Source organism: Silene latifolia, chromosome Y (assembly GCF_048544455.1).
Source record: "Silene latifolia isolate original U9 population chromosome Y, ASM4854445v1, whole genome shotgun sequence".
Taxonomy (NCBI): Eukaryota; Viridiplantae; Streptophyta; class Magnoliopsida; order Caryophyllales; family Caryophyllaceae; genus Silene; species Silene latifolia.
In genome coordinates this window covers 144,127,725-144,199,813 of record NC_133538.1, presented here as the reverse complement: position 1 = coordinate 144,199,813, position 72,089 = coordinate 144,127,725, and the positions used below count along the sequence as shown (strand labels likewise).

General features: G+C 38.9%; 2 protein-coding genes and 1 long non-coding RNA gene across 6 annotated transcripts; 1 reads left to right on the top strand and 2 right to left on the bottom strand.

The window, feature by feature from the left end:
• Nucleotides 1-14,749: 14,749 nt before the first annotated feature.
• LOC141629112 (uncharacterized) lies at nt 14,750-18,422 on the top strand. The gene is made up of 4 exons (XM_074442169.1): nt 14,750-15,852; nt 16,453-16,637; nt 16,732-16,929; nt 17,608-18,422. The coding sequence occupies exons 1-4, from the start codon at nt 14,750-14,752 to the stop codon at nt 18,420-18,422; spliced, it is 2,301 nt and encodes a 766-aa protein (XP_074298270.1).
• Nucleotides 18,423-54,196: 35,774 nt separating this feature from the next.
• Nucleotides 54,197-60,797, bottom strand: LOC141627193 (uncharacterized). Of its 4 annotated transcripts, none has more exons than XR_012536745.1 (6): nt 60,612-60,797; nt 60,177-60,238; nt 58,653-58,801; nt 57,997-58,111; nt 56,290-56,412; nt 54,197-54,605 (listed from the first exon to the last, which is right to left on the bottom strand). It is a non-coding gene; the product is annotated as an uncharacterized LOC141627193 (long non-coding RNA). The 4 variants fall into 4 exon arrangements; XR_012536747.1 differs by having other exon boundaries at nt 54,197-54,458; XR_012536746.1 differs by having other exon boundaries at nt 54,197-56,420.
• Nucleotides 60,798-65,841: 5,044 nt separating this feature from the next.
• On the bottom strand, nt 65,842-67,995 carry LOC141629111 (uncharacterized). The gene is made up of 2 exons (XM_074442168.1): nt 66,836-67,995; nt 65,842-66,535 (listed from the first exon to the last, which is right to left on the bottom strand). The coding sequence occupies exons 1-2, from the start codon at nt 67,993-67,995 to the stop codon at nt 65,842-65,844; spliced, it is 1,854 nt and encodes a 617-aa protein (XP_074298269.1).
• Nucleotides 67,996-72,089: the final 4,094 nt, after the last annotated feature.

The window sequence follows — 72,089 nt, the reverse complement described above, 5'->3', positions numbered from 1 at the left end:
TGCGGCAAAGTATACATAACCACACCATGGCATAGAAAGCAATAATTGGTAAAGACCACCCTATAGCTCGGATACATTATTAAAGTTCACAAATGCATTAACCTCACATGAACACAAAAATAGAGCTCACGTACATCAATTATCTTCATAAGCTCACCTCATAAATACATCAACACATAGCTCATATCCACAGGTTCACCTTGAATATAAAGCAAATTATACCTTAGATATAATATTACACCTCACAGATGCATTAAATTATAACCCACATACACTATTTTACAAAAATATAGCTCAGGTACATTACTTCTCTTCACGAGTTCACCTCATAGATACACCAAAACATAGCTCAGAGTTATAATTTGGTGCTTGTAAGAGGTTAAATATGTATCTAGGTTATCCAAGCTAGATATTGATGTCATATAAAATTGCATAAACTGGATCATTGTATAAGAAGAGATTTAGCATGTAGCAAATTTATCACTGAACACTTTAAACAATAACAAAAATCGAATAGAAGTCACAATTATAATAATATTCCAATCATCCAATTCCTTTATATTGCTCCAAATCAAAACGTCGAAGTTACATTATTCAACATAGAAATTGAATTGAATTCGATTATTGTTATAAAGAGAGGCACTTATTTATTACCCAAACCCTATTTTTAGATTCTAATATACCTAAACCCAGATTTTTAATAGATTCATGTATTAATATTGGACATAAAATTAATTTATGATATAAATCAGTTTTTTTTTTTTCAAAAACTTGCACATAAAAAAGTAATCTAAGCATTTATTGAGTTTATCGGAAAAAATGCAAATGGAAATATGACTTGAATTGAATACAAACCTCATTGAATGGAGAATGATGTGATCCAAGACATTGTTCCAGACTTGCAGGAAATCATTGTTGTCGAAGTCAATGTGTTCTTTTAGAATGATTCTTTTTCAGAGATTAGTAGAGAGAATTTGGGGAAAAATAAAAATAGGAGAGTGAGGAAAGAGAAACGTAATATGATCTAATAAGCCAAATTATTTTGTGCCCCTACCATATAGCATCAGAATAAATCTCGACCCGTGAATAAGTTTGATATATGAGACTTATTTGGAATTAAGGTTCTCATGGTTCTCATTATGTGGGTGGTTATTACCGGATCTCGACCATATATATATATATATCCCTACACTTTAAAAAGAGAGGACTTGGTGGTACTGTAGCTATGAATAGTACCACCCAAGTTCTCCTCTCTACCGTTGATCTCCCCATTTACATCTCATCCCTCCATTTATCTAACCCTCTCAGCCAATCCTTTATGCCTTTCTCTATTGCTCTCATCCACTCAAAAAGACAAAAACATCGACCTCCTCTACTCACAGGCACTCCTCACTCCTCAAAAAATCATCGACCTCTCCAGCTCAAGGCGTTGTTTGGTAAACGGCATATTGACCAATTATTAGCATATTCAAGGGTTTTAGCATGTTTGACCAATCAATATGCTAATTTTAGTGTTTTGTAAACAGCATATTGAAACAGCATATTTGAGGTCAATATGTTGTTTTACAATATGCTGCTTATCCCAGCATATTGGTTAGAATATTGTAAAATAGGAAATTTTTCTCCATTTTACAAAGAAAACTAACAATCTACTAATCTTAATCTGCCAATTACCAAACACTCAAATTAATTCTGCTAATTATAATATGCTAGTCAAACCTTCTGATAAAATCTGCCATTTATAATCTGTTTTTCCAATCTGCTTATGCTGAAATTAATCCGCTGTTTACCAAACAGGGCCCAACTCTAACGGAAAATCTCTTTCAAAGGTATGTTCTCTTTTTGCGATTCGAATTCCATTTTTGTTGTTTATCAGTTTGATTTCGTTATTCATATGGTATTATACTGATTTTTCAATTTTTGTTGTTAATCAAAATATCCAATCAATTTAAAGTTTTGTTTTTTAATTAACTGATTGGATATTTATGATATTTTGATTATCAAACAAAGTCTTAATCAATCTAATATTTTGGTAAAGTTAATTAACAAACAAGTATTATACTAATTTTTTCAAGTTTTGTTGTTAATCAAAATATCCAATCAATTTTTTTTGTTGTTTACTTTCATGATTTTAGTGTTAATTCACACTATTGACAGTTTGTAATGGTTGTGGGTTTTGCCTTAGTTTGTCCTTTTATTGGTTGTCAATTTGAGCAATGTGTTTACCTCACAACCTCGGATTTGATCCTCGTATGTTGGGCTTTGATTTCCTCTTTTACACTCCACTAATTTCGATTGTTTAATTAGGGTTTTGATAGGTTTAAGTTTGCTTAATTAGCGGTCTGATAAATCACATGTACTGGTTTCATTGGCCTAATTTCTACTGGTTTATTGGGCGAGTGTTGACTGGGTTTGTTATTTCCGTTGTCATATTTCTTCTTTTCCTGCTGTAGTATCGTCCGGGTGCCATAGGTTACGGTCCTGAGGGCGGAATTTATATGATGCGTTCTTCAGCATAGTTGTTTTCCCCTTTTCCCCTGGGTTACCTCCCAATGGATATCCGACATTTTGTTTTTTTAACGCCTTTTTGTTTCTTTCCAGAATAATGAACGGTGTTCGGGCTGGCTTCTTGCATGTGCATGCACCTTCTAGGTTTGAATTTTATGGTGCTAACATTGCAGCTTTCAGTGTAGGGATAAAGGTTTTACCTTCTTCTCGTTGGTTGTCTTAATTTGTTTACGTATGTTTTCTTACTTGTGTTGTCTGCAGGTTGAACATTTACTTACTTGTGGTATCTTTAGGTTGCTGGTTGATTCTCTTAATTTGTTTATGTTTGTTTTGGCTTCTTCTGGTTGATTATTATTTTGACCTCAACTCTCTCGGTTGAATTTGAAGGTGCTAAGCAGTTTGCAGTGTGAGTGCTCTTCTTAGCGACTTCTTTTCCGAGATTTTGTTTACTCAAGTATTTATGGTCAGACTTAAGGTACGATGTTGTGGATATGTGGTCAACTATATATCCTTAATCTTTAGTCTACTATTTTGTACTACTAAATAATACTAATACTGAATTTGCTCCTGATGTATTTGTTAATATCTTTCGCCATTTAGTCTCCTTAAATGGGAAGAATATCAGCTCCTGAGTGTAGTTGAACCTGAGGTTAGCACAAATAGATCACATAGAGAGAGTAAAATTGATCATCGAAGTACCAGCTCATAAATTTGCTTCTGGTCCAACCATAACCGAGGTAGAACCAGATATCGCTAAGCACGATATAAATTCCCTTTTTCCTCTCTATACTTCAGTTGCGTTACCCGCCCCCGATCATTTTATCCATTCCCCCTTTTTTCTATTTGTCTTTAATTTGCTTATAGTCACCTCCACCCGTTTTATATTCATACACACTTTTTGTCATTGTCTATCCAGTTGTTCAGAAGAAAAATGGAGCTTCTCATGCATAAACAACCAACATTAGAAACCTTTTTCTTTTCTTTTTTTTCTATTTTCTTTTATTTCTTATTGTGTAATTTAATATTAAGACAAAAAAAGGTATAGTCTCTCCGTAATCCAATATTATGCCATTTAAGCTACCTTAATTCACCCTCGGTAAAGTATGTTGTATACTTAGAAGGTCCATTCGACCGACTAGGCCTTACTACACGTATTTTCCACCTTATAACGTCGTGTTTTGGCAACTCGCCTGGTCCATATGACTGGGTGAGCACAAAAGCGAGAGATACCCTCGGGTATTTTAATGTTGTGAGTACCCAATTTCTAACCCGCAAATCTAACCATAGATCCCGTAGAACCTTTCATTAGAATAATGTGTACATTGTTTACAAGGGCGATTCTAGGATTCGATAGATGGGGGTGCGAAAAAATTTCTTACAACGAAAAATCGAGTTATACATTAAAAAATCTTATTTAATTGAGTAAAATGTATGATGAAAGAACGTTAAAAAAAAATTCTCAAATGGAGGATTGAACCCATGACCATTAAGGTGTGAAAACATATCACAAACCTCTAAACCAACATAATTTATATGCTCCTTTACCAGTCAAATTTGTATTTATTTTTGACAAAGGAGGTGCGGGTGAATCCCCTACACCCGTCATAACCGCCACTGATTGTTTATATGTTTGTAATCTTGTATATGTCATCCCGTCCCATAAGTCATTTGATCATGTCATAGAATTCACTTACCTCACATTAACACTTGCGTCTAACGGATTTTTTTTTTACATATGAGTCATGTTGTCTAATAGTGTGTGTAAGCTCTTAGTTAGAATAACAAGCATTTGCATTTAGACACCGGTTAATGCATTAGTTCATCTTATATCGGTAGAAATTAGATCCACTTACTAACCTACAAATTACCAAGTAATCATTAGATTAATAGTGCATCATCTGAAGTACATAGTTATTAGGGTATCTGATTAATTAAGTCTAATCCGTACATTCACCTACTGCATACTCCTAGTTGATTTATATTTTCTATCATGTGGTCTTACATGCTGAATAAGGTGTCATTAACCACTAGATACGTATTTGCATTCATCTTTATTAGCCATCTCGTGAATAACACTTAGGTCGTCAGTTAGCTAAAAAGGAATTTTTGCATCATCATTAGCCATTGTTGGTTCTCATAGGTCTTAGTAAAGTAGGATCATTCATCATTTGCATTAACATTAGCATTGCACATATCGTCTTCGAATTTTCTTTCCTTTTCAAAAAAGAAAATCATAAAAAAAGGGTCTTATTTTTCAATTTATGTTTAAAAAAAAAATCAATTTTTTTTTCTAACTCTTTTGTGATCCATGTAGGAGTCTGTATATATCGTCATCACATATCATGTCTTTCCACCAAGTCTGAAACAACTCTCCCAGATTTTGACTTTTAAAGGCATGTCAACCGGTCTAAAAAAAAAAGAGAATACACGAGATACACGAAATTATTCCCATGCATACAAGAGACACACCCAAAAATAATACCATATGATTCGTGATTCAATACAAAACGAGAATAATACAGAGAAAATATACGGACAACACAATAATACACCGAGCGATTCAAGCCAATACCAGACATACTCTACACATTATCGTCTCAAATATTGTATCCCGGTTTCAAATCAAACCATAAAAATAAATCGTCCCAGTTTCCATATAAGCGCATAAGAGCCAATAATTAACGACAAAGTCGAAATTCATTCATAGTCAAAATCCAAATAGGCCTGAGGGTACCGAAATCAAATAAGTTTTCTTTACTCTTTCTTTTTGTTTTATTCTTTTATTTTGTCTTTTATTTAATTTCTCTATTTTATTGTATTGACTAACCCAGTTAATTTGTTTTTGTAAATAATTTGTATTGTATTGAGTAAATTTGGTTTTAACAATATTTTTTAGTTTAAATTCCGTCAAATATATAATACTCCCTCTTATTCACTATATTCTTTCTCTTTACTTTTTACCCAAAAAATAAGGAAATCAATTTGCACCACACAAAACACACTACCCCACATGCCATTGAATTTGGACCACACAAATCAACCCAAAAAAAGAAATAGGGAAGAAAACCCGAATAACCGAATATGGAAATAGGGAAGAAAACCCTAAATAGGAGGGAGTATTATAAATAAATAGTAGAGGTCGTCAGTTTGATGTGCAGTTCGGGTGCCTAACACCTTCCCTGACCGTACCTTTACCTCCGAATCCGCAATCTTTGGTTTAGACCGGAGTGACGGATCAGTCCCCATTCCAGGGATTAAAAAGGGCCTTTTCCGTTAAACTTATTTTTGTATGTCGTTTTATAAACCTACTGACGACTCCATTATATTACTTATTTCAAAAAAGGGGATTTTTAATCGTCCAACCCATGCTTTTGTTGGTAGCTTTTCGGGAGAACCGAGCTTCCCCATGCTTGACAGTTTGATGCGTAGGTTATTTCGGACACATTAGTGATCTGAGGAACAGGTTTGCTACTTTCCATTTGCAAATGTACATCCCTTATGAATTGAAGTAGTTCATTTCAGATATTGTACATGACATTATTGTTATATGAGGCAATTGAATGCCTCGGAAACTACCTTTCGACAGTAATATGGAATCTTTTCACCCCTAATTTTCTCTCTTTTATTATTGTTGTACAATCATGTTTCAAATTGCTCGTGGTTGACATTAATTGTGAAGTCTTCTAATTCTTGTTTTAAAATTTTCAGGGGTGTACACGGGCCAGCAACTACATAGTAATATGCCACCTTCCAAGTAAAACAATATTTTTGACATTTAGGTAACTTGTATTACATCAAAGATCCATGGGCTAGTTAACTTGTACTACACAGTAATATGCCACCTTCCAGTTAAACGCTGGTTGATAACTTGTACTACTTTGGAATTTCTTTGATTCAATCGAGTCATTTGTCTTTTACTAAGCTCAATACAATACAACTCGAGTAATGACAATAAGTTTCATGTGGTATACAAGTTTTAGAGTTAGATTAGGGTTGTTACTTATCCAAATTATTCCAATATATCATTAAAAGATAAGCAAAGATATCTTACCTATTGTAGGTGTACAGACAATGGAAGTGCCTTACTCACTATGTTTGTTTGATTGTAATAGTTTTAATTTAGTTACATGGGTATATATGTGGATATAATGATTTGAACAATTTAATTTCGGGACTGAATTTGAAAAGATGGCATTGTGTAGGCGGTCAGAGGCCTGGAAAGGTGTTACGAGGCACGTTGTCTGGAGCAACGAAAACCAATTTCTTAGGTATTGCACTTGAGTTTTTATTATTAACAAATTGTTTTAGCTCGATTTCTAAGTGAAGCACGGTCGCGTTTTTTAATTAGTCTCAAATTCTGTCATTTGCAATAGTCAGTTGCGTTATACCGTGTTGCCTGCAGTTTCTATCCTTTTTAGTATTTTTACCGGTTTTGTTATACTTGCAGGGTTTAGATCGGTCTTTTTAGTGGGTTTAGATTGGTATTTTCAATGAGTTTAATTTTGTTGAGTGTGTTTTTTGTTCAAAATTTTGTTGAGTGTTTGCCAACTTGTACCTTACACTCGACTGCAAAAATGCAAAATTGTAAGATTGAGGAATGACTACTGATGCATAGAAGTAGGCGACAGGGTAAAGGGTTAGGGTGAATGAAATGCATACCTTTCATTCCAGAAAACAAGTTCTACAACAAATATTACAAAAAACAATCTAGCCTAATGCAACTATCTGTTAGTCGTGCTACAAGCATAATTTTAAGCCATAGCATTCCATAGAAGACTATCTACAATATTAAAGGATTACACTGACTATGATAAAAAAAGATAATGCCTTAGAACAGGAATGCGGCGGTGGTGGGGTTTTATGACGATGTGAGAGCTTTGAGTATGAGTGTCGTGTCTTTGAGGTTTAAGTTTGTTTTATGGTTTTGGCTTGGAGCTAGATAGTCATGGTAGATGAGGGGAAATTGTGGTTCATTAAGGTGGTTAAGGGTTGTTCTTGGCAGTTTATAATGGCGTATTATGGCGAGTAGTGATGTTTAATGTTCAGAGGTGTTTTGCTGGTGGTTGCTTTAAGGTGATGATTGGGGAGTTTATGGTAGGTATATGTTATTTCCGAAATGTATCATACTTGGATAACTATGGATCATAGTGATTCTGTGGTGGAGAAGTATGAGAGTAACGAATGGTAAAATAGTTGGAGCGATGTTTTGTATGAGAAAGATGAAGCGTTTTGTAATGTAAAAAGGTCTTTGGAGGTTTTGCGAAATTTTAATTGGAGATGGCTGATGGTGAGCCATCATAGGTTTGGATCGTGGAAAGGAATGCACCGCAAAGATGTGGCTTAATGATGATGCCTATAAATAAGTTGAAGGAGGGGAGATGAAGTTGTCCCATGTAGTGTCACCAATGGTTGAATGGTTTAAGTTATCCCATGTAGTGTCACCAATGGTTGTGGCCTCATTAAGATACCAGATCATGTTTTTGTTATGTTTTTTGCATTATGCGGTATATTATTTATTAGTTTGCGAAAGTAGTGTAGTTTGATTGGTTGTGGACATTTTGTGCGATTTCTAAAAAATCTTTCTGTGCTTCAAGAGTAGCTCTATCTAAACCCTCTGAAAATAATGAAACCCGAGTGCGGTAGCATAGGAATTATAACTTGGAAACACACTCCCCACCGTCAATTTTTCCCTTTAGACCCTCACCTTCCGTTTCATACTTTTCCCCCTTGCATTCTACGCCTCTCATGTTCTCCTCTCATTATTTGGCTCTCATTTTAGGGACCTTCCTTCTTTTCCTTCTCCGCCAATTCTCCGTTATTGCGGCAATAAAACTATAAGGAGCTCGGCGACGAGCCAAACAACGTACAACAGTGACTTGAAACACCCTAGGTTGATTTGACGCTTTTTACCTTTAAAATTGTACCTCTAATTTTAGAACATCTCACTACGCTGTTGACTGTAATTGTTTTAGGGTTTGATTGGATAGGATTTGTTTTTATTTTGTGTGGGTGGCTGTTATTATCCAGTTAGTGTTTGTTTGAGGTCTTTCTTTTTAGGGCTTGCCTGGAATCCATGGAATTATTAAGGGGGTAAGTTTTATTGGACGATCATTACTGGAGAACTTAATTAGTGGGGTAATGAGTTCCTTGATGATATATTTGGCATAAGAGTAATGATTACTGAGTAGATCTTTCACTCCCTTAATCATTACCCAGGGGGGAGGGTGGGTAATGTATTACCCTTTCACAAGGGTAATAATTCCAGGAGGTGAATAATTACCTACATACCAAACATGGGAAATACACCTCACATATTACTCCCCTATTCATTCCCCTCCTATTACCCTCAATCCAAGAAAGCCCTTAGAGTTAGATTGGGGTTTACTGGAATTTGTGTTTAGTTGGTGTTTCTTTTGCCTTCTATATACTGACCGTTTCTTTAGGCAGTAACATGGAAGATGCTAATTATTTAAGGTCGGGTTTCGCTGAGATTTATTTGTTGGGACTTTGTTTAGATTATATGGTTAGATTGGCAGCCTAAGGGCGGGATTGTTGCTAATCTTGGGGTGTTTTGTGGGCCCATATACCCCGGTACAGCTAGCTCTTTTCAGTTTGTGATATTCTTGCTTCTCACTGTACCAAAGTTTCTTACTTAATAGATGTTAGGGCAGCTGCTTGTTCCGCTGAATGTTATTTAGTTGGCTTGTTTCTATAGCTGTGTTTTTACTGTTGTTGGGTGCTATGTGTCGGTCGATGTTTGATCGGCAGTCGACGGTGGTTTTTACTACTTAGTTAAGATTTAACTTTAATGGGTTTCTAAGTCTTTGTTGAACGTCATAAGTGTATAGTGAGCACCTGACTATTCATCTGTGTACACTTCGGATCTCCTCACTGTGAACTGTACTGTGTTCTTATTTGGGCGTGCATCGTTTTTGGCTGTTGGGTGATTACTACTTGGGGCATAGGCTTATCTGATCATATTGGTTTGGGTGGGGTTATTGGATTATTCCTTCGATTATATTGAAGTCCATTACTGTTGTGTGGCATTCATTATATATGCTTTCAATAGAGTTTCGATATAGTTGTGTGGAATTGAGTTGTTAATGACATCGTAAAGATCTACGTGATGTTTGATGATGTCTGCATATATTGTACGTTATCATAGTAGGGTTACAATAGTTGTCGAATAAGCTTGCTATTTTCTCAATGTTGTTAAGTTTCACTTACATTGCCTTCCCTTTATTGCTTTTATATTTATTGATTGTTGTGTTTGCGGTTGTCGCGGGCTGCAGAAATCTGAAGTATAAGGTGACGACGGGGCCTGATTTGTTAGTGTTGTCGTTGTGTTATTGAGGGCAGAAAAGAGGAGTCAAAACGGAAGTATAAGGTGACAATACTAACAACACAGTTCCTGATGTATACTGGACACAGACGTGGGGTTGTCATTGGTGAAGGTGAGAATTGGGTTACCGTCTAACGCCTGCCTATTTACTTATCCCTCCTATCTTTTTTTACCTTTTAAAGTAATTATCTGGGCTGTGTTAATTTGGATTTTGTTGCATTTTAGGTACTTGCTCTTTCCAGGATCCAGTGTTCTTTGTTTGCGCCTTGCGGCAGTGCCGACATTCTATTGCTGACTGTCTGCTGTCTTTTTTTGCTTTTTAAATCATTTTCTGGGCTGTGTTAATTTGGGGTTTTTTATTTCCGAGTATTTGCTCTTTTAAGGATTTCGTGTTCTTTGTTTGCGGCGGAACCGGTATTCTATTCGGCTGGCTGTGGTTTAATTGTTTGAATTCTTTGAACAAGCTCGTAGTTATTCTGTCTTGTGTGTGTGTGGGGTGCCGGTGACTCGACAGTTGGTAGTAGGATATCCTGCTTGTTTAAGAAGTTGCATACATCGTCTTAGTTTCATGTCAGGTATGAGTCCGTCGGGGAGAGTAGGTCCGGCCATACGGTTGGAGGTACCACGATGAGGCTTGTGCATAAAGTTGTTCCATTTCTACTCCACCGCTATTATTAAATTACAGGGTTTTTTTTAAAAAAAAAAATAATCATCCGACTACTTTTCCATTTGATGTCACTATGTTATGTCTTACTATGTATACATGGTCGTGTGGCATAGGATTGCTGACTCTAAAAGGCCCTGGAGCTGAAATAAGAGTCTGCAATCCTCATAATTGGCTTTTTATTTCTATTCTGCTGCTGGCGTCAACGAATTGAAGCTTAGGGTACTAGACGTTGCAGATTTGACTCACTTCCAGAGAACCGCAATTCATATTCGGCAATGCTTTAAGATGGGAAATCCCATTGGCGCCACCAAAGCACAAGTATTAGTCTCTTTCGTCTACTCTGCACTGATTTATTTGGCGGCTGTTGCTTGGCCCTACTGTTTCAATACTGTCTTCTTTTATTACCGCGGCATAATTCTCTGTATATGTAGTAACTGGGCAGGGGGGTTGCCATTGTCGAGGGGTGCGAGGATATAATTATAAGCTACGATCACTCAATTTCTTCTGCGTAGGTATCATCTACATGTCCCTTTTTTATTTATGCTGCATACTAATTACTGGATGTGGTCGCAGCTGCTTATACATTTGGGTTTTATGGCTTCTTTAGCTTTGTTCTTGAGGCCTAAAGGGCGGCTTGTTGAGAAATTTGTAGTTTCAGAGAGATGTTGGTTGTGTATTTTTTGGGGATTGGTTTGTGCGAGATTTGGTGAGACGATGCGTTGTTTAAATTTCCGACTATGGAATCCTGAATAGGTAAATTTCAGCTAACTAACTGGTCATAGGCCATCATACATTTAAAGCTAACCCTAATTAATCATTTATTGTTTTACTTTAGCTTACAAGTAGTGTTGATACAGTGTAAGCTATTGGCCACCTGAATGATTTTATGTGATTATAAGTAAATTTGGGCATTGTTGGTGTAGGCACGGAAAATTTATTAATGTGCCGAATAAATAAAATAAATTAATTATTTTGAGTTAATACCAAATTTTAACTTAATTTAATTAATTTGTCCCGATTAAATGAAATGTGCATCGATTCGGATTAAAAAAAGGAGTTATTCGGATCATTAAACCCAGAAAGAATCAAATTTGGGCCAAGGTTGCTAATAAACCCACAAATGGGCCTGTGACCACCAAAGTCCAACAAGGAGATTTGAAACTCTATAAATAGAGCTCTCCTCATTCATTCAGAGGGTGGAAAATTCATAATTGCAAAGGAGCTAGAGATAACAAGGTACAAAATTCCTACAAATCCTCTCTGTCAAAATCATTGCAAGCAGTCAACAAGCACATCAAATCGTGCCACCTGCGTTGAAGATTCAATCACAAATTCAAACCTTCAAGAGAGATTCAAGGCATCGCGGCCCTCTCAACAAATCAAATCTATATCGCGTGTAGAGCAATTAAATTTGTCTACACGCGCACCCCTCACGTGTACCTCGTATACGTACCCCTTACGGCATATTAGAATCAGGGGATACATTAGAGATTGTACACGCACTTTTGATATTTATTAATAAAATTTAATTGTTTCCTTGTTTTGTATTTCAGTTATCACAATACAAAATTTGCTGTTACAAATTTTGGTGAACCCGACGTGAAAATCTCTACCTCTCATCTCTACTGTTGTTTTATTCAAGTCTACCAAAACAAGAAGATGTCTACCAAGCAAAGCACCTCCTCCTGTCCATCCAAGAAGACCTACGCAGATATCCCCCGGGTACCCCATTCTTTGCTACCTCCCCTGCTACACGGTCGGTTGGCATCTCCACAAGAGGAATGGCGAAGAAGGTCAATCTTCAATTTGCCGATCTACGCTCACGCACACGTCCCAACTAGGCCACGCAAGTTCTCTATCGCCTCCATAGCTGCTGCTGCTACAGCGCTCCTGGCCGCCTCTTCTCCTTCACGCGAGGAGACTAGAAGTGTTAAGGTTGACAAGAAGGCTTCTCCTTGCAAACCCAAACCATCGCCAAAGAAGAAAGAAACCTCAACTCTAACGTTGCTTCAGTCATGGTGATAAGTGGCGATACTCTTGAGGATCGAATGCAGAAAAAGAATGATCTCCTTGAAAAGATGATGAAGGAGAATGAAGAAAAGAACAAGAAAATTGATGAGCTCCAAAAAGAGGTGGTGGCACTCCGTGACAGGAAGGCCGAGAGCGAGCATGGTGACACCGATAGGGATGTTGATAGTGATAGAGAAGTTGGCGAGGATAGGGAAAAGCCAAATAATGAGATCACCAACTTCACTTAAGAGAAGCTGCATGAGTTAATAGCCAAGGCGATCAAGTGTCAGTTGGATGATAGCTCGACAAGTAGTGGACGCTACATCAAGACTTATACTAAGAGGATTGACAGTCTGCGCATGCCATCTGGCTATCAGCCTCCAAAATTTCAACAGTTCGACGGGAAGGGGAACCCAAAGCAACACATTGCCCACTTCGTCGAGACATGCAACAATCTTTGGAACAGAAGGTGATCGTTTGGTGAAGCGATTCGTTCGTTCGCTCAAAGGGATCGCGTTCGACGGTACACACGATCGGACTCGAGTCAATTGACACCGGGGGTCACATGGAAGATGAATTCCTCAACAGATTCTACAAAGACCCAGACGTGTCGTCAGCATGAGCGAATTGACAAAGACAACTCAATGGCAAGATGAGCCGTCGTCGATTACATCAACAGGTGGCGTCGGCCAGTCCGGAATGCAAGGATCGCGTAAGTGAAGCGTCAGCAGTTGAAATGTGCGTCGACGGGATGAAATGGGACATTCTTTACATCCTGAAAGGGATCATTCCAAAGAGCTTCCAAGACCTGGCTACCCGCGCCCATGACATGGAGATCACAATCAAAGAACATGGTAGTGCTTGACCAAGTTCTTCTAAGGTGCCAAGTGAAAAGAAGGAGTTCAAGAAAACTGATAAGAACTCCAAATCGTCGACAAAGGAAACAATGGTCGTCGAAACCAGCAGTACACCAGTGAAAATATCGTCAAAGCCTAAGTATGAAAAGAAGAAAGAGTCATTCTCTTACAACTACCAACGAGACAAGCCTACATTGAAAGAGTTGCAGGCTAAGAAATACCCATTTCCAGATTCTGACTTGTCTGGAATGCTCGATGATGACCTCTTAGAGAAGAAGGTTATACAATTGCCAGAGTCGAAGCGCCCTGAGCAAGCAAACAAGACAAACGATACCAATTACTGTCGTTATCACAGGCTGGTGAGTCGCCCTATTGAAAAGTGTATAACACTCAAGGAGAAGATCATGCAGCTCTCCAAGGAAGGGAAGATTATTCTTGACTTGGATGACACAGTAACTACAAATCAAACTACTGTAGTCTTGGAGAAACCTGACGAGCCAATTATACGACAAGGATAGTGTGTGTATATGTTGCAGTTCGGGAGTTTTGAGCCTGTGGCATTACGGATCCAAGGGTCATTGTCGTCACTACCTCCAATGTCATTGGAAGAAATACTACCTCCTCAGGATAAGAACGAGGAAAAGAAGCATGAAGATGACGATGAGGGTTGGACTTTGGTTACGCGCAAGAAGTCAAAGAAACAAACAAGGCAGACAGCGCAACCTGTTCACCGTCGAAGAAAACAATCAAAGAAGACGAAACCTCGCAAGACGAAGGGAAAGAAAAAGTCCAAAATAGTTGTCAAACCACATGTCTTGCCAATTGATTTGCTAGAGCAAGAACCACTAAGTCCCGTTAGCTTAAAAGAATTCTTCCCACAAGACTTCTTAAACAAGGTTACCTTGTGCACCGTCTCAGCTACGGAAGGTGGTGATGATAAAAAGAAGATAGAGGAAGGAGGCCCAGATGATGCGGTATTGCCACAACAGTTGCATTCTGAAAAGGAGAACGAAATAGTGGCTGCTCTTGACGCCCTTCCTACAAACATGGGATGGAAGCAAATCTTTCATCTACCTAAAGAGAAGCGTCAGCTGATAATTCAAGGACTTGAGAAGCCCGAGTTATATGCGGGTAAGATGAAAGAAAAAATTGAGCCTCTTGAGCAATCAACTGGATATATCTCCTGCAACGCAGCCTTGAGTTTTTCAGATGCGTGAGGATTTACTTCTTGGATCCAAACCTCACAACAGTCCACTTTATGTGTCCGGGTACATCCAGGGGCAAAAGGTCAAGCGCATCTTAATAGATGGAGGCTCAGGAGTCAATCTCATGCCAAAAGCCACTATGAACGAATTAGGGATCACGATGGATGAACTCTCTAGTAGTCGAACAATGATTCATGGTTTCAACTTGAATGGGGAGCGCGCGGTTGGCATGATCCGCGTGAACCTTACCATGGGTGATCTTTCTTCCGACACATTGTTCCATGTCATGGGTGGTAAGACATCGTTCAAACTATTGCTGGGACGACCTTGGAAGCACGAGAATGGAGTTTTCGCTTCAACCCTCCATCAATGTTTGAAATATTATCGTAGTGGCGAAAGGAAAATAGACGGAGACGCCAAACCTTTCTCTAAGGTCGACTCTTTCTTCGATGATGCAAAATTCTTTGAAGAGAACGATACTTCCAGTGAGTTCATGCCAACCACCTTCTCTTTAACAGGAAAAGGAGGTAAACGGGAAAATTACATCATCAAAGAAGATGCAGCTGCAAGTGCTGCTAAGGAAAATGTTGTCAAGAAAGATGTAGACAAGGCCAGCAAAACAGCTACTCCTGCCGCATCACCCAAGAAGCAAGAGACGACGCAGAAAACTACACCACCAGCACTACACTACATCCCGAAGTCTCGCCACAAAGATGGTGAGAGTTTTTTTGCAGAGTGTCTAACACCAAAGACAGAGCCTAAGGATAAAAAGTCAAGTCTGGTGTTCAAGCAGGAATGGGTGGCCAAAGTCGTTACACCTCTACCAAGTTCATCTCAAACGAAGATTGTGAGACCTCCTTCGAATGGTTTCGTCTGTTCATCCAGTCAATCATCAAGTGAAGAAAACAAGGGGATATTTGATTCCAATGCTTACAAGCTACTGGCGAAGGCTGGATATGACTTTACAAATCCGACTCCTATTGGCAAAGTTATAGAAGCTGAGCCGTACGGTCTTAACAAAGCGCAACATGAAGTATTCAAGCAAGATGGGAGCTTCATGGTGACCAGGGGCGGGCTCGGATATGAGTCTCCTGCGCCTGTGAAGATTGGTGCTCGTAGAAAAGGGGCTACTGCATCTTCTCAGCACATCACAGTAGAAGAGGTCGAAGAAAATGAAGAAGGAGAGGAAAAGATGCATCCATCTTCAGTCTTCGATCGAATAAGTCCACCTGCAGAGAAGTGTCGCCCTTCTATATTCACAAGGTTAGGGAGACCAAGTGCTTCAACCAAACACATTTCTGTATTTGCTAGGCTTAGCAATCAAGGAGAAAGTAAAGTCAAAGTATCAACACCTTCGTTGCGCATAAACAAGAAGGGCGCAATACATGAACGCTTGGGCCGTCAATCAAAAACAGTCTTCAGTCGACTAGGGGCTCCCAAGAAGAATAGTGGCAAGGGTCGTCCTCTCTCAACTTCTGCAACACAAAATGAAGAAGAAGTAAGAGTAAGCGATGACTTGAGAAGCGCAATACCGTCTCGCATGAAGTGTATGCAAGTAGTGGATATCATCCAACATGAGCCACTCAAAGCAAGGAGGCGCGTACTAGTTCTTACTGGTCAGCAAAAGAATGCCGAAGAGCTTGTGCCTTCATCTTCACGTCCCTGTGATACAAACAAGTCAAGTGACTTAGAAATTACAACGTCGTCATATCACATCACAGTTGAAGAGATACCTGACGAGAACGAAGAAGTTGAGGCGGACGAGGCCCCTGAAACACTTGAAGACGAGGGGAAATCGACTGTAGATGAACTCAAGGAACTCAACTTGGGAATTATTTAAGATCCTCGGCCCATTTATGTCAGTGCTCTGCTGACTAAAGAAGAAGAAGAGGAGTACTACAAGTTGTTGGTCAAGTACAAGGATGTCTACGCTTGGAGCTATAAAGAGATGTCTGGACTCAGCCCAAAAATTGCAGTTCATCGTCTAGCAATCAAGAAAGGCACCAGTCCCAAAAAAGCAACCTCAACGTCATTTCAGGCCGGAGCTTGTACCTGAAATTGAAAGGGAAGTCAATAAACTCATTGAAGCAGGTTTTATTCGAGAAGTCAAATATTCTACCTGGATAGCAAATATTGTCCCAGTCAGAAAGAAGAATGGACAACTGCGCATATGTGTCGACTTCAGAGACCTTAATGATGCATGCCCGAAGGAAAACTTCCCTTTGCCAGTTACAGAGTTGATGATTGACGCAACCACTGGTCATGAAACCCTCTCATTCATGGATTGTACTGCTGGTTACAATCAAATACATATGGCACCCGAAGATCAAGAAGCAACAGGTTTTCGAACCCCAAAAGGATCTTATGCTACTACATCATGCCATTTGGATTGAAGAATGCTTTGCGCTACGTACCAACGCCAAGAATGCAAAAGATCTTTGATGACATGCTGCATAAAACAATAGAGTGTTATGTTGATGACGTGGTTGTCAAATCAAAGAAAAGAGAAGAGCATATCAAAGACCTTCGAACCGTCTTTGAAAGACTTAGAAAATGTCAACTCAAGATGAATCAACTCAAGTGCGCATTTGGAGTCACATCTGGGAAGTTCATAGGTTTTGTGGTCAGGCATAGAGGCATTGAAATTGACCAAACAAAAATCAAAGCTATCAACGAAATGCCGGAACCAAAGACATTGAAAGAGTTGCGCGGATTGCAAGGACGTTTGGCACACATCCTAAGGTTCATCTCTAACTTAGCCGGGCGTTGCCAGCCGTTTAGCCATCTCATGAAAAAGGATGCTCCATTTCAATGGGATGAAAAATGCAAAAATGCTTTTAATAGCATCAAGAAGTACTTAGCCAGTAGCGCAAAGATCTTTGGGGGCACCAATTCCAGGAAGGCCACTTGTCCTCTACATTGCAGCACAAGAACGCTCACTGGGGGCAATGTGTGCTCAAGAAATTGAAGACCGCAAGGGTACCTTGGTTTGAGCTGAGTTGAATTACGCGCCCATAGAGAAGATATGTCTTGCTTTGGTGTTCGCCATCCAGAAGTTGAGGCACTACATGCAGGCGCATACCATACATGTGGTCTCAAAAGCTGATCCAATCAAATACATACTCTCAAGACCAGTCTTGTCTGGAAGACTTGTGAAATGGGCAATGTTGCTTAAGCAGTATGACTTGGTGTTCGTGCCTCAAAAGGTTGTGAAAGGTCAAGCTATCGCCGATTTCTTTGCTGATCATCCAGTGCCAGCAGAGTGGGAAATTTCAGATGACCTCCTAGGAGAAGAAATTGTCTATGTGGACGTCCTACCTCCATGGCAAATGTACTTTGACGGTGCTGCAAGGCAAGATGGAGCTGGAGCTGGAGTTGTATTCGTAACTCCACAAAATCATCTTATGCCATATGCCTTTACACTCACTCAGTTGTGTACAAATAATATGGCAGAATACCAAGCTCTCATACTCGGTCTTCAAATGGCGATCGAAATAGGTGTCAGAGATATGGACATATATGAAGACTCAAAGCTGGTGATCAACCAAATCCTTGGTGAATTTGAAGTGAAAAAGGAAGACTTGATTCCCTACCATCAACAGGCATTACAACTGCTGAATCAACTTTACGACATCCATGTTGGTCATGTGCCAAGGAGTGCCAATAAGTTGGCTGACGTGCTTGCTAATCTTGCAGCCACTTTGGCACTGGGGGCAGAAGAGTCTATGAAAGTCCCAGTCTGCAATCGTTGGGTAGTATCATCGCTTGAAGGAGAAGAAAATGTAGACACAACCAACATGATATACGTCTACACAGTTGATGAAGATGACTGACGTCAACCTATCATTGATTTTTTGGACCACCAAAAACTACCCGATGATCCCAGACACAAGGTAGAAATACGTCGACGTGCTCCAAAGTTCATTCACTATAAAGGGACACTCTACAGACGTTCTTTCTCAGGCCAATGGTTGAGGTGTCTAAGCAAGGACGAAGCTACTGAAGCAATACATGAAGCTCATTTTGGCATTTTGTGGTGCTCATCAATCTGGGCCTAAACTTCATGATCGTGTAAAGAGAATGGGGTATTACTGGCCAACCACGGTGCAAGATTGTATGGACTTTGCGAAAAAATGTGAACCCTGTCAGTTCTATGCAAACTTCATACACCAACCGCCGGAGCCGTTGCATCCTACTGTTTCTTCATGGCCCTTTGAAGCTTGGGGACTTGATGTTGTGGGACCTCTTACTCCAAAGGCCTCAAATGGACACGAGTATATCCTCGCTGCCACTGACTACTTCTCAAAATGGGTAGAAGCCATCACACTACGGGAAGTGAAGAAAGAAAATGTTGTGGACTTCATTAGAACCCAAATTATCTACAGATATGGTGTACCTCAACGTATCACAACTAATAATGGGAAACAATTTTTCAACCATCTGATGACAAGTCTGGGAGAAAAATTCAAGTTCAAACAATACAAGTTATCCATGTACAATGCCTCTGCAAATGGTTTGGCTGAAGCCTTTAATAAAACTCTTTGCAACTTGTTGAGAAAAGTAGTAGCAAAGTCAAAGCGAGATTGGCATGAAAGAATTGGTGAGACATTGTGGGCATATCGTACCACATACAAAACACCTACTCAGGCAACCCCGTACGCGTTGGTGTATGGAGTGGAGGCCGTGTTGCCTTTGGAGTTGCAGATCCCTTCCTTACGCATTGCTATTCAGGAGGGACTCACAGATGATGATAATGACAAATTGCGATTAGCAGAGTTGGAAGCTCTCGATGAAAAGAGATTAGAGGCTCAACAAAAGCTCCAGTGCTATCAAGCAAGGTTGTCACGCGCATTCAACAAAAAAGTGCGCCCTCGGTCTTTCCAAGTAGGAGACCTCGTCCTTGCAGTACGAAGACCAATCATCACCTCTCACAAGCGAGTTGGCAAGTTCACCTCTAAGTGGGATGGTCCATACGTGGTACAGGAGGTCTATACAAATGGTGCTTACAAATCGTGGATGAAGACGGCGTTCGGGTAGGCCCAATCAATGGGAAGTTTTTGAAGCGTTACTATTCTTAAATCCCAATAGTGAAGGCTCCTAAGCAAGAGCGTAAACTGCAAGTCCAAGCTCCTAAGCAAGAGGTGATACCCGTCGTTGTAGGTACCAAAAATAAGATTTATAATTTCCTAATAAAACTAGCCTAGGCTAGTGGTAACAGGGTCGAACCACAAGGAAGCGAATGTAATTTCTAATTGTCTAATTTAGTCTAAGGTAATGAAAGTGGGGGTTGAATTTATTTGGTCTATACTAATAGCAATAAAAGACTATAAACTAAATAAACGGATAAAACAGATAAAAGAAGGGGTACTAGGATGGTCGGTTCACTATAGTTTCGGTGGCGAAACTAAGTCGGTCTAAATCAAACACATGAGGCGGGAAACAAGAGGTCCTCTCGGTCCACTCTTAACAGATAGCATCTTTCGATCTCGCTATAAGTCCCTAATATCACTAATACCGACTCTCGTCCTGAAAAGCGACTAATAATCTAAACTTTACCTATCTTTCGATCTCAGCATAGTTTAGTCATTTTAATTGGTGATCTAACAACTGTCCCTATCTCTCGATCTAATGGGTCAGTCAAATCCTAAACATTCAACTAGTCGTGTGCACTCGATTTGTCGAATAAAGAATTAAAACAATTAAAACGAAAGAAAAACCCCACGAGGTCAGTCGATCGACCAAGTATGTCAGTCGATCGACTGACACGCGATTCAGGTCGCATTATTCTACGCCGCCTACACTATAATTCCCCTACATCCTAGCACGAATAATTTAGCTACTCATACTAAGAATGATAACAACAATAAGATTGATGAAATAAACGAAAGAATTCATAATTAAAACTACGAACAAAAGGCTAGCATAAAACGATAATTATGGTTTCGGGAACTGACTAACAATTCTATATCTATGAATGCAAATAAAGTAATAAACTGGAAATTAGAACAGGAGGAATACCGAAATTTGCAGAAGGATTGTAACGGAATGATTGAAAGCACAACGAAAATCCAATGCGAAATAATATCCCGAACCCTAATTATTCGATAAACTAAACTGAATGTAAAACTAGGTAAATTTACTGAATAAAAGCGATGATTATATCTCTCGACTAGGTTACGTTATATAGCAAACCAACGTAACACTTATTATTAAAACCTAAAACACAATGGGCTTCAAGTTCCTCGATCTTTTAATTCTCGTCTGAAGCAGCGATGTGGTCGATCGACTGCTCTGAGCTGAACAGTAGCTTCTGGATCCCGTGGGTTGGTCGATCGACTAAGGGTACTGGTCGATCGACTGCTTTAGCTGGTACTTGACTTCTATGATCTCGTGGATTTGTCTTTCGGGCCTTGAAATGCGCACCAAGCTCGTTCCTTAAGTGAATCCTTCACGTCAAATGCAATGCAAGGTACTCGGGGACGGATTTAGCTCGATTTCCGCTGAATTCTTCACATTTCTGCAATAATGTACAAAAAACACGAAAGTAGACGGAAATAAGGGAAATGGTAGTTTAAACTACACAAATGAGCTCTGAAATGCGTGTAAAATGAGGTATAAAACATCATATAAAAGACACACATCAAACTTCCCCAAACCAAACCCTTGCTTGTCCCCAAGCAAGAACTAGACTCGATCTAATGACCTAATGGAACGAGTTCAATCTCAGAGCGAATTACAACATGTAAAGCCTAAACTATTTTAATGCAACAACCAACAATCAATTAGTAATGTGAATCATGCAAACGAATTATGACGTCGTTAAAAACTGCTGAACCATCAACCATAGAGACTTATCAAATTGGACTCTCACGGGTCGCTCATATCACACATAAGCACAGGTGAATTTAAGAGGATAGAAAGAATTCATATTGTAATGACTCTCACCCAACTACGACCTATAAGAACATGCCTGCAATATAATATGAAAGTAATCTCTATAACCGTACATATGCATTCCAACCAACAAAAGACCATGATACATGCCGAGGTATATATGTGGATATGTGAGGTATGGGTAAGAAGAGGCAAAACATTTATGGAAAAGTGGAGGTACAGGTGATCAAGCTAGTACCAAAACGGAACCATATACCAACATCCTTCTTCTTGCTCAAAATCAAACGAAACGGTGTTGTAACAAGCACAAATCTCACAATCTCCAGTATTATAGTAATCAACTAACTCCCCATAAGATACTAATGCAACATGGGAGCAAAAATCGCCAAAAGATAAGGATTTTGAACTTATGCGAATTGATTTCTTCTTTTCTTTCGAACCTCAGTCGATCGACCAGAATTGGCAGTCGATCGACTGCTATGAACAGTACAGAACTCTCTTTTTTTTTCGTTTTTTCGAATCATATTTTTTTTGTTTCTTTTTCTTTCCTTCTTCATTTCATCTTCCCAACTAAATCTCAAATAAGAGCAAATGCTACCAAAAACTGAGTAACAATCCCAAGAACATAGACTACTAGCTTGACAAAGGACAGGCTAAATGTAGGATGTAGTAAATAGGACAAAAAGGATATTTTGGGCAGTGTGGAGTTTATGGGCATAATGAATAAAGGGAAACCTCTACCACATGTGTCGACAAACCACAAACCGAATGCATACAGGTATTAAGCAGATTAAGTTCATATTTATGCATATTGATGTAACATGCCTCATAAGGAGTAATACTCACATCCTAGATAAACTGGTCATAGATGACACCAGTTATAGGCTCTAATAACTCGGAATTATGATGTAGCTTGCCAAAATCTAAGTCAAGTCTCAAGTTCAGCAAATAAGTAACGAAAACTCGTAGATATGCACTTATACGATTCTACTAATAACATGTCAATTTAGCACGGCTTAGGCAAAAATAGATGCAAATGCAATGTCATCATGGAAATACTACCGTTCCGACTTGACCTAAATGCTAAGATAAACATGCATTTTTTCTGAAATTTGAAATTTTTCAATTTTTTGGATTTTTGTATATATATATATATATATAAAATGAAAAAGCAATGCAAAACAAAATGTAAACGTGAATGCAAGCAAATGATATGCGACGCAAAACCCTTCCCCAAACCAAATCGCACAATGTCCCCATTGTGCAAAATCATGTAATGAAGAAAAGAGAAACGGGAATTTGCGAGAAAATTAAATAAATAAAACATGAAGTAAAGACTTAGAAACTCACAAGACTTTAAGCGCGACAAAAGGAAACCTCCCAAACCGGCGTGAGCTAGGAGGTTTCATGAGCAGCGATGCTACCAATAAGTACACGAATGACAAACAAAGTACCACGCATAAAACCGAGAAAGCAATAAAGAAGCGGTAATATGTGCAAAGTTACGAAAATGGAAGAAATCGAAATGAGTCGGAAATAAAATAGAGTAGAAAACTCCCTTAATCCCGCAAAACGACCCAACACAACAGGGGAAGGTCGTGAATGACAGAAGACGGGGGGGTCGATCGACCATAAATGGCGATCGATCGACCTAAGTGAACAGAACAAAAACTCCCGAGATCGCAACTCGGTCGATCGACCATGGAAGGCGATCGATCGTGCAGGAAAGTCTTTGTAACTTTCTGATTTCTTCGTATTTGCTCAATTACTTGAGCTAATGAGGTCTAAAAACCTGCAAGTGCACAATAATACGTGCCCAAAATTGCACAAAACCCAAACCAAAGTCTAAAGCGTATAAAATCCTAAGCAAAAGAGATAAATGCGAAGTCTCGCGCACACAAAAGCAATAAAAAGAGTTTAAAAGCAATAAAATGTTTGTAAAGCATGTGTTCAACTAATAGTTGATCAAGAACGGCCACGGTATGGCCCACTTCGTCGGCTTCTGGCTACTAGAGGTAGCCTCAACGGTGCTTATCTTCTTAGCCGCACCCTTCTTAGCTTCAGCATCCACCGAACTCAACGGATTAACAGCTTTTATATCTCCCCAGTCAATGATCTATTCGGACTCATCAGAATCTAAATCGGACTCTCTCACTTTGACCGGCTCGTCATCAACTTCCTCATCAGTGCCATAGCTAAGGCAACCAAGACCTCCTCTTTGAATGATCGGCTTCTTCACAGCTGGAGTGACTTGCGGCTCTTCCTTCCCCAAACCAGCTCCTGCAATATCAGAAATAGACAAATCTTCCTCCAATTTGCTCCCAATCTGAGGCGGAGGGGTTATGACAGGAATAGGAGTAGAGACAGGCATATCAGGAAGCACAAAGTATGATTTCTTTTCAGAAACCGTGTTACAGGTGACAGGCCACATGAGGTCTTTCTTCCTAGCTGTTTGGGCGAAGACAATAGAATGCTTCCCCACTTTGAAGGTCAGGGTCCCAGAACCAACATCAATAACTGCACCAGCAGTGTGCAAAAATGGCCTACCTAGAATGATAGGTATGTGGGCATCCTCAGGCATATCTAGGACTACAAAGTCTACGGGGAAGAAAAACTTCCCTATTTGCACAGGGATGTCTTCTAGGACGCCTATAGGCCAGACCGCAGATCGGTCAGCCATCTGAACGGTCATGTCTGTGACTGCAAACCTAGTCAATTTTAGCTTCCTAGCAAGACTTAAGGGCATGACGCTAATGCTAGCTCCTAGGTCACATAATGCCTTCTCAATAGAGAAGGTACCTATATTACAAGGAACGGAAAAGCTACCCGGGTCTTCTAGTCTGTGAGGTGCAGTATGAGACAAATAAGAGCACGACTCTTTAGTGAGTGCGACAGTATGCACTGTTTCAAGTGACCTCTTTTTAGAAAGCAATTGCTTCATGAACTTCATATAAGCGGGCAGTAACATTTTCAAATTTACTGAAAGATACCTGTTCCTTTGTCGGCACTAGTCTATCTGGATATGGGGCTGTAAGAAGTAGTTTAGCCCTCTCCTCTAAGTCACGCATGCCGTCATCCGTGGACTTAGGCTGAAAGTCCACCACCTTCTCCTTATTGAAGCTTGAACCCTCTTCAGACCGTCTCAAATGTGAGCCATTGACCGACATTGGGTCGAACTTCGGAATCGGGATGGACTCATCAGCACTCGGGTCTTGCCCCAATATTTTCGGAGTTGTCGTACCCCGAAATAAGTGGTCTCTCAAATTATTGGGCATTGGAGGACGAAATTTCTCAATATCAGCAGTGGCCTCAGTCGATCGACCAGTGAGGTCAGTCGATCGACTGACTTGAACAGGACCATAAGCTCCTGTAACCCGCACTTCAGTCGATCGATCGGGTATATCAGTCGATCGACTGGTATACCTGGTAGACGCCTTATTTTTGCTATTCTTCGTTAAAGCTTTCTTTTGACTCGGTTCCGCCTCATTCTTTTCAGAGGCATCCTCGACCATAGCATGCCCCTCCAGGGTAGACCCACTCCTCAAAGTAATGGCGTTTAGGGTCTCTTTCTGGTCAGTTTGAGTCGGTAAGTGTCCCGGAGCTCGAGTGGTACTCTTGCTAGCCAATTGAGCAATTTGGCTTTCTAAAAGTTTCATTCCAGCCTCTCTAGCTTGGGACTCCTTTTGCAACATATTCTTCAACTCAGCAAACTCGGAATTTTGAGATTGTTGCTGCTGCGGCACATAGGGAGGTTTTTTATATTGTTGTTGCTTATGATGAGGGGGTACATAGGCTTGCTGCTGCTGCTGCTGCGGAGGTGGAGTTGGATTTAGGACATTCTGGCTACTCCACCTCAAATTGGGATGAACATTAGGCTCATAGTAGGTGTTTGTCTGCCTATAGTGTTGAAAGGCAACAAGACTCGAAAGGACTAGGACAATTTTCGAGACATGTCCCTCGGCTCCACACCTTCTCGGACGAAAGGACCGTCGACACAAAGATTTACTTAGTAAATACCTCCTTTTGAAGCTCCTCCCAGTTCATATTTGTCAAATCTCGCAGTGTGAGCTTCAAGTGCAGCTACAGAAGGAGATTCAGCACTCCTCCATTGATTCCCCCTGGAATTCCCATACTCAGCCTTGTGGGTGGCTAAGTCATCAATGATCTTCCACCCCTTAGTCTCTCCCATATTTTCAGCAAATCGGCCATTGGTCATGATCCAAAATAGCCCTCTGATCGTCATACAGCCCGTTATAGAACTGATTGCAAAGACTCCATTTTTCGAACCCGTGGTGCGGTATGGTTCACACCAGAGTCTTGAAACGGACCCATGCCTCATGAAAATTCTCATCCGGCCCTTGTTTAAAGCTCGTGATCTGAGCTCTAATGGCATTCGTCTTCGAGGCAGAGAAGTACTTTTTGTAAAATGCCAGGGCTAAGGAATTCCAGTCGGTGATCCCATGAGCGGCTCGGTCCAGATCTCTGTACCACTCCCTTGCAGCATCACGGAGTGATAATATAAACATAGTCTCCTTTATCGGTCACCGGGTCACACCGGTTGGCGGGGTATAGAGCGGCGATGTCGATAAATATCTCCATATGCTTGGCTGCATCTTCATTTGCAGCTCCCCGAATCGTTCCTCTCAACTAGGTTGATATAGGAAGGCTTTGGTTCGAATTTCCTATCGACTCCGGGTAATTCGAATCCCTTGTAAAGATTTTCTAATTTGTCGGCTCAGAATGACTTGCTATAGTTGCTTCTTCAGCCATGATTGGAATTTCTGGAGAAGTGACTGTCTCAGCTGAAGAAATAGAAGCAGGAGATGTAGGTGGGTCTTCCTCGAACAGAGCGTTCTCGTAGTAACTTGACAGAGTACTCAGCTCTTCCTCTGTCGGTAATACCCTTTGTGATCGTCTCAACTCGCGCAAGGATTTCTCAATCTCAGGATTGAACGGTACTAGTTCACTACCCTGTGACCTGCGCATAAGAAGAAACTACAAAAAGAATATGAGAAAAGTTTAAGGAACGGATGTCCCTTAAACTAAGAAAGACTAAATAAAAACAACTAAAAATTAGAACAATTGCCTCCCCGGCAACGGCGCCAAAATTTGATACCCGTCGTTGTAGGTACCAAAAATCAGATTTATAATTTCCTATTAAAACTAACCTAGGCTAGTGGTAACAGGCTCGAACCACAAGGAGGCGAATGTAATTTTTAGTTGTCTAATTTAGTCTAAGGTAATGAAAGTGGGGGTTGAATTGATTTGGTCTATACTAATAGCAATAAAAGACTATAAACTAAATAAACGGATAAAACAGATAAAAGAAGGGGTACTAGGATGGTCGGTTCACTATAGTTTCGTGACAAACTAAACTAAGTCGGTCTAAATCAAACACATGAGGCGGGAAACAAGAGGTCCTCTCGGTCCACTCTTAACAGATAGCATCTTTCAATCTCGCTATAAGTCCCTAATATCACTAATACCGACTCTCGTCCTGAAAAGCGACTAATAATCTAAACTTTACCTATCTTTTGATCTCAGCATAGTTTAGTCATTTTAATTGGTGATCTAACAACTGTCCCTTTCTCTCGATCTAATGGGTCAGTCAAATCCTAAACATTCAACTAGTCGTGTGCACTCGATTTATCGAATAAAGAATTAAAACAATTAAAACGAAAGTAAAACCCCACGAGGTCAGTCGATTAACCAAGTATGTCAGTCGATCGACTGACACGCGATTCAGGCCGCATTATTCTACGCCGCCTACACTATAATTCCCCTACATCCTAGCACGAATAATTTAGCTACTCATACTAAGAATGATAACAACAATAAGATTGATGAAATAAACAGAAGAATTCATAATTAAAACTACAGAACAAAAGGCTAGCATAAAACGATAATTATGGTTTCGGGAACTAACTAACAATTCTATATCTATGAATGCAAATAAAGTAATAAACTGGAAATTAGAACAGAAGGAATACCGAAATTTGCAGAAGGATTGTAACGGAATGATTGAAAGCACAACGAAAATCCAATGCGAAATAATATCCCGAACCCTAATTATTCGATAAACTAAACTGAATGTAAAACTAGGTAAATTTCTGAATAAAACTGGATGATTGTATCTCTCGACTAGGTTACGTTATATAGCAAACCAACGTAACACTTATTATTAAAACCTAAAACACAATGGGCTTCAAGTTCCTCGATCTTTTAATTCTCGTCTAAAGCAGCGATGTGGTCGATCGACTGCTCTGAGCTGAACAGTAGCTTCTGGATCCCGTGGGTTGGTCGATCGACTAAGGGTACTGGTCGATCGACTGCTTTAGCTGGTACTTGACTTCTATGATCTCGTGGATTTGTCTTTCGGGCCTTGAAATGCGCACCAAGCTCGTTCCTTAAGTGAATCCTTCACGTCAAATGCAATGCAAGGTACTCGGGGACGGAATTAGCTCGATTTCCGCTGAATTCTTCACATTTCTGCAATAATGTACAAAAAATACGAAAGTAGACGGAAATAGGGGAAATGGTAGCTTAAACTACACAAATGAGCTCTGAAATGCGTGTAAAATGAGGTATAAAACATCATATAAAAGACACGCATCAAGAGGTTAAACTGTATACAAAAAAAAACAAAAAAAAAATGCAATTTCCTCTATTCTTCAATTCATTGTCAGATCTCAGGAATCTTCTTTCTTCAATCAAGGTGGTATTAAATTTACTAGCGAGTTATGCAAGAAAAAAAAGAAAATTTACTGGCGAGTTACGCAATGAAAAAAACTGGCGAGTTACGCAAGAAAAAGAAAATTTACTGGTGAGTTACGCAAGAAATTTGTCTGGCGAGTCCCATACACACCAAAAATTTGTCTGGCGAGTCCTATACGCACCCTTACCAACCAACTTGTGAAGAGGAAGAAGATTGATGAGAAATTTCTTGAAGGAAGATCAAGATGGGGAGATAAATGCTTTGTTATTTTTTAATCATGATTATCTTGTATTTCTCCAATCGTAAAGTTCGTACTATGTACTGCCTTTACGATTGCGGGAGGGTATTAGGATATTGGGCCTATAATAGGCCCAACTACCATTAGGGTTGGTCATATTAGGTTTAGGGTTTCATTAAGTTGGGAGGTATTATAAATACCTCACCATATCGATGTAACACAAAAACACAAAAATCAATAATACAATTGCCTTATGAAATATTCTCTTCCCTCTTATAATCTTATCATGGTATCAGAGCCTCACACTATTGAGGCCTAAATCAAAATTCCGCTACCTGCCGGTGGGTGTTTAACCTAGCTATCAAGCCCACCGGCGGTAACTTATAAACAATCAAATTTTTGACCTGCGGTAATCATAACCATAGCCAATATTGTTTGATGATTAGTCTTTTGCTTTCTATCATCCTTACAAAACTTTAACCCAAATCCTTTTTCTTTCGGCAGATCAAAAAAAAAAAAGAATCACAAGGCAAAGAAAATACCGGTTAAACGATGTTTGTTTGCGATGGAGATTCATGCGCATGATGAAGCGTTTTATATATGGGTTGTGAGTGTCCTTAAATCCTACGCAAGTATGGAATTCACAAAGGCAATACTTTCCTAAAATATAAAATATCGGACAGACAAAGAAAATTTTGCTTAACTCGTACTTTTCGAAATTTAGACAATACTTACTATAGAGTGCGTACACAAGTTAAGAAATTTGGTCAAAGGGATATTATCATTGTCACTCGTCAAGAGATTTTAACGAAGACGTTTGAAAAAAATGGTCATCCTTACGATAAGTTCGAGTACCTGATGACTTTCAAGTCAGACAAGTAAAAAAAAATCCGTTATCCGCCAAGTCTAAAAAAAATGACAGGGTGACGTCAAAAAAATTCCACAAGCTACTACCCTTACGACAAGTTCGGGTACGCTATTCGACTTCCATGTCAAATAAAAAAAATCGCTCGCCAAATCAAATAATGATAGGGTGACATTACAAGAAAAATGGATTGTCTCAATGACAAGTTGAGGTGCCCTTGACTTTCAAGTCAAATACAAATTCACCCGCCAAGTTGGATAACGACAGGGTGACAACAAAAAGATGGATCATTCTTACAATAAGTTAGGGTGTTCTTTATCAATTTCCAAGTCAAATCAAGTCAAGTGGAGCTGTCTTCGCGACAAGTAAGGGCGCTCATCATCGACTCTCAAGTCAAAGCAAAATCGAGACCCCGTCACGTCAAGACACCAGGAGGTGCACGTGACAAGGTCCCGAGGGGGCAATTTGTAGGCACGGAAAATTTATTAATGTGCCGAATAAATAAAATAAATTAAATATTTTGAGTTAATACCAAATTTTAACTTAATTTAATTAATTTGTCCCGATTAAATGAAATGTGGGTCGATTCGGATTAAAAAATGAGTTATTCTCCAAGGGTCAAGTTCAGTAGCAGATTCGAGACCAAGTTGCAACCGACATCAAAGTCTCTGCAACTGTCTCGAGGGGGCATTTGTAGACACCGAAATTTTATATTTTGGTATCGATTTATTTTAACAAAATCTTTAGTATTTAGAGATAATTATCAATAAATATTGTGATAATATCTTAGATATTTTAGAAATATTTATCTTGTCCTCTAAGCCAGCTACAACTATAAATACAGCTACAATCTCTAGGGTTAGGAGGAGAGCAGATGGATTAAGTCAAATGACCCCGTCTTCCTACTACCAAATTGTAGGTAAGATGGAATAAGTCACAAAACGACCCCATCATCTCCCTACGAGAATAAGTCGATAAGACCCTCGTAGAAACTATCAAAACCTAGCTCTTAGAGATGGAATCAAGAGATCTACGAAAGTTGTAATCCTCAATCTGTCGATTATAAATAAATTCTTGTTTCGATATTATTTTGCCTCTTTATTGTTTATCGCAGGTTATTCAAATTTTATGGTTTACAAATTTGGCACGCTCGGTGGACGATTTTCGCTCTTCGTCTCCATTCTCAAGGGTCAAATTCAGTAGCAGATTCGAGACCAAGTTGCAACCGACATCAAAGTCTCAACAACCAGTCTCGAGGGGGCATTTGTAGACACCGAAATTTTATATTTTTGGTATCTATTTATTTTATAATATCTTTTGTATTTTAGAGATAATTATCAGAAAATAATGTGATAATATCTTAGAATATTCTAGAATATGCCGTCTTGCCCTCCAAGCTACTAGACTATAAATACAGCTCTTGTGTTTAGGGTTTAAGGGAGAGCATAGATGGATTAAGTCTCAAACGACCCTCGTAAAAACTATCAAACCCTAGCCTTAGAGATGGAATCAAGAGACTTACGGAAGTTGTAATCCTCAATCTTTCGATTATAAATAAATTCTTGTTTCCATATTATTTTGCCTCTTTATTGTTTATCGCAGGTTATTCAATTTTTATGGTTTACAGTTGAATTTTGGATTTACGTGTGGATTGTTATTGCAACGTTGACTTATGTTTAGAGGGCTCCCGTGAATTGCGGTATAGAGTCTGACCGTTAAACTTAATTGGGTATTAGCTCATTGAGAGGCTGTTACAGGATGACCAATACGAAACAAATTTTGAGTTCAGTGTTGGTTTTGCAAATTGTGATCATGGTAACTTTTTGTAGATTTGTGAAAATGGTATATTTGATAGGTTACTGGAATTAATCTTCTTACTTGTTAGTGGACTCAAATCTTCTCAGGTTTGATAGGTGTACGTAACCTGACCACAGGTAGAACAGTGAGGTTGTTTACAGATGATCGTAATAAATATTGTGACGAACGACGAAGAGTGATTGCTACTTTAATAAAATTAAGCAAATCCATTTTAGTGCGTTATTTTGCTTTATAAAAATATTAATCCGGTACCAATGGATATTGAGTCTTTGGCTCCATAGAAAATTGGAGAAATACTCCTTATAATGGATTATGGATAAATGTTAATTTCTTTGATCTTCAAATTTTGTCTCGCTGTATGGCAATTCTCATTTATGTCGTTGCTCTTGAGATTTCCAGAGCTTATGTGGTCACAACACTCCACTAGAAAGTTTGGCCTTCGATTCAGCTGAGACGTTGGTTCTTGGTGGAGCAGCTTCCGGTACTGTTAAGTTGTGGGATCTAGAAGAGGCAAAAGTCAGTTTGGTTATGACAATGTCTCTCCTCTTACATGCTTCGTTGGTGGTTTACTTCTTGGTAGCTCACAAATAATGAATAAAAATGAGCACAAATTCTCCAATGAGACAGTCATGATAAATTATAATGAGACTGACTCGTATAATGGGGTAATCATTGCTTAATCTTCAGCTTTAAGTGGGCCTATTCATAAACTGGTATAGTAGTGTTTTGTTGATTGGGTTGGTCTCGAAGTATAATAATATGAGACTGCCTATGAGGAGACTAATTGATAACTTAGACATTGCATTTCCTGATATGGCGCTGCTGTTTCTTTGAAGTGTAGTGGTGCGGGTTTTTACTGGTCATAGGTCCAACTGAATGTTAGTTGAATTCCACCCATTTGGAGAGTTTTTTACTTCTTGTTCAGCGGATACTAACCTAAAGATATGGAATATAAGAAAAAGAGGGTGCATATTCACATATAAGGGTCACAATCTCTGAATAAATACTATCAAATTCTCACCCGATGACCAATGGGTTGTTTCGGGTGGATTTGATAATGTCATAAAGGTATAATTGGTGCCATATGTCCGCTCTTTACTCCTAATTAGCTGCGGTGGCTTGTAGAGTCTTAGGGTTTGATAACTAAAAATGCTTATGTTTCTGCGTAAATATGGGATTTGACAGCTGGATGTTGCATCTCAAGTTGCACAACGGTCATATCAAATCCATTGACTTTAACCCTCTTGAGTGTCTTATGGCTACAGGTAGACTGAAGAACCATTCAGTGGAAATAGGAGTCTCAAGTAGTATCTCATACGTTTTTTCAATAACCACGGACTGTTCTATGAAAGTCCAAAATCAATTCTTTTTGTGTGTCATAGTCTTGGACTCTTGGTTGTTCGAGTACATTATACATGTTGCAAGTTAGAAAACTATATACACTACCCAAATTTACCTAGCCTGACCTCTAAATATTTCAACATCAATGTACAGGTTGAAGTGGTGTCTTCGCTGAGAGTTTATGCTATATTTTGACTCCGGTACAAGCTCAAAGATATTTAATGTCTTCTATTCTTTTGTCTTTGCAGAAACAACAACATGTCTTATGGAGAAGATTTTTACTCCTCCTTGACTAGACGTGCTGTTGATTCTGCAGAAACACGCCAATCGAAGATAGTCTACTGGCGTCTCATTGAATAAATAGTGCCTAAATTGACGGTTCTGAGTGTTTGCGTCTTGTGTGTGTGTTCTTACTTATTGTCCTGACGTGTTTGTGCCTCAAACATAATACAATAAGCAATAGTTCCGTGTGTGCTTCTTGTGTGTAATGGCCACTGGCAAGGGGTTAGGGGTTTCCGCGGGTGGAGGTGATAATTGGGTTACCATCTAACGCTTGCAATTTACTTATCTCTGCTGCCTTTTGACACTCTGATGACATTATCTAACGATTCTGGTCATGTTGTAGCAATGTTAGGGGTTTCTATTTTTGATATGATTGCTACTGTTAGTTATTAGTTTTTCTACTTGCATATATTTCTTCCCTTTTGATTAAATTGGAATTTCATCTCTCTTAAATCATACTGAACCACGTAATTAGTAGTTTTGTGATTGGCACATGTGAAGGAGAGATGGAGGGAGACAGGGGAGGGGGTTGAGAGACGGGAAGGGAGGGTGAGGGGAGGAGAGGAAAATATGTTCATCTGGGCTCACAATCTGATGAATTTGATTTTAGGATGATTTTCTTTTTTTATTTACGTCGCACAGCATATACTTTTTAGTGCGTAGGGCCTTTAAGATGAACATGTAACTTTGTCGTTCAGGTTGTATCACCAAACATTCTTTTTAGGCCTTAATCAGCCACTCTTATTCTTCTACGCCTTCTGGAAAGTAATTTAGCTGTTTTACACACAAAGAGGCTAATTATGAGATTTCGGGAAGTTGTGTTTGTTGGAGTTGTGTCCTCCAGTTAGTGCGGATAACGTCATTGCACATACACTTGTACGGACAAGTGGGAGCTTGTTGGGGCTGGTGTCCTTTACAGTTAGTGCAAGGACTTACAAATCTCTAAAAGGATCAAAGGGCATACTTTTGTATTATTATCAGTTGGTCCACGTTTATCAATAACGGTTGGCTTGCTAGATAAGTTTGACGTTATTGTCATACAGATGGCGGTGATCAACTGGTCCCTAAAAGTCACACCTATAGGATACGTTTGAGAGATGTGACGGTATGAAAATACAGATCATGTTGATGCCAATAATTGACTAAGCGATTAGTCCGAGTTATTTGACTAATAATTAGTCAAATGTGATGTTGAGATATTTTATTTAATACGGATTAAATAATAATGGCTAAAGCGAATTAAGCGATTAATTAAAAATTAAATATAAACGATTTATATTTAATTAATGTATATTGAATTTATTTAATTATACAATATTGTTTTTGTCGGACATGTATTAATATATCGACTGAGTCATGTCACTAGTTGATACGTTAATAACCGATAACCGATGACGATTTATAATTGAAAACCCGTCATATACATTTTAGTAATTTTGAGCTGAACTACGAGTTAGAATAAGGAGGAAGTGAAAGCCCACTCCCTCCCCTTGGGCTCTCGGTTTGGCCGAACAAGACAAAAGGAGAGAGCCTCTCTCCTTTTGACCTAAGCAATTCATTTGTCTCAGAAATTAGGGTTTCGGAGCATTCTTCTCTGAAATTTCTAGATCTCACATCGAATAACCTCACAATAGCTCTCTCGATATTGCAAGTCAATTAGAGAGCATTTCTAGCACAAGGGCATAGTCTCAGACGGTCTTGGGTGCAACGATTAGGAGGAAATCTCTGTTGATTTACTTCTTTCACGCCGCACATCAAAGGACCCGAGGTTGATTCTTAATCTTTATCGTTTTCTATTGTATTTCGTTTATGACCATAAATCGCATGTTATATTTACGTTATAATCCTTAAAATTAAGGGAATTTTACGGATATTTCCCTACAAGTGGTATCAGAGCGAGGCCACGTAAATTTTCATTGTGATTTTTTATAAATCGATTTGAAACGATTTTGTTTTTGTCTTAAAACCGTGCGGCATCAGCCATACTCTCACGGCGAATTTTTTTGATTCGGTACATTTGCAATTTTGAAACCGTGACATGTTTTACACGGATGTTTTATCTTGTTTTCGTTTTGTTCTTTTGCATATTGTTATTTTATACGGATATTATAGCAATATGTTAAGTTTTGTCAATTGTAGAATTGATTTCATGCGTTTTTGATCAAAATTGAAATTGGTTTTGTGTTGACAATCTGTTTTCACGAGGGTTTAAAGTTTCAGCATGTTTTCCTCTCGATCGAGCCATTTCCTTGTCGATCGAGAGCTTTTCAGTGATGTTTTCATTCGATCGAGCACATGCTTTACTCGATCGACCTGCTTAAAAACCCCACCGTTCGATCGAGTAGTCCTCGTGACTCGATCGAAAGCGATCTTCTTGATAAAAGTCCTCGATCGACCACCAGTTTTGTCGATCGAGTTCTTTCTTGTTGGCAATACCTCTCGATCGACTAGCAGTTCAGTCGATCGAGCCCTTTTGTTCCTCGATCGAGCACTTTTGTCCCTGGATCGAGGGATTTTGTTTTGGCAGCTTTGAATTTTACTCTTTTTGTTTTAAATTCTCTTTTGGCCATAAATTGTACATCATACGGATGTTGTACACTCGCTTGATAGTGAAACGGTTCACTCACGTACCATATAGTTATTTTAAATTGTATTTAAAGTAATGGATTGTATTAGATTAAAATTAAACTGATAGAAGCGGTTTTATCACATAAATTTTAATCGTTAAAAGGTGGTTTGGATAAATTTAACATAATTACGGAATTATGTCACGAATAAATTTGTTTTAGTTGATGCATTTTGTTTATCGTTTTTGTTGAATGCCTTGAATGCCTTTTATTACGTATTTATTCATTTTTACAAATAGTTGTAACTTAGTGTGGCCTTAGTAGAACGTGTTACCGTAATGATGGAACACGGTCTTGGTTGTATTTTGAGATCTCGTATCTCCGTTTTGGATTTTTCACTTGTAATTACAGTTTTTGTATTTAGAATGTAAATAGGTTTATATTTGTAAATTTTAAATTGTAATTTTTGAGAAGACCAAAGATGGAGAACCGGATGCTCACTCCCGCTGCATGGACAAAGATGGAACATCAAGACAAGCTTTTCGGGTCCAACGGTGGATTCCAAAGTTGTATTATGTTCTTTTTACTAGGATAGGCCACACTAGGAATTTTATTTACGTATTGCATTCATTTATTTATTTTTCGTAACGATAATTTGCATCATTTTCCGCCTAAAACCAAACCACCTAATAATTGCATGAAAACTGACTCATATAGAGGTCACGCGTTAGTTTTCTATGACATTCATATGTCACACGATTTTAAGCAATCACCTAAATTAATTCATTCACGTAATGCTAGTTTTTCGTTCACTTAAAATGAATTAAAATTAAGTTGATGGGATCTTCCTCGTATAAACCAAAATTGAGAATGGTCTTTGTAGGTCAAACTCCAATGAGTCCCTTCTTCGTCGGTAGGCATAATATGACCCCTTCTACGTCGGGTAAGTTGGAACCGATTGACCTATTTTATCTCAACACTATGGTCACTCGTACGATCCTGTGATTATGGTGGACTATAGATAGGATTTACGGAAATCTATCGACCAAGAGTTCTTACGGAAGAATTAGCTAAACAGTTGGCTTATCAATTTACAGAAATTTAGTCTTGGAATCACTTGTATCATTCTTGAGGGAGATCAAGTATGCAAGTGCGAGAGTCTACACGTTAAAATGAATTTTTAAATAGACTTAAATCACCTCGATGAGTTGCTTATTTCGTTTTTGTTTTTCTTTCTTTTTCAGTGTAGAACACGAATATTTAAACTGCTAATAACGAAATGGCTGGTCCTACTAACGACCCAATGCCAAGTGCCACATTGGACCGTGAGTCCTGGCTTGGATCTTCATGAATCGGATGAATCGATCTACTCGATCAAGAATGATGGATCAAACTTCGCGGGAGGAGGCGGCATTACGGAATCTTTGCCGGCTGGCGAAGAAGCTCAAATATCTAATAGAGCCCATCCCGCCAAACCCAGGTCCCACGGCTAGAGCTAATGAGATCGCCAAGTTTAACGATTTCTGTATGGAAGCGGGTGCGATTAAAAACGTACTCATTTTTGCAATGGAACCCAATTTGCAGAAACGCTTCATAGCCCATGGTGCAAACAAGATTTTCACCACGCTCACTAAGGAATTCTCGAAAGCACCGAGAATCGTGACCTATGAGCATACCACTCGCTTCTTTGATGCGAGACTCCAGAAGGGCCAACCAGTTAGCCCACATATTCTCAGCATGATTGAGAATGTCGAGAAGCTGGAGACGCTTGATTGTAACATCAGCGAGAACATTGTTATTGACCGCATGCTTCATTCACTCCACGATGGTTTTGCGCTCTTTAGAGCGAATTACTATATGAATGATTTGAAGAAAAGTCCCCATGAACTGCACTCCCTTCTCGTACAGACCGAGAAGGATATGAAGTTCAGTGGGAGCTTGAAACAGGATGTTCTCATTGTGTCAAACAAGGGCAAGGGTAAGGGCAAAGCTCAAGCAAACCTAGCAGTAGGTAAACCGAAGTTCAAGAAGTCAGGGACAGGGAAGAGTGGACCTGGTGAGTCGAGCACCTCATCAGGCACGACAAAGAGCAAGAATGAAAACATGGAATGCCATCATTGCCACAAGACTGGGCATTGGAGGCGTACATGTCCTGTTTATCATGAGGACTTAAAGGCAGGTCGTGTTAAACCTGTTGGTATGTCTTCATCCTCTTCTACTTTTATTCATATGATTGAGATTAACCACGCAAGTTACGGAACTTGGGTACTTGATACTGGTTGTGGTTCTCATCTGTGTAATCATGTGCGGGGGCTCCGAAACATCGAACCCCTCGTAAAGGGTGAGGTGGACTGCGTGTCGGGAATGGAGCACGAGTGGCTGCCGTCTCGGGGGAACATATGTGATCCAGGCTTCCTAGCGGATTTGAGTTATCTTTATATAATCGCTATTATGTACCAGTCTTTCCAAAAACATTATTTCGGTTTACGCACTTGACAAACTTGGATTTTCATTTGTAATAGAGAATAATACTTGCATTTTCTCATTACACGATATGATTTATGGCAAGGCAGTCTCCATGAACGGAATTTATGTTTTAGATCAGACCACCGAAATATTACACGTAATGAATAAAAAGTTAAAGGTAGGTGACAAAGATCAAACGTATCTATGGCACTACCGTATGGGACACATTAATGAGAAACGCGTTAAACAGCTCATCAAAAATGGAGCTATCTCGGCCTTTGATTTTCAATCATTTGGCACGTGTGAATCATGTCTCATCGGTAAGATGACTGGAATTTCCTTCAAAGGTGTTGGAATGCGCGGCTGCGACCTATTAGGACTCATACATACGGATGTGTGTGGGCCTATGTCAATCACCGCACGAGAAGGCTATAGGTATTTCATCACTTTCACGGATGATTTAAGTAGATATGGCTATGTCTACTTAATGAAGCACAAAAGTGAATCCTTTGAGAAATTCAAGGAATACCGAGAATCGGGTACAGAACCTCTCGGGCGAAAGATTAAAACATCTGCGCTCGACCGTGGTGGCGAGTATATTTCTCACGAGTTTGATCAACACCTTAAGGACTGTGGGATTGCCCTACAGTTAACTCCACCTGGAACACCTCAGTTGAATGGTGTGTCCGAACGGAGAAATCGAACTCTACTTGATATGGTTCGATCCATGATGAGTCACACCGTGTTGCCTGACTCATTGTGGGGTTATGCTCTTTTGTCAGCCGCTCTAATACTTAACAAAGTCCGTCTAAAGTCATTGACAAGACTCCATATGAACTATGGAAGGGAACGGTCCCTAACTTGTCCTTTATACGGGTTTGGGGCTGCGAGGCTTATGTCAAGTGGAGACACGAGGATAAGCTCGGCCGGCGATCGGTCAAGACATACTTTATAGGTTATCCTAAAGGAACACTTGGTCATTACTTCTATTCGCCAACCGAACAACGTGTTTTTGTTGCGGCTAGTGCGACATTCTTAGAGAAGGAATTTCTCGAGAATGCAAAGAGTGATAGAACCTTCGACCTGTTGGAGATTCCAGAACCAAACACCGAGCAAATATTGGAGGAACCAATTCCTTCAATCCCGGCTGCGGTGAATATTCCTGAGGAACCTAGGAGGTCGGGAAGAGTCTCTATTCCTCCGGACAGATAGATAGGTATGGTCGAGGAACATGACATAGATGACATTCTACTCTTAACGAGTAGTGAACCCGCAACCTATAAAGGTGCCATGACCAGTTCTGACTCAAAGCTATGGCTTGAGGCCATGCAATCCGAGATGGACTCCATGTATGAGAACAACGTATGGGATCTTGTTGACTTACCTGCTAAGGTTCATCCCCTTCAATGCAAATGGCTTTACAAGATAAAGCATTCTGTGGAAGGTCAACAAGATATCTATAAAGCACGACTAGTTGCTAAAGGTTTCACCCAAGTGCCAGGTTTGCACTACGATGAAATTTTTGCACCCGTAGTCATGCTGCGTTCCATTCGGATTATCTTAGCGATCGCCGCTTTTCATGACTATGAAATTTGGCAAATGGACGTGAAAACCGCCTTCTTAAACGGCTTTTTGGAGGAAGAGTTGTACATGGTACAGCCCGAAGGTTTCATCGATCCACAACATCCTAAGAAAGTGTGCAAGCTTAAGCGTTCCATTTATGGACTTAAGCAAGCATCTCGGAGTTGGAATCATCGCTTCGACCAAGTGATAAAAGAAAATGGATTCATTCGATCAGTCGAGGAACCATGTCTTTATATCAAGTCGAGTGGGAGCAAGATTGTCTTCCTAATATTGTATGTTGACGACATACTCCTGATTGGGAATGACATACCTCTCTTAACTTCGGTGAAAGTATGGTTGAAAAACCATTTCCAGATGAAAGATCTGGGTGAGGCACAAAGAATTATGGGCATCCGTATCTATCGAGATAGATCACGTCGGATGTTATCTCTCAGTCAGGAGTCTTACATAGACAAAGTCCTAGAGAGATTCAGCATGACTAACTCCAAAAGGGGTTTCTTCCTATGGCTCCGGGTGCATTTGAGCGGTCTCGGGCACCGAGACACCGGAAGAGAAAAAGCGCATGACACGGATTCCTTATGCCTCGGCTATAGGATCAATCATGTATGCCATGATATGCACACGTCCGGACGTGGCATATGCATTGAGTATGACAAGTCGATTCCAACGAAGATCCGGTGAATCACATTGGATGGCTGTCAAGAACATTCTTAAGTACCTACGGAGGACTAAAGATTGGGCATTGACTTATGGAGGCGAACAAAAGCTATGCGCAACCGATTCTGTGATGCTAGCTTTCAAACGGATCGAGATGACTCAAAATCTCGATGCTGGATTCGTTTTTACTCTTAATGGCGCTGCAGATCACCGAAGAGTTCCAAACAAATCTATTCTTTGCAGATTCTACGACTGAGTCCGAGTACTATGCCGCGTCTGAAGCTACAAAGGAAGCGATATGGATGCGTCAATTCTTACATGGACTATCTGTAGTGCCTAGTTCGAATGACCCGATCACCGTCTATTGTGACAATAGTGGTGCCATCTTCCAAGCTAAGGAGCCAAAGTCTAGCAACAAGTCTAGACATGTACAACGGAAAGCTCATCTAATCCGAGATTACGTGGAGCAAAAGGAAGTAGTGATAGAAAAGATTGCTACGGATGATAACATAGCAGATCCTCTCACTAAACCATTACGACAAGATAAGCATGAAGGGCACGTTAATTCCATGGGAATTAAACGTGTTCCTAAGTTGTAGTACTCTTTTATGGATTAGATTCATTCTCTTTTGTACTCTATACAACATCATCGTTTTGATATATATATTTTGTTTTTCATGTGGAATTGTACGACAATTTTGAACACCACAAAGTGAACTGAACAAACATTATATTTCTAGTCCTTAATTGCCCACATGAGCTGATAACTCTGGCAATTATTTTGTGACGTTGGTTGATGGTGGGTTCAACAAGCCATAAGTCAAACGGTTGACTGACCAATCACAGAGGCGAGTTATATGGATATCTCGTAGGAAACAATTGTGACATCGACGTGGAGTCCTAAATGTTTTATAACATTCGGTGCCAGGTCGTGGATAGGACCTCCATGGTGATCCTAAGAGTCGATTCTTTTGACTATCGACTGTCTCTTGAGACTAAGGCAGATTTTGGGTGACTTTGGTTTCTTTCTCACGGTCATCCGTAACAGGGGGCCAAGTAGATTTTTTCTGGGTCATTTCATGATGTGCTTAGATCGAATGGAGTCGAGTTGAAGGAAATATTCAGCCTTTATCAGGTACTCGATATTTCTCAGGGCCACTCGAGGAGTCAGAATCGAAATGCATGGCCATGCTCGGATACGGATTCGTTTTATCAGTTAAGTTACTCTCTAGTCGGGGAAACCACTCTTGATACAGATCGATTGTAAAATACGACCTTTGTGGATCCGGATCTGCAAATTGTTTTACATTGAGTGGGAGAAATTTTAAATGAATATGAGAATCGGTTATCGCACATACACTTGTACGGACAAGTGGGAGTTTGTTGAGCCAGTGTCCTCCAGGTTAGTGCGGATAACGTCATTGCACATACACTTGTACGGACAAGTGGGAGCTTGTTGGGGCTGGTGTCCTTTACAGTTAGTGCAAGGACTTACAAATCTCTAAAAGGATCAAAGGGCATACTTTTGTATTATTATCAGTTGGTCCACGTTTATCAATAACGGTTGGCTTGCTAGATAAGTTTGACGTTATTGTCATACAGATGGCGGTGATCAACTGGTCCCTAAAAGTCACACCTATAGGATACGTTTGAGAGATGTGACGGTATGAAAATACAGTCATGTTGATGCCAATAATTGACTAAGCGATTAGTCAGGAGTTATTTGACTAATAATTAGTCAAATGTGATGTTGAGATATTTTATTTAATACGGATTAAATAATAATGGCTAAGGCGAATTAAGCAGTTAATTCGTAAATTAAATATAAACGATTTATATTTAATTAATGTATATTGAATTTATTTAATTATACAATATTGTTTTTGTCGGACATGTATTAATATATCGACTGAGTCATGTCACTAGTTGATACGTTAATAACCGATAACCGATGACGATTTATAATTGAAAACCCGTCATATACATTTTAGTAATTTCGAGCTGAACTACGAGTTAGAATAAGGAGGAAGTGAAAGCCCACTCCCTCCCCTTGGGCTCTCGGTTTGGCCGAACAAGACAAAAGGAGAGAGCCTCTCTCCTTTTGACCTAAGCAATTCATTTGTCTCAGAAATTAGAGTTTCGGAGCATTCTTCTCTGAAATTTCTAGATCTCACATCGAATAACCTCACAATAGCTCTCTCGATATTGCAAGTCAATTAGAGAGCATTTCTAGCACAAGGGCATAGTCTCAGACGGTCTTGGGTGCAACGATTAGGAGGAAATCTCTGTTGATTTCTGTTCTTTACGCCGCACATCAAAGGACCCGAGATTGATTCTTAATCTTTATCGTTTTCTATTGTATTTCGTTTATGACCATAAATCGCATGTTATATTTACGTTATAATCCTTAAAATTAAGGGAATTTTACGGATATTTCCCTACAGTGTTTATAATAGGAGTATTTTGGCAAACTTAACGGAAAAAAATAGTAAGAGAATTTAAGGTCCTCCCCGCCCTGACGAATCATATTAGATTGTTAATTTTATAAGCGGGCGTTGGGTTTGTCTCTTCTTCCTAATTTCATATTCATTTATAAAATCATTTGTGTATTTATGCATAGGTTCCGACGATGGTGGTGAAGGAGGGCATGTTGATGGCCGTTTGAAGGCGTCACACGGCTAAGTCGACAGCAAAGTAGGGTAGTGTGATAGTTGAAGGAAGTTAGAGGGGTGCGAGGGATGAGGTAAGATAGCTAACTCTGAACACTCTATAAGATATTAGATCCTTACAAAATCCTTTGAGCCTACTTGCGCTTACTTTATGTTCGTCGTTTATAATAATCAGATTGATGCTTAAGATAATTCATGGAGTATGGTAAGGCTTTATTAAATAGTTTTATTGGTTGGCTGAATCGGCTCCATCAAATCCTGTTGACGTATTTAAGCTCATATGACAACATATACGATGGTATATATGACAGTAGGAAGGGCAACAATTATTAGCAAATAGTTTGTGTTAGCCATATTTTTTTTACTTGTTTATGGCACATTGCTTGTCCGTTTTCTATGTATTATTTAAATTTTAGGGATCGGAGCTACATCATCAATGATTTGCCTATAGAAGGCTCGCGTTACAACATTTGTGACACTGATGATGACTTGGTTGTTAAGCTGATTTACGTTATTGGGAGTGGTTTAATGATGATAGGTTCGGCAATGTAATTAAATAATCCATTAGATTTCTCAGGTAGGTCAATGTAGAGCATGCTTATCATAGCTCGCCTGCAACTTTTCCAAATTTATGAAGTTGCAAGTTTGTCTTTGGTGCTTCCAATTACAGCCCCTTTCACTGATCTACATTTTTTATATGTGAAAGTAATGCTTAAATTTGCAAATTGTTTGCATATCAAATGTCTGTAAGTATGTCCAAGTGTCAAGTATTAGATATTGATGATAAAGATATAAAGAATATTCATGTGCATGCTTACTTTTCTAAATTTGTGGAAGTTTCAAGTTTGTCTTTACTGCACCTAATTACAGCCCGCTAGCGCTGCTCATCTAAATTTTGTAGTTACTGAAGTGTGCTGAGTCAGCCTGCCGGTTTCTCAAAATGAACCCTGTAGTTTGATTACTTTTTCACTTATCTGCTGACTGATTCTAACAATTCTGATATAAATAATTTTCTTTATTGAGGTCTCCAAAGACACTTAAATTTTCTATTTCTATCCGATTTTCGACTCTTAGACATAGTTACGGACACTGGATACTTAACCACTTTGGCTAAATCATGCATGATTTCCATAGTATACCAGAGTACGTCCATCTTTGATGATAGGTTATAGAAAAAAAATTGATAGCCCCGTACAATTGTTTTGATTTTTTAAATCTACAGATGAAAAACCCGTCAGTACACGGAGAACAGGTTTATTGAATAGATCAAAGTCATTGACACCATCATCATGTGACACTAAGGAACTCAGTATATTATCCTCTGGAAAACATAGTACTCTCATTGTGGAAAATCTACAAATTCAAGCTGGTGGTGGATCCTTCTATATTACAAACTTAATTCCCAGAGAAAGCTATATTGGCAGAAGTTCCACCAATGAAAGAAGAGAGACATTCGTACCCACTAGGCCTGGAAGAAAGGGAACCACCAAGGCTGCTGACATGATTACTAAACCAAACGGCATATTCAATGTAGATGGAAAAGATATGGTCGTCGAAAACAATGTCAAAGAACTGGTCGAAGACAAAAAAAACGTACTGTGAAGAAAGTTGAATATAAGCCTCAACGGATGGTCCCTCCTGTAATGTCCTCTAAGTTGCAAAGTGGGATCTTGCCCCATATGATTATAGCACACACTGTATGTAGCATGCACGTGGCAATTAATTCTCATTCCAGTAACCTAGCAAATATACCATTTTCGCAAAATGTGAGTTACATGGAGTCGAAATAATACAAAAGCTCACTTTTGGAAATTATGTTAGTTTGCCCCAGTGCCATTTAGAGCAAAGAGCTTTTAAATATAAAAAATGTTACACTTTTTTTTTTGACAACGATGAACTGCAATAAATAAAATAAAAGTCTTACAACTTAGTAAACAGGCCAAACTAGCCTGTAGCCAAGCTTACAGACCAAAAACTATGGATCTCTAGAAGTCTATGGATCTGAGCGACTGTGTGATAAAGATAAACTGGGATTGGTCTCGAAAGAGCCAGAACTGAGGTTAGTTTCTTCGAGGCCACGTGAAATGTGGCGGACTTGATGTCGTTGACATGCGCTGCTGTCATTGCAAGAAGGAGCGTGTAAGCAGAAGCCGCCAGGAAAGGAGCGCGAATAGGGAAAACCTCGGAGGTCCCAGGTGAATCTGCATGCCACTGAACGGCATAGAAATTTCCATGATGTAGCTTATGTAATGTTGTATACTGATATGAATGGAATCCGGATCTGGTTCCAGTTCGTTGCAGATGATTACCCTTTGATATACATTGTTGGAAGTAGAGGATAAAGATGAGAACTGGGCATGAGAATTTACAAAATAGTGCATTAAATATTTTGCTTGTTTGTGTTCTTTTTTTGAGAGCATTGAATACTATACTTTACATTGAAACCGACCTTCTCTTTAGCTGAAGAGAGAGGAGCATAGTCTGGAAAGTGAAGTCTTTCTGAGTCCTCCCGCTCCCCAGATGATTACTATGATAAATGTGTTCATGCCTTGCAATCTTGCATAATGTTGTTGACCGATGAGACATTTATGAACATATGCAACTTTAAAGACGAGAATATTATGCTGCTGTTGGTGTTTGATCTAGATTAGGTGCTCTGCATCCTTTGTTCACTGTTCAGCCCGTGAAAGAGTATCAAACCATCGATGTTCCATTTGAGGTTCTCAAGGATGTTAACTTGACGTAGTCCTTGCCTGGCAGGCTTTACACAAGTGAGTGCTTAGTATACACTCCACATTTCTATATTTTGCATGAACAATGGTTTTGTTGTGTTATTTTTCTTTAGTAACTCAAGTTGTTATTCGACCTTGAATAATTGGTATGATATGAGAGTTAGATACAATCAATGACCCTTGTCTTCCGATTTTATCTGGGATGATTTATTTGATCTATCTATGCTCTATCGGTATCTCATTTGCCGCCAAGTGTGTTAACAAATATTAACTCGACTTGATTCTAAGTACTTCTACTTGACTATGAACTATACTCGGGTTCCCCATGAAGCCAGGCATGAATGCCAAACGCTTACTGATACAGATTGTTGTATGCGCACACACTGCTGTCCGTCTCTCTTTATGCCCCCGTACTCAAAACGGTTGTAATCGCCTACATAAGAAACTAAAAGCAATTTTTTAAGCATTTCAAGTTGTAGCTTACTTTTGCACTGCTATCTTGTCTTCTATTTCTGTTCGCACCGCGTACTGGCCATCGGTTTTTGAATTACGTTCATTCTAAAGCTGTGTTTAAAGTATCTTACATAAACGTCTTTCTTTTATGTGTGTGTCTTACGTGTAGTATAGTAATTAATATGTTCTACAATCGTTTCTTCCGAAAAAGGCGATTTTCGTTTTTATTTCGATGTCTAACAAGAAATTTCTCTATACGATTAACCAAATTGGGGCATCGCGCCAACTAGTATATATATATATATATATATATATATATATATATATATATATATATATATATATATATATAGATAGATAGATTGGATTTGGTGATTTTGGTTAACATGGTGAGTTGTGAGTTGGGAAATCCAACCACTAGATTATATTAGAGATGAGTGGCCAAGATCAAATCTTACATGTCATATAAAACCATGGTCATTTACTTATTTTCTCTTTTTTCTAATATTACTTTTTTTTTTACTTTAATTTTTTTTTCTCTTTTTTTTACCTCGTGTTATTATGCTTTTTTTTTACAACTTTGATTTTTGTTTTCTCTTATGTTTTTCTTTAATTTACTCATTATGTTACTTTTTTTCTTTTTCTTTTTGTACCGGATTTTTTTTACTTGAAATTTTTTTTTACTCTTATTTTTTTTACCTCGTGTTATTATGCTATTATTGTGCTTTTTTTTACCTGGATTTTTTTTACGACTTTGATTTTTCTCTTTTTTTTTACCACATGTTATTGTGTTGTTATTGTTATTCCGCTGTTATTGTGATGTTATTCTGCTGTTACTTTGATTTTTTTTACGACTTTGATTTTTTTTCTTTTTTTTTTTACCATATGTTATTGTCTTTGTTATTGTTATTCCATTTGTTATTGTGATGTTATTATTCTGCATTCTTCGTGAATTTTTTTACGACTTTGATATTTTTTTCTTTTTTTACCACGTGTTATTGTCTTTTTATTGTTATTCCACCGTTATTATTGTGATGTTATTCTCATTGTCATTTTGATTTTTTTTTACGACTTTGATTTTTTTTTCTTTTTTTTTACCACGTGTTATTGTGCTGTTATTCTGCCGTTATTACTTATTGTGATGTTATTCCGGTGTCACTTTGATTTTTTTTACTACTTTGATTTTTTTACTCTTTTTTTTACTTGTTTTTTACCACATGTTATTGTGCTGTTATTTTGGTGGTATTGTTATTCTGGTGTTATTTCGGTGTTACTTTGATTTTTTTACTACTTTTTTTTTATCACTTGTTATTTCATTGTTATTCTGTTGCTATTGTGTTATTACCTTGGTGTTATTCCGATTAGCCTCACTTTCACATATATAAAATGACTCGCAGTAATTCTCCACCGTATACATCATAAGGTGGGACATCTACGAGAGACAAAAAAAGAGCTAGAAATAAAAGAAAGAAAAAAGAACCAGTAATAGTATCCCAGGTAAAAAAGAACCAGTATTAGTATCCCATTTTGTAATAACTCATTAGTTTATGAATGGTCTTATGAGTTGGTTTAGACCAAGTGATGATATGAGACCAAGTGATGATATGTGACCAAGTGAGCGATGGTGCATAAGCCAAATTTTTAGATGGATTGGAAGAATATGCTGATGGAGAAGCCGACAACACTTTCAGAACCTGCGAAAATTGCACAAAGGGATATAACAAACTATAAGAAAAATGTCACTTGATGATAAAGGTTGAGCACACTTCCACTACGTTAACACTAAATAGAGCATTCCTTACAAGATTGTTAGAAGGATTCACGGAATGACCAATCCCTTGGAAAAGTACTGGTGCCTGCAACAAAATTCATGTAAAACAATCACTCATCAACTAACTAGCAGATAAATAATTAAGTGGTAGAAGCAACATTATTAGCTTATATCCATGCATATGCATCAAACTTGCCTCAAGTTTCTTGCTCCCCAAAATGATATCTGATTCAACAATGTTGTCACTAGCAACCAGTGTATGATCGCCTTCACTGCCTGAGAGAGCATAGCTTGTGTGATCTATAACCACCGCCCCAGGGTCCTACAACTCCAAACAGCCTAGTCACTTAGTCAGTTCAAAAAACCAGTGAACTAGTTGACATATAATTACAAAGCATGAACGACACCTGCAAAAAAACCGATCGAACTGGCTCATGCCTACCATAGACTAACAATAAAGTTACACTGCAACATTCAGAGAACATGAACCAACAGAATGACGGGTTAAAGTAAAAATACTCAACTGTACATGAAGCTTATTAATTTTTTCACAACATGATAGAAAACGGTTTATGAATGGTCTTCACATTTTTTTTTTTTAATAACTCATTAGTTTATGATTGACTATAGGATGTTATTTTTGAGAGGTAAAGGGGGCAAAATGAGAACAATAAAGGATTCAGATAGTTATCAGATAGATCAAACTGTAAGGAGCTTTTTATCAAACACATGATGAGCATTATTCGAAGAAGATTACTCATCATCATCACCGTAAATTCAACCTCAAATCAGCAAACTAATGAAAATCAAACCCAACTGAATAAATAATTCAACTGGCAAACTAACCTCAAACCTAATTAAAAAAAACAATGATATGATGGTAGTAGCAGGATGGAGAAAGATAATTTTGAAGCATTGATGTATTACTTCCAAATTTGTTCTCGGTTATTGATAGGAAAAGTCGATTGGATTTGTCGATCAAAAAAATTAGGTTTTTTTTTGTTTGGGTTTATTGAGAATTGAGAGAGAGAATGTTGAAAAGAGATTTTTTTTTCGGTGGACTTATGTTTTCAGCGAAGGAGTGTTGTACAGTTGTCCGTGTTTTGGTTGTTGGGTTATTAATTCAATCTGAGCCATCTGTTTTTTCTCATTCAATGGCTGAGATTTTCCAAACTCACAACTCACCATAAGAACCAAACTCACGAGATCCCGCCTCTATATATATATATATATATATATATATATATATATATATATATAGAAATAGGATCTCGTGCGAACTGAAAGTTCGGTACGAACTGTACGAACTCACTACCAAACCAATACTTTGTACCTAGGCCCAAACAATTTCCCTGCCTAAAACTAAAGCCCAAGCATTTCCAAAAGGCTTTGACAAAATTGTAAGCCTTTTCTTACTTCTCTCTTTCGCACATCCCCACCGGTTGTCGTCGCCGGCGAGCACCATCCATGTTGACAAATCACGGCGACGATCCTATACTCAGGCGACCACACTAACGCCGTCAAGGATCTTTCCGATCAACTCATTTTGTCGCCCTTATTCGTAGATGCCTATGTCTACTTTTCATTTCGCCGATGCTAGACCCACGACCACCACCGACGGATACTTCATCGATGTGATACATTTTCCAACCACCTCAAGCCGATGAAAGTCCAGTCACAACGCTGCTCTAAGTCGATGATGCTCTTCAACTTCCTTTCTTCTAATTTTCAAAATTTTTGTAATTTTTATCCCAGATTTACGAAAAATGAAATTGAATTTCGAAAAAGTAATAACAAAAATGGCATAATCGGAAGATTTTGAGTCAGGAAATGTCGTTTTCGATTGAAGATGAGTCAACCGGTGTGGATGTGTGGTGTTGCTTGGCGTTTTAAGTGTATTAGTAAGCTGTGGTCGGCGGTGGTGGTGTACTGTTGGTAGTGACGGTAGTGGTAAGTGGTAGTCGGGAGTAGTGAGTGGTGATAGTGGTGGTTTGGTGTTAGGTGGCGGTGGTGAGTGGTGAGTGGTGAGTGGTTGTGATGAGTGGAATATTCATATTAGCATAAATATTGTCTTAACTAACTGCATACCCATTGTTATCTTAGTGAAAATGTCTGTTTTCTTGCTTGACCTTGATTTCGATAGTTTGCTATTTCGACAAGTTTAATCTCTGACCATCTACATGGGCGTTTTTCAATTTTGGAATTTGAATCCGATGTTAATGTTTATGAATTAGAATATTATACTCTTGTGCGAAATGAGAATATGAGATCATGCTAGAAAAAAAATTTCATCGTTGAAGTATACTCCTGTGCCAAATGAGATTGTGGTTTAGTGGCTTACTAGTTTGTCATCCTCTTATAGAATAAAGCACTTATAGATTACATTACATCAAGTTTGTGAAATATTCAATATGTCAATTCTCAGCATAAATTTAAAGAAAATTTAAAACTTTGTTTAGCAGTTGTTATTGTTATACTATCTATGTCGTGGTTTGATTGGAATGGTTACCGCAGCAACAACAAAAGCAATAACATTCAAGCCTTAAACCCGTCCAATAACGCTTTCTCGTCTTACTTACTGGATAGTCGTTTCCCTCGTTTAATCTCATTAAGCTACTAGATACACACATTTAAGTTGTTAGATACAAACCTTTAGTTTGCTAGATACACTCCTTTATGCTACTAGATACATATCTTTAGCTTGTTAGATACATACTTTTAGTTAGTTAGATACACTCCTTTCAATTACTAGATACATACATTTAGCTTTCTAGATACATTCGTTTAAATTACTAGAAACATACTTTAGCAAGCTAGATACACGTCTTTAAATTACAAGATACAATCTTTTACCTTACTAGATAAAAAAAGTGTACATGTATAGGAAAAAAGTTTATTCAAGTTATTGTAAAAAATGTATCTAAACTACATATTAATGTATCTAGCATCGTAATGTATGTCGTACTAGTTTTGCTTTTGATCAACGTCATTATTTTATTCTTTCTTAAATGAAAGAGTATATATTAAAGTGAAAAGTGAAATTAGTTACTTTTATTTTATTTTCCAAAATATATATACCCTCTACCGAAAGTATATTATACTCTTACTTATAAAATAGGATAAGAACAACGCAAAAATAACGTTTTGAAGGATCCAAAACACAATTCTTAGCCGCCCTTGACCTTGCAAGCTAGATGCACCTCTTTACCTTACTAGATACATACATTTACCTTGTTAGATACACATCTCTGACAAAGTAGATACACTTGTTTACTTTCCTAGATACACTCTTTTTACCTTTCTAGAATCACATCTCTCGATGTTGAATCACCTTTAAATTGTTAGATACATGTCTTCACCTTACTAGATACACACCTTTAGATTGTTAGATACATGTATTTACCTTGCTAGATCACACCTCCTCTGCTGCTGATCTGGCTCCTTTAAATTCTTTCGTATAAATCTTTACCTTGATAGATACACTCTTTTAAATACATGTCTTTTATCTTGCTAGATACGTAAAATAGTAATCTACATACGTAAAATATTACATGAAAAACCAGTTTAAGTAATTTCAACAACTAACTTATACGTCATTTACACGCACTTTAATTGGTGTATTACCTTATGTTTGTGCATATCTAGTTACCATCTCATCCAATCTTAACCTAATTATCAGTAATTTGAGGACACTCAATTTTACATTTTATCGAAGATTATTTTCAATTCTGTCATCAAACAAAATCGAAATGATACGACTTGCCTTAATCTGATCAGTACTTTAATGTATCTAATCACACAGTAAAATGCCTCTAACAATTGAAGCTCTGCCAGATTAGGTAATAACTCCAACGACACAAGTGGATCGATTGGTAGATTGGACCACCTTAGACGAATTTTAACAAGGCTATCGAGCTTACATATCCAAGTAGGGAATGAGAGTAAAGGTCCACTTAAGTATAATCGTTTAAGCATTTGAGGAGGAGACTTTACATTCCTCAAATCGATACTCTCACATTTACTTTTTGAGAGTATATTGAGCGCTTGAAGATATTTCATTTCATCAATTAGAGAACACATATCATTTCCTTCAGACGCCTTGAGCCCTATGATTCCCAGCTTTCGTAGTTGCTTTTGTTTTTTCAACTCCGTCACCCAATTTTTAAGTCCAGCATTCAAGTCCATAAACGCAAGTTTTTGTAGTTGTAAGCATTTTCCCAGTAACCCTTCAGGTATCTTCACACAGTCACCACAACTGCCCACCCCCGACCACCAAAACTGCCCACCCCCGACCACCACCACTTACCCCTAAATTATCTCAGCAGCCAGCTTTGATGCATCATTATAATCCCGCATCCATTTCTCAGCAGGGGAAGTCATTTCTGCTGAAAGTATTCAAAACGTCCCAAACGCAAATGCGAATCGAGCCATTAATGTCACCGTCAACTGCAACACGCACTCATTGCGACACCGGTACTAACCCCAGAAAATCCATCGTCGAACGTTAATACAACCACCAAGGAGAAAAAAAGGGATTTTCGAATGGCTCGGAAGTGGTGGCGATCAGATCTGGGTTACCAGAGGCGGGTGTGGTGGTGGTCTGCATCGCCGGCGATATAGATGATGGAAATGAGATGTGAAGGTGAAAGAAGGTAGGAGTAATAATCCAATCGACTATTGTGGTGGTCGACGCCATCGTCAGTGTAAGCAGCCGCGGGTGGTTGCTTGCCGTGGTGCCGACAGCAGGCGGCACAGATACCAGTATGTGAATACCTAACAGTTGAGTGGGAAAGGGGGATAAGGAGAAGGAGAGAGAGTGTGGTTATGGCATGTGTGTCGGGAAGAGGATATGAATAATTGAATGTCAGCGCGTGTTTTATTGATTTGGGTTAGTTCGTACGGTTCGCACCATACTTTAGTTCGCACCTGACCCGACCCTATATATATATATATATATAAACGGCAAACATAAAATCGTTGTTGGATCTCTGAGCAATTTCCACTTGATTGCTTCTGTTTACAAATTCCCATTCCAATCCAAAGCAACAAAATAAATAAATTAAAGGTAAAGAGTAGTTGACATCAAGAGAAGGAACCTCAAGAGAGGGCTGGTAGGGTGGATTAAGAAACTGGCATTGAATCTTCGTACAATTGTTGGCTCTCTGAGAGATAGAAACATCGGTCCGTATCCCTGGAAAAAATAATAAATAAGAAAATTCACTATGAGATTCCCGCAATTGTTTATACAATTAGTCTGGCTGAAAACGGGTCGGAGCAAGTGACGGGTAATGTCACTCACAAAACGAATAGGGGGACAAGGTGGGGCACCTCCATGTGCTTCCCTCTCTCCTCTATTTGGGTCATTTGTGAGAGAAAATGGTATCCGTCACTCCAAAGTGACGAATACGTGCCGTCATAAATGAGATTTTGTGTTGTTTATACACATATATGAGTTGCAATAGAGATTAAAATATTGCTTTAAGATAACCTTAGGAATAAAAACAATGATTTACCTACTCGCCTCTAAGGACTTCTCTTGAATTTAGAGTGCGCCTTCCATATAAAAGTACCTAATAAAAAAAGAAACACTTTAATAGGGATTTAGTTAATTAAATTTTGAACAACAAACACAATCAGTAAGTGTATTTGAATATCCGTTGAAGTGATGGATTATCAGAGATCAAATATCCAAGAACGATAACATTGAGGCTTCTTAACTCTTCCAGTTGTTGGATTTCCATGTTCGAGTATATTTCAACTAACAAAATCAGTGAAAGGGTGATAAATTTTAAATATGTATTTGAAAGAAATTGAATAATGGAATTATCCGAGGAGATACATATTAAGTTAAGTAGAAGAATGGGAGGTGTTCAGAGGATAACCTCCATTTATAAAGGAATGGAACATTCATTAATCTTAATACGCTATTAGCAAAATAGTAGCATGGACTTAACCATGCAACATACCTGCCAATCTGCCATTTAATTCTTTGTAAACCACATTTATAGTTGTATTACATGTACAAATTTCGTTGTTCTAAATTAGAATTTTCAAACCCTTCAATTCTCATTGCTTATTGGTGACCGTTGAAATAGAGATATAGACTGGTAGTAAAGAATTGAGGACATTTTATATCCTTTCCCTCTTAATGATGTATCTAAGCACACACTATAAGTAACTAGTTGTTACACCGCGCCCAATTTGGTGCAATTCTAATCGGAAGTAATTTGGTGGAAATTAGTTGCCTTGATCGGTAACAAAACACGTAAGTTGAAACACTAAAATAGATGCTTTAACAATCTGCATAATAGGCAAAACACGAATGTAGTCAATTCCCACTATAATGCATCGTATGTGCAAAAGCATTTGAGTTGCTTCGTAGGATGGAGAATGAAGGGCTAATTCGGCCCGAGGCCGTTACCTTAATGTCTGGGTGCCTTGTTGCAACAAGAAGGGAGAATTAAGAGGTAATAGAGTTGATAGATAATCGTTCAAAAAAAATAGGAGTAGCTCAATAGAAATATTCAATGTCTCTATTGATCGAGAAACTATAAGTATTCAAAATTGCATTCCTGGTCTTAAGTGATCGAAACGATGTTCATCACAATACATGATCGTTATTTTGTTGTTTTCTGTACAAAAGAATGATCATACTACAAAATCAATTGCTGAGTATAGAATCATACGAGTATTGTTGAAGCCTTGGTAGTTGGTACGAGGCTCTAAACGTGGGAAGCATGAACAATAAGAAAAAAATTAAAGATTGTATGAAACATTGAAGTACAACAAAGAGCTCAAATCCTGCAACGCCAAACTCCTGAAGACCAAACAAGTACATAAAATCAGCCAGCTAGCATTGTATGAAACAATATTCTCAACCGTGAAACCATTCCTCTCAACTGTGAGACCATCCCAGATGTAATTAACGATTAATTCCTCAGCTACCTTTCATCTTCTCTAACTCCTACATCGACCGGTAAATATTTTAGAAACAATTTTTCGTAACATCCTCTATTCTAGTCAACATAAATATTGAACTGCCTTTCAATATTTATTTGAAGTCATCATAAATTGCCGTACTCCGTACAAATTTCTATTTAAAACTGAATGTGGAGAAAATGTAGTATTCTTATCAACTTAATAAATATCAACATTAAGGCCTCTTTTATTTGAAGGATCACTTTTAAAAAAATTACGATAGTTTTATATGATAAGGACATAACAACCAATTTTTTATAATGTTAAATGACGAGCCCGACCTTGAGAACCAGCAACAAGAATAGTCTATTTTTCCGGACCGGATCGGATTTTGCCCACCCCTATACACTACCATCAAACTCAATAAATTAGATCATAATGTATACCCATATGCATCAAAGGCCTTTATTTTCATATTTCAAAAATCAAGCTACAATGGTTCTCCAAGTAAGCAGTACCATAGGTATTGGTGGTATACAGTTATCCTGACCTCATTAACAAAACCGCTTGAAATAGTAGCACAATCACCACAAGGCCAATAAAAACTTCAGATGCTACTTATAATTAGACGAGGATGATCTCTTTTTTTCCCATTTCAATCAGATGAATCATGCATAACATTTTTTCTAGAAAAGATACGGCACCGTAAACTCATCCGGAGAAAATGATGTCGTAACATTTAGTTCAAAACTACTTGGAAATTAGACAAGGATGATCCCTTTGTTTTCACAATTCACATTTTCAACTGAGAAATTTGTGTTAATAAAATGAGGCAAAGAGCCAGGTTAGTACACTAATCCACCGTAATACCGTCCCTCTCTCTCTCGGTGTACTATGACTGAATGCTAAGGTACGACAACACTTTTCTTTGCTTGCCTTGCCCCCTTGTCCCCTTTCACAGAGAAAGGCAGAATTTCTTCACAAGGTTCTACTTCCGTATACTATGACGAAATGCCAAGGTACGGCAAAACGTTTCACTGCTTGCCTTGCCCCCTTTCACAGAGAAAGGGAGAATTTATTCACAAGGATATGAGATTTTACGGTATCTACAAGAGAAGTGGGGTCTTTATGAATAATATATCGTGTATCTAAATCCCTATTAAAAGAGTGTTGTTGATACAGATGTCCAAAGAATCACTGACTGTCCTTTAGCATTCAGTCAGTGTAATATGACTGAATGCTAAGGCACGACAACACTTTTCATTGCTTGACTTGCCCCCTTTCACAGATAAACGCAGAATTTCTTCGCAAGGGTCTACTTCCGTATACTATGACGAAATACCAAGGTACGACAACACTTTTCACTGCATGCCTTGCCCCCTTTCACAGAGAAAGAGAGAATTTATTCATAAGGATATGAGATTTTACGGTATCTATAAGAGTGGGCGGTCTTTATGAATAATACATCGTGTATCTAAATCCATATTCAAAGAGTGTGCTATTGAAACAGATGTCCAAAGAATCACACAGAGTATTAATCAAAGATACATCTTGACTCCATCTGTATTCACATTTGACCGTCGTTTAGTTATTCATACAAGAAAGCATTAGGCTTATCGTTCTTATGATCTTTTCATAGAAATCCATGTAAATTTGTCAAAATAAAATCAAAGAATTAACTGAAGATAAATACGACTGAATATAGATTTAGCAAGATCAATAGGACATACGTTGGAGGGTATGTTTCTGATATGGAGATTGGTAAGCATCCAACAAGATACCCGTACTCCGTTACATAACTTGTTGACGTCATCACTATCTTTTTTTGGGAGGCCTTGCTTAAGTTGCTTTCACTGCTCGCCTAATTTTGAGCTAATCAGTCCAAAATAGTACACTACGACACCAATTAAATGCACACTAAATATAACCAAGAGCTAAATTAAGTTACAAACAAAAAGACTCAAAAATCATAATGCACCTAAAACTGCGCCTAATATTGTCCTTATTTGTTATGGGTATGATGCCTTTGTTGGTGTCCTCGGTGACTAAGTGAGTCGTTTCTTTAGTGAAAAAGTATCGATAAATGTAAATGTATCACATTACTTTTTTCATAACATCAAAAGGGGTGAATAATTTAAGTTACTCTACACTAATTTGTTGGCGACTTAGGTTTGTAAGTTCCCCAAACTATGTAGGATATTCCTTGATTCTTTCCACTACTTTAAGTATCTGGCTCGATATCATCATATTCACTCAACAGGAATCGCTTATCAACTCTAGTAGATAAAAAATGCATACTCCACAGAGAATGATAAGAAGAAGCATTATAAGCATATGACTCATTTTGTTACTGATAAAGCAATTACACCTGTACTATTCCTTCAGGTTAGAAAAATTGAATACTACTAAACCTTTATATGGTGGGAATTATTTACGGCAGGGTTACCAAGTTGAACTTTATGAACACGCAGCATGAATAAGCGAAATGCTCTCAATAGAATCCAACGTAACTCTAACTAAAACCCATAATGCAGCGGAAATCAGATACGATACGTAATATTGCTTCTCATATACTCCATCCATCCCATTTTTATACTCCCCCTTTCTATTTTAGGGGGATTTAAGGAAAAGTGATGGACTACCAACTTTACCCCTTAAATTAAGGAAGAGTTGAGATATTAATTTTAAGTTATTCCATTTGAACTAATGTTAACTTAAAATTTCATGTCTTCTTCCCGAATTCAAGTCAAAATGAAACAGGTACCGACTTTTTTCCATTGTTTTTCTACTTCCCTTGCCATTCTCTCGAATGCTCCTGTCATTTCCTCTATTCTATTTTAGCCCCACCCAATTTTTGTTGCCTCTTGGATTAACCGGAAAATCACCAATTAGAAAAGAAGATGGGACCAATTCCAAATTACACAATGTCACTAAGGTATTCCAAATTTCATCAATTTACGTTACGTTTAATTTTTGCCTACAAAATAGCATGTGGGAGCTGGTAACTGAGTGGTTATGGAGCTAATAGATTTAAGATTTATGGGACTTGTGGATTAGCTATAGTACTTTTTGGTGGATTGACTATAGTAATATTTGGTTGAATGTTAAAAGTGGGTGGTGATGGAGCTGGAAAAATGAAAATTAATAGCGGTGATTTATTTTTATCACAATCTTGAGTTTGTATGAGTCATTAATTACGGGTGATTAAGGTTTTTAGCAACGGTTTTCATAGCTTTAAAACTTCATGTCTTCTTCCGAAATTCAAGTCAAAATGATGGATAGCTACTCATAAGTCAACAATTCAAACACAACTTAAAATCAAACATTGAACCAACAAGTTAAAACTAACTCTAAACCCCTAAAAACAGGCAACAATAAGACCCCAAATTTCATTAACCTGTCAAAAATAAATTTAAGAGAAGGAAGAGAAAACATACACTGATAAGAGATCTGGTTTTTGTAACATTCCAAGTCGATGCCGTTGTTTGCCTGATCTCCATTATTCTCAATAACTCCAATCACATTAAAAAAAGTGCCAAATATACGATTCAACTGAAGAAGCCAACAAAATTTGAAATAATTAGAGAAAATGAAGAAAACCAAGTATAAGATTCAAACGGAAGAGACGGAGACAAACAAATATAAGATTGAACTGGAAAAGACGGAGACAACCAATATAAAATTCAACCGGGAAAGCAAACAAAGACTCAAATAAATATGGTAAATGAATAAAGAAAAGAATTGAGGAAGTACCATAATTGAAATGGGAAATGACCGAATGAGTAGTATGCAGTGGGAAAATTGTAAAGGGGAAATGAGTGTATGGGAGGGAAAGACGGAAAGTGAGTGACTGAGGATTATTTTATGGACGAAAAAAAAAGCTTGGTCAAAGTTCGGAAGGCAAGTGAGTAGAGAATAAGGAGAGGGAAAGTAGAAGCAGGTAAGTGAGGGAGTAAAGTAGTAAGCAATTGACAAAAATGTAAAGGAAAATAGTGGGTTACTGCTCTGGTAACATTAAGGCCATTCTAAACTTCTTAAAGGGTTATAAACAGATATAGATTAAACACATACGACTTTAAAACAGAAGTGGTACCTCAATTAGAACCCCAAGTGAAATACTTCCCCACTTTCAGTAGTAACAACAATGTGAATATGTGATATTTTGCATCAGTAACGGCCTTCACCCAGCGAGAACCAAGCCCTAAGACCACTTGCCTTGGTATAATTACAGCAGCATGACCACTTCAAGAAGGCACAAAAGCAGAATATTAGTGCACAATACATATATCATGCAGAGCTACAAACGCATATTACCGCAATTAGATAGAAGTCGCAAGGAAGTGATACTCATTCGCTTCAGCACAGTAACTATGTGCATAACCAATTGTTTTGTATTGTTTGGTTCCACTTAAAAGTTAAGGAAAATTGGAGGGGGAGGTCATCGTTCTGCTCCACTCCGTCCATCGTTTTTCCTGATTTTCTCAGTACAACCAAACAACAGAAATATTGTCTGCAGCTGAAACGTCAACTCAAAAACAACTCTTAAATGATTCGTATATGTAGGCTCCACATCATTGGTTATATAGTCGTACGACAAATTTCTATTTATTTGTCCCATATTTATAGTCGTACGATAATATAGCAGTAAATTGCTACAGTAATTGCAATATCATACACATTGATGGGTGTTCTGAAGATATAGTTACGAGTCACTGAAGGCCAAAGTTATCATGCAAATCAAACTGTAACTTAAGGGAAAGTCATAAACCAAAAACAGTCGATTGTCCCTCCAAAAAACCTATTCAACTTCAGAAAAGAGGAATTTCTTAGAAATGTAGCTTCTATAGAGCTATCTATCTTCTATCCGTGCTTAATAACATTCAACTTAAGAGTAGCACACTTAGACAGTGTAGCCCAATACAGATTCTACCGACTAAAGAGCCACAAGAGGCTATTTCCTTATTTGAAGGCACAAGTTAAAGTGTTAGACCATAAAAAAAAAAAGACTAATTTCCAAAGAAATATACCTCCTGTTACAAAAAGGGATGGGTGGAGAGGGGAAAGACCACGTATGATCGTTAAGTAGATAAGACTATTGATCTTAAAAAATATCCCCTTACAAACTGAAAGTGCCAACATTGATTATCGAAATAAAGATTCATCTTAAGAGAGTAGAATTTCATCGGACTCACACGACTGAGTCACTGAGATAGCCTTTCCCTAGTTACCAGGCAAGGCATTCCAAATACTGGCATACTCAAAAGTCAAAACCCAGGCGGCCAGACTACAATTGAGAAATTAAAAAAGAACATTAACTAAGCAAGTAAGCATAATATATAAGTACTCAGATTTATACTATCTTTAAACAATGTGAAGTTCATAACCATCATCTCTCATTTTCTCTTCCAACGTAAGATCCACATAATAAGCATTTCCAGTTCCCAATAATAGAGCAAAGGCACATAAGCAGACATAAATTAGTAATGCTACTCTGAACTCAAATGTACTAACTAAAAGAAAACAAACATTGAAAATAAAAAGGAAGAAAGAAATTTTAAAAATGGGATTTGGAGATGAAGATGAATGATGAACACATCCGAGGCATGGAGAAGATTACCTTTCCCTGATTGATCGCCGCCTTTTGCATTCATTTCCAAAATTACAAGATATCCGAACAACCTAATTACAAACAACATACAAATAAGCGAGTATATACTATTAGGAGGATTACACGGAGTATTATTATTGTACATGGATTAGTCCAATACCGGTTCATATTGACGATCACATACCAAAAATAGAGCAAAGCACCAAAATAACCCAGGAATTAAAATTGCCCAAATTATTGCATGCAATCAATTTAAACCTAAGTAAAGACCCAAATTATTGCATGCAATCATTTAAACCAAAAAAAAGCTCCAAAGTATTGCACGGAATCAATTTAAACCCAAAAAACTAAACCCTAAATTATTTAATTTAACTTTCAATTAATGATCCACCTCAATAGTTAACATATAGGAAGAAAATCAGAATAATAAACAGGGCAACTTACCAACTAAGTGTTCGTATCAGCCTGTCTGAATTCGAGACCGGCATTGTTGCCGATCTGACATAGGTGAGCTGCTTTCTCGAGAGAAAAAAAAGAGGAAATAAGGTGATTGTTTTGGCTAGGAGAGAAGATAATGGGAAGGAAAAGCAGGAGAGTTAAAAGAAAAACATGACAGAGAAGATAGGAGAAAAGAAGCAGTAACTTGGTTTGGGTTCTTTAAAGAGTATGGAAAATAGAAAAGGGCAAAAATGGGAGAAATGGGAAATGTTACTCTTGGAGTCTTGGAGTCTTGGGTTTGGGATGGATATGGATATGGATATGGATATGGATATGGATATAGGCACCTCAAATATGTAATACTACCTCCGTCTTACACAATTGAACGTTGAAAACGAAATACGAAATAAAAACGAAAAGTTTGAATTACATATATTTCAATATTTTAATTTAGCGCAAATTGAAAACGAGAAAAGAAAAATGAAAAATTGAAAAATTGAAAAATTGAAAATGAAAATTGTAAAAGGGGAAGGGAAATGTGAAAGGCTAAGCCCTAAGTCCTAATTCATCAAAACAAACATCCCACATTCCCAATGGCCGCACCTCTCTTCTTCTCTTCCTTCCTGCAAACTTCATCAAACAACAAGAAACCATAACGAGATCGATCCGGCGTCAAGTCGTCAGCTACCTACTAATTCTTTCATTGTTCCTTGATCTCTTCTTCTCTTCCTTCATGCGATCTTGTAAACCTAAGGTGCCTACTATTCTCCGTCTTAATTTTTAATTTTGTTGTTTTGATTATAGATCTCATCGTTGTCTTGATGCGATCTAGTAATCTTAATTTTTAATTCTCTTCTTCTCTTCCTTCATGCGATCTACTAATCTTATCTTCCATTTTTTCGGGTTATTTCATACACTAAGTACTCAATAAATAAATTACCCATCCTATTTGAACAATAGAAACGATTGTTGTACCTGCAAATGATTATTGGGTACAACAATAGATCGAATAGTGAGAAATTACTAATGACGATTTGCTGATTGGCTTAAAATTAAGTGTTTGAAACTTAATTTCAAACTAATAACGATTGATGTTAATACACAGAGTACTCAATAAAGAAATTAACTTACTGTAATACCCCCGCAACGATTCACAATAACAGGTTATTTTAATAGCAAGACTATTTACTCTGCCCGGTATATTTCACCTGGAATATCGAACTCTAATTTCACCAAGCACAGGTGAAATTTATTTTACAGTTTGCATATGCATTTGTCCTATACACTTGCATTAACATGACAATGGTGCGTTGACTGTCTTTCTTCATAGTACATTGATTTATGTTGTGTACCATGGTTTTGCAGCTCTGGATTCTTATTTTTCATGCTATTCTATCCTCCATCTAATTATCGACCTATCCTATTACATGCTTTGAATCAATTTAACTTGCTTGAGGATTGTGTGTGAGAAAATTCTTGGAAAGTGCATTGATTATAACAACAGCAGCGACATCTGTAACAGCAAATTTTGTATCGCAAAGTAAATGTAATACAAAATAGGAAACAAATGAATTTTTTATAAATATCAGAAAGTTTATGTGTACAATCTCTAATGTATCCTCTGATTCTAAATGTCGTAGTGGATCACGTAAACGCTGTCTGTAGTAGAGGCGCGAACGTTGTATTTGAATGACACATGTAGAGGTTGTATGCACTTTGTAGGAGGTGTCGATTTGTATTCTTGAGAGGGTCACTGCGACTTGTTCTCTCTTAAATGTTGTAGCTTGAACTTAAATTTCTTGGGCAGGCGGCACAGTTTTGGTGTGCTTGTTGACTGCTTGCAGAGGTGTCTTGTAGAGAGAATTTATAGAGCTTTTGTGTCTTCTTCTCTCTGAAATTTATGATTATGATTTCTTTAACTTCTGAAATGAATGGAAATGGCTCTATTTATAGAGTTTTAATTTCCTTTGGTGGACTTTGACATTCACAGGCCCATTTATGGGTTTATTAGTGAACCTGGCCCAAATTTGATCTTTTTCGGGTTTAATGATCCGGATAACCCATTTTGTAATCCGAGTCGACCCGTATTTCATTTAATCGGGGCAAATTAATTAAATCGAGCTAAAATTTAGCATTAACTCAGATTTGTTAATTTATTTTATTTATTCGGCACATTAATAAATTTTCAGTGCCTACAAATTGCCCCCCCAGGACCTTGTCACGTGCACTATTTAGTGTCTTGACGTGGGGAGGTCTCGATTCATTTTGGCTTTGACTTGGAAGTCGATGATGAGCACCCTAACTTGTCACGAAGGTAGCTCCACTTTGCTTGACTTGAAAGTCAGTGACACCTCAATTTGTCGTCGAGGTAGTCCATTTTTCTTGTAATGTCGCCCTATCATTATCTGATTTGACGGATGACATTTTGTTTGACTTGGAAGTCGATGTGTACCGGCAAGGCCGCAAACTTGTTGCAAGGGTAGCCCTTTTTTTACGTCACCCTGTCATTTCTAGACTTGGCGGTTGACATTTTTTTTGTCTGACTTGAAAGTCAAGGCGTACCCAAACTTGTCGTAAAGGCGGCCTCATAATTTCTTGTCGCCACCCTGTCATTTTTTCTGATTTGGCGGATGACAAATTGCTCCCAATATACTTGCATTTACCTCCGTACCCAACCGCATGGTATGATGAATTACAATTTTAAATAGTAAGTCATGGGTCGAATGGTACAAGCCGTATATCCACCTAGACTTGAAATTTACGGTAACACCCGGGATAATATTAGGAAACACAAACTTTATCAATGAGTTTCCTTATTTTCTTGGATTCTATACTCCTTCGGCCACAAAGGCTTGCATTGGAATTAGGGTTAAAGTCAACCCATATCTATAAATACACCAAACCTCCCTGATAATTTTCATGATTATTGATGCCATCACCTCTGACTCTCTAATGTTCTGCCGCTGCCGATGTCGAATTTAGGCCGACACATGTAATACTCATTATCCGTTTTTTTTCGTATTCATACAGAGTATAGCGGAATTCAATATAGCGCATAGCATGAATTCAGTTACTCGCATTATCCCTGTCAAGTTGTCATTAGTTTTTTTTTTTTTTTTTTTTTTTTTTTTTTCAATTTGTCTTTTCTTTTCTTCTGCCGCAAGCTTCTGAAAATAGGGTTTAGAGACCACCACGTGCCTATTTATACCTAACCGACTTGGATCTCTTGATCAACGTTGATAACATTCGACCGCTGTCCATGATTCTGACTGACACTGGTATATGCGTAGTTCTATACTGTAGGCCTATTTCTTCTTTGTCATCTAAGTTTTAACTTGCAGCCATGATTATTTCATCTTTCATCACTCTTGTTTGACTATCCGTGAGCTGTAAGTCCGTCTCGAAACTTATCGTGATCTGATAATCTCAAACCAGTTTCAATCTTATATTCATGGAGATGCCTTTCCAAGGCGGTGGACAGGTTGCAGCAATTTTGTCATCGAATACGGTAGCTTCATCCTTATCCCTTTTCTTTAGTCTCAATTCACATACTACCTTGTGAATGCTTGAACTAACCAAGTTTTCTTTTAAAAGGAAATTTGATTGATCAGTACATATCCAACCATGTTCCTTAGGAAATTAAGAAGCAAATTTTACTCGATCTCTCTCAATTTCAGCAACATTTCATCATTGCACCACCGTAAATATTCACCGGCGCACTGTTCAACGGAGTTTACGGCTTTTTTATGGGGATGTCGGACATTTTTGCTTTTGGTCTCGTATACACCATAATAGTGATGACACCGCTAGATAAGGAGGCGCGGATACACACACCAAGCTACGCTGTCCAACCGCTTGCACTACTTCGAGGTTGGTGCTGACTTGTGTACTCTTTGAGGCTTGAGGTTGTGAAGACTTAAAATGTAGTACTGAATTCAGTGTATGCAAGCTGAGCTTGATGACAATAAAAAAAGACGTTGCTCGGGCATTAGATGAATAGAATACATTCCATTCCTCATGATGCTACGTACTGAGAAATAAAGCTGTGAGGTATTAACTTGCATTTTCACACTTGTCAGTTGTATTCGGTGGATTGACACTTCAATATGAGTCTGTTTATACTCTTTTGGAGGTATAAACATTCATATCTCATTTTTTTAGTTTATAGATACACACTATTTGTATATTTTTGCTTATTTTTGCCCCATCCCTTTCTTGCATGCTGGTTTGTTAGTACGTGCAGGAATCATGCTACAAACGGCTTGTTTAGAGGCTATTCCAGGTTGGATCATTTCGAGACTCTTGGGAATTGTCATGTAATGTACTCGAACCGTCGAGGGCATGGAGATTTTGGATTTTACTCCGGTCGGATCATTTCGATTCTCCTTTGGAGTTATCATGCAATGTACCCGATTCGTCGACCGCACGAAGATTTGGAGGTAACTCCGGTCGGATCATTTCGATTCTCCTTTGGAGTTATCATGCAATGTACCCGATTCGTCGACCGCACGAAGATTTGGAGGTAACTCCGGTCGGATCATTTCGATTCTCCTTTGGAGTTATCATGCAATGTACCCGATTCGTCGACCGCAGGAGGCGCAAGAGATAAGAGACTGCGAGCTACTCCGAGTCATGCGATGTGCCGACCAGTCGACAGGAAGAGCGAGACAACGAGCTACTCTCCTAGGAAATGTCATTTGTTGACTGCAAGAGGCTGCAAACCACGAAGTGTATTTCACAAGATCAAACCAACGTAGTTCAAAGATGGCAGGTGTTTGTTTGGAGGCGTGGCTGCACTTGAACAAAGTGTTTGTCCAAATTGCCTACGTACTCACAAAGCTGACAGAGCTGACAACTTGCAAGATCAAGCCAATGTAGTTCATAAAGAGGGATGATGTTTGTTTAGAAGTGTGGCTGCACTTGAGCTACGTGTTCACCCAAGTTGCCTACGTACCTGTAAAGCACGAAGTACCTTACAAGATCAAGCCGACGTAGTTCATAAAGAGGGATGATGTTTGTTTGGAAGTGTGGCTGCACTTGAGCTACGTGTTCACCCAAGTTGCCTACGTACCTGTAAAGCACGAAGTACCTTACAAGATCAAGCCGACGTAGTTCATAAGGACGGAAGGATGTTTTTTGTTTTTTTTTGTTTTTTTTTGGTATGCAGTTTAACCTCTTGCTTAGGAGCTTTGGTGTGTAGTTTAAGCTCTTGCTTAAGAGCCTTCATTGTTGAGCCTCAAGAATAGTAGCGCTTCAAGAATTTTTCGTTGATTGGACCGACACGCACACCGTCTTCATCAACAATCTTATAAGCACCATTTGTGTAGACCTCCTGTACCATGTATGGACCATCCCACTTAGAGGTGAATTTACCAACTGGCTTGTGAGAGGTGATGATTGGCCTTCGTACTGCAAGGACGAGGTCTCCTACTTGGAAAGAACGAGGGCGCACCTTTTTATTGAATGCGCGTGACAACCTCGCTTGATAGTATTGGAGCTTTTGTTGGGCCTCTAATCTTTTTTCGTCGAGAGACTCTAACTCTGTTAATCGCAACTTGTCCTTATCATCATCTGTGAGTCCCTCCTGAATAGCAATGCGTAAGGAAGGCATCTGCAACTCCAAAGGCAACACGGCCTCCACTCCATACACCAACGCGTACGGGGTTGCCTGAGTAGGTGTTTTGTATGTGGTACGGTCTGCCCATAACGCCTCACCAATTCTTTCATGCCAATCTCGCTTTGACTTTGCTACTACTTTTCTCAACAAGTTACAAAGAGTTTTATTGAAGGCTTCAGCCAAACCATTTGCAGAGGCATTGTACATGGATGACTTGTATTGTTTGAACTTGAATTTTTCTCCCAGACTTGTCATCATATGGTTGAAAAATTGTTTCCCATTTTCAATTGTGATACGTTGAGGTACACCGTATCTGTAGATGATTTGGGTTCTAATGAAGTCCACAACATTTTCTTTCTTCACTTCCCGTAGTGTGATGGCTTCTGCCCATTTTGAGAAGTAGTCAGTGGCAGCGAGGATATACTCGTGTCCATTTGAGGCCTTTGGAGTAAGAGGTCCCATAACATCAAGTCCCCAAGCTTCAAAGGGCCATGAAGAAACAGTAGGATGCAACGGCTCTGGTGGTTGGTGTATGAAGTTTGCGTAGAACTGACAGGGTTCACATTTTTTCGCAAAGTCCATACAATCTTGTACCATGGTTGGCCAGTAATACCCCATTCTCTTTACGCGATCATGAAGTTTAGGCCCATATTGTTGAGCGCCACAAATTCCAGAGTGAGCTTCATGCATTGCTTCAACAGCTTCGTCCTTGCTTAGACACCTCAACCATTGGCCTGAGAAAGAACGTCTGTAGAGCGTCCCTTTATAGTGAATAAAATTTGGAGCATGTCGACGTATCTCAACCTTGTGTCTGGGATCATCAGGTAATTTTTGGTGGTCCAAGAAATCAATGATAGGTTGACGCCAATCATCTTCATCAGCTGTGTAGACGCATATCATGTTGGTTGTGTCTATATTTTCTTCTCCTTCAAGCAAAGATATCGCCCGGTGATTTGCAAATCGTGACTTGCATAGACTCTTCTCGCCCCGATGCCAAAGTGGCTGCAAGATTAGCAAGCGCGTCGGCCAACTTATTGGCACTCCTTGGTACATGACCAACATGGATGTCGTCAGTGATGCAAGAAGGTGTAATGCCCGTTGATGGTAGGGAATCAAGTCTTCTTTTTTCACTTCATATTCACCAAGGACTTGGTTGACCACTAACTCTGAGTCTCCGTAGATGTCCATATCCCTGACGCCTATTTCAATCGCCATTTGAAGGCCGAGTATAAGAGCTTGGTATTCTGCCATATTATTCGTGCACAACTGAGTAAGTGTAAAGGCATATGGCATGAGATGATTTTGTGGAGTTACAAACACAACTCCAGCTCCAGCTCCATCTTGCCTTGCAGCACCATCAAAGTACATCTGCCATGGAGGTAGAACGTCCACGTAGAAAATTTCTTCTCCTGGGAGGTCATCTGAAATTTCCCACTCTGCTGGCACTGGATGATCAGCAAAGAAGTCGGCGATAGCTTGACCTTTCACAGCCTTTTGAGGCACGAACACCAAGTCATACTGCTTAAGCAACATTGCCCATTTCGCAAGTCTTCCAGATAAGACTGGTCTTGAGAGTATGTACTTGATTGGATCAGCTTTTGAGACCACATGTACGGTATGCGCCTGCATGTAGTGCCTCAACTTCTGGATGGCAAACACCAAAGCAAGACATATCTTCTCTATAGGCGCGTAATTCAACTCAGCTCCAACCAAGGTACGACTCAGGTAGTAGAGTGCTCTCTCCTTGCGGTCTTCAATTTCTTGAGCACACATTGCCCCCAGTGAGCGTTCTTATGCTGCAATATAGAGGACAAGTGGCCTTCCTGGAATTGGTGCCCCCAGCACTGGCGCGTTGGCCAAGTACTTGATGCTATCAAAAGCATTTTTGCATTTTTCATCCCATTGAAATGGAGCATCCTTTTTCATGAGATGGCTAAACGACTGACAACGCCCGACTAAGTTAGAGATGAACCTTCGGATGTATGCCAAACGTCCTTGCAATCCGCGCAACTCTTTCAATGTCTTTGGTTCCGGCATTTCGTTGATAGCTTTGATTTTTGTTTGGTCAATTTCAATGCCTCTATGCCTGACCACAAAACCTAAGAACTTCCCAGATGTGACTCCAAATGCGCACTTGAGTGGATTCATCTTGAGTTGACATTTTCTAAGTCTTTCAAAGACGGTTCGAAGGTCTTTGATATGGTCTTCTCTTTTCTTTGATTTGACAACCACGTCATCAACATAACACTCTATTGTTTTATGCAGCATGTCATCAAAGATCTTTTGCATTGCGCGTTGGTACGTAGCGCCAGCATTCTTCAATCCAAACGGCATGACTGTGTAGCAGAAGATCCCTTTTGGGGTTCGAAAACCTGTTGCTTCTTGATCTTCAGGTGCCATATGTATTTGATTGTAACCAGCAGTACAATCCATGAATGAGAGGGCTTCATGACCAGTGGTTGCGTCAATCATCAACTCTCAGAATCGGCAAAGGGAAGTCATCCTTCGGGCATGTATCATTAAGGTCTCTGAAGTCGACACATATGCGCAGTTGTCCATTCTTCTTTCTGACTGGGACAATGTTTGTTATCCAGGTAGAATATTTGACTTCTCGAATGAAACCTGCTTCAATGAGTTTATTGACTTCCTTTTCAATTTCAGGTACAAGCTCCGGCCTGAAACGACGTTGAGGTTGCTTTTTGGGATTGGTGCCTTTCTTGATTGCTAGACGATGAACTGCAATTTTTGGGCTGAGTCCAGGCATCTCCTTATAGCTCCAAGCGAAGACATCCTTGTACTCGACCAACAACTTGTAGTACTCCTCTTCTTCTTCCTTAGTCAGCAGAGCACTGACATAAATGGGGCGAGGATCTTCAGTAGTTCCCAAATTGAGTTCCTTGAGTTCATCTACAGTCGATTGCCCCCCGTCTTCAAGTGTTTCAGGGGCCTCGTCCGCCTCAACTTCTTCGTTCTCGTCAGGTATCTCTTCTACTGTGATGTGATATGACGACGTTGTAATTTCTAAGTCACTTGACTTCTTTGTATCACAGGGACATGAAGATGAAGGCACAAGCTCTTCGGCATTATTTTGCTGACTAGTAAGAATTAGTACGCGCCTCCTTGTTTTGAGTGGCTCATGTTGGATGATATCCACTACTTGCATACGCTTCATGCGAGATGGTATTGCGCTTCTCAAGTCATCGCTTACTCTTACTTCTTCTTCATTTTGTGTTGCAGAAGTTGAGAGAGGACGACCCTTGCCACTATTCTTCTTGGAAGCCCCTAGTCGATTGAAGACTGTTTTTTATGGACCGCCCAAGCGTTCATGTATTGCGCCCTTCTTGTTTATGTGCAACGAAGGTGTTGACACTTTGACCTTACTTTCTCCTTGATTGCCAAGCCTAGCAAATACAGAAATGTGTTTGGTTGAAGCACTTGGTCTCCCCCACCTTGTGAATATAGAAGGGCGACACTTCTCTTCAGGTGGACTTATTCGATCGAAGACTGAAGATGGATGCATCTTTTCCTCTCCTTCTTCATTTTCTTCGACCTCTTCTACTGTGATGTGCTGAGAAGACGCACTAGCCCCTTTTCTACAAGCACCAATCTTCACAGGCGCAGGAGACTCATATCCAAGCCCGGCCCTGGTCACCATGAAGCTCCCATCTTGCTTGAATACTTCATGTTGTGCTTTGTTAAGACCGTACGGTTCAACTTCTATAACTTTGCCGAGAGGAGTCGGATTTTTAAAGTCATATCCAGCCTTTGCCAGTAGCTTGTAAGCATTGGAATCAAATATCCCCTTGTTTCCCTCACTTGTTGATTGACTGGATGAACAGACAAAACCAGTTGGAGGAGGTCTCACAATCTTTGTTTGGGATGAACTTGGTAGAGGTATAACGATTTTGGCCCCCCACTCTTGCTTGATCACCTGATTTGAATTTTTGTCCTTAGGCTCTATCTTTGGTGTTAGACACTCTGCAAAAGGACTCTCCCCATCTTTGCGGCGAGACTTCGGGATGTAGCGTAGTATTGGTGGTGTAGTTTTTTGCGTCGTCTCTTGCTTCTTGGGTGATGCAACAGGAGAAGTTGTTTTGCTGGCCTTGTCTACCTCTTTCTTAACATCATTTTCTTTAGCAGGACTTGCAGCTTCATCTTCTTTGATGATGTTCTTTTCCCGCTTACCTCCTTTTCCTGTTGAAGAGATGGTGGTTGGCATGAACTCACTGGAAGTACCATTCTCTTCAAAGAATTTTGCATTAGCGAAGAAAGAGTCGACCTTAGAGAAGGGTTTGGCGTCTCCGTCTATCTTCCTTTCACCACCACGATAATATTTCAAGCATTGATGGAGGGTTGAGGCGACAACTCCGTTTTCGTGCTTCCAAGGTCGTCCCAGCAATAGTTTGAACGATGTCTTGCCATCCATGACATGGAACAATGTTTCGGAAGAAAGATCACCCATGGTAAGGTTCACGCGGATCATGCCAACCGCGCGCTCCCCATTCAAGTTGAAACCATGAATCATTGTTCGACTACTGGAGAGTTAATCCATCGTGATCCCTAATTCGTTCATGGTAGCTTTTGGCATGAGATTGACTCCTGGTCCTCTATCTATTAAGATGCGCTTGACCTTTTGCCCCCGGATGTACCCAGACACATAAAGTGGCCTGTTGTGAGGCTTGAATCCAAGAAGTAAATCCTCATCTGAAAAACTCAAGGCTGCATTGCAGGACACACATCCAGTTGATTGCTCAGGAGGCTCGATTTTGTCTTTCATCTTGCCTGTGTACAGTTCTGGCTTCTCAAGTCCTTGAATTATCAGCCGACGCTTCTCTTTAGGTAGATGAAAGATTTGCTTCCATCCCATGTTTGTAGGAAGGGCGTCAAGAGCAGCCACTATTTCGTTCTCCTTTTCAGAATGCAACTGTTGTGGCAATACCGCATCATCTGGGCCTCCTTCCTCTATCTTGTTTTTATCATCACCACCTTCCGTAGCTGAGACGGTGCACACGGTAACCTTGTTTAAGAAGTCTTGTGGGAAGAATTCTTTTAAGGTGACGGGACTTAGTGGTTCTTGCTCCAGTAAATCAATTGGCAAGACATGTGGTTTGAAAACTATTTTGGACTTTTTCTTTCCCTTCGTCTTGCGAGGTTTCGTCTTCTTTGATTGTTTTCTTCGATGGTGAACAGGTTGCGCTGTCTGCCTTGTTTGTTTCTTTGACTTCTTGCGCGTAACCAAAGTCCAACCCTCATCATCATCTTCATGCTTCTTTTCCTCGTTCTTATCCTGAGGAGGTAGTATTTCTTCCAATGACATTAGAGGTAGTGACGACAATGACCCTTGGATCCGTAATGCCACAGGCTCAAAACTCCCGAACTGCAACATATACACACACTGTCCTTGTCGTATAATTGGCTCGTCAGGTTGCTCCAAGACTACAGTAGTTTGATTTGTAGTTACTGTGTCATCCAAGTCAAGAATGATCTTTCCTTCCTTGGAGAGCTGCATGATCTTCTTCTTGAGTGTTATACACTTTTCAATAGGGTGACTCACCAGCCTGTGATAACGACAGTAATTGGGATCATTTGTCTTGTTTGCTTGCTCAGGGCGCTTCGACTCTGGCAATTGTATAACCTTCTTCTCTAAGAGGTCATCGAGCATTCCAGACAAGTCAGAATCTGGGAATGGGTATTTCTTAGCCTGCAACTCTTTAAATGTAGGCTTGTCTCGTTGGTAGTTGTAAGAGAATGACTCTTTCTTCTTTTCATACTTAGGCTTTGACGATATTTTCACAGGTGCACTGCTGGTTTCGACGACCATTGTTTCCTTTGTCGACGATTTGGCGTTCTTATCAGTTTTCTTGAAC

What these genes read in the sequence shown, in the direction of transcription:
- LOC141629112 (XM_074442169.1), top strand. Translation starts at nt 14,750, where the DNA reads ATGGATGAACTCTCTAGTAGTCGAACAATGATTCATGGTTTCAACTTG. An exon ending in CGCCCTTCTATATTCACAAG is followed by an intron (nt 15,853 to 16,452) that starts GTTAGGGAGACC and finishes CATTTATGTCAG; the next exon opens with TGCTCTGCTGACTAAAGAAG. An exon ending in CGAAGATCAAGAAGCAACAG is followed by an intron (nt 16,930 to 17,607) that starts GTTTTCGAACCC and finishes ACGCGCCCATAG; the next exon opens with AGAAGATATGTCTTGCTTTG.
- LOC141629111 (XM_074442168.1), bottom strand. Translation starts at nt 67,995, where the DNA reads ATGTGTGCTCAAGAAATTGAAGACCGCAAGGAGAGAGCACTCTACTAC. An exon ending in GATCGCGTAAAGAGAATGGG is followed by an intron (nt 66,536 to 66,835) that starts GTATTACTGGCC and finishes AATCATCTACAG; the next exon opens with ATACGGTGTACCTCAACGTA.